The sequence below is a fragment of the Thalia democratica genome, chromosome 1, assembly GCF_965202585.1.
Source record: "Thalia democratica chromosome 1, ktThaDemo2.hap1.1, whole genome shotgun sequence".
Lineage (NCBI taxonomy): Eukaryota > Metazoa > Chordata > Thaliacea > Salpida > Salpidae > Thalia > Thalia democratica.
The window spans coordinates 50,711,141-50,783,229 of NC_139165.1; the positions used below are offsets into that span (position 1 = coordinate 50,711,141).

The 72,089-nt window shown below is 27.2% G+C and overlaps 1 protein-coding gene across 2 annotated transcripts; it reads right to left on the minus strand.

Annotated features, from left to right (window-relative positions):
- Positions 1-11,038: 11,038 nt before the first annotated feature.
- Positions 11,039-40,703, minus strand: LOC145831277 (A disintegrin and metalloproteinase with thrombospondin motifs 9-like). 2 transcript variants are annotated; one of them, XM_082938476.1, is made up of 37 exons: positions 40,406-40,703; positions 39,751-40,163; positions 38,729-38,903; positions 36,011-36,228; positions 33,375-33,458; positions 32,217-32,338; positions 31,086-31,138; positions 30,824-30,929; positions 29,005-29,145; positions 28,154-28,313; positions 27,644-27,760; positions 26,670-26,818; positions 26,343-26,406; positions 25,873-26,013; positions 25,671-25,814; positions 24,488-24,704; positions 24,119-24,312; positions 23,925-24,056; positions 23,760-23,866; positions 23,211-23,412; positions 22,698-22,871; positions 21,770-21,919; positions 21,349-21,535; positions 21,176-21,243; positions 20,726-20,908; positions 20,448-20,612; positions 20,323-20,355; positions 20,093-20,242; positions 17,120-17,290; positions 16,723-16,905; positions 15,066-15,311; positions 14,765-14,853; positions 14,096-14,238; positions 13,939-14,027; positions 12,898-13,002; positions 12,737-12,822; positions 11,039-11,549 (listed from the first exon to the last, which is right to left on the minus strand). In XM_082938476.1, exons 1-37 carry the CDS (start codon positions 40,590-40,592, stop codon positions 11,531-11,533), a joined length of 5,367 nt encoding a protein of 1,788 aa, XP_082794602.1. In that variant the 5' UTR covers positions 40,593-40,703; the 3' UTR covers positions 11,039-11,530. The 2 variants fall into 2 exon arrangements, with proteins under 2 accessions (XP_082794602.1, XP_082794593.1); XM_082938467.1 differs by having other exon boundaries at positions 27,641-27,760.
- Between the last annotated feature and the right edge of the window lie 31,386 nt (positions 40,704-72,089).

Genomic DNA, 72,089 nt, shown 5'->3' on the forward strand with positions numbered 1-72,089 from the left:
CAGTTAAGTGACGAAAATTTTATTTTAAACCAGAAAAACTTCATAATTACACCAAAACTGTAAACATAAAGAAACGAAATAACTGTAGTATTAAAACTTAATATAGTTTACACCAAAAAACATTTACTACATGTATACAGTAATAGTTTCAAATAAAAATATAATTAGTAAACAATATTTAAGTTGTTTTAAATAAAAATATTTAACTTTTTTTTTACCTACGGTTACATTAAAGTGTTTTTAATTAATGTAGTTTTTTTTTTGTTATTTTAAACAATTAATATGTCTTAATTTTAACATAATTTTGAAGCTAAGTTTTAAAAGGACTTTAACAGTGATAAAATTGTCTTATAACTTAATTTAATTCTTCATCACTTCAATTAAAACGAAATACAAATTCTAAACTTTACTACTAATATTTTTTAGTTTTATTCAAACATACAGTCTCGTATAGTTACGGAATTACAAAATAAATACTTTTACATACCAAGTGTTTTTGCTATTTATCAATTTAATTACAATAAACAATTTTACAATATTTAAACATGAAATTTGCAATGTGAATTTTCTTTTGAGTTTTCTATAGGAGTTGTAATGTTTATTGAACGACAAAAAAAGCGCTCAAAATATTTAGTCCTAGGACTTTATGAAAAAACTTTCGGTTATCGAGTCGTACACCTTTTGGATATAGTTTAAGTCATGTCCAGGAAAAGTTAAAAACATGTGGTCCTGAAAAATTTAAAACTTTTTGAAAGATAAAAAGTCTTCAAGAGTAGCTTTTGTTATATTGCACTAACGGTTCTTTTCTTTATTACCGTACTTTAAATATTGTAAATTTAAATGTTTAATAAAATAAAATTAAATGAAGCATTATATATTTTTCGTTTTACAAAACTCTTATTTGTGTTAGAAACAAGCTAGTGTTTTTATTTGTTTTTATTTTAATGATGTCATATAAAGTAAATGTTATGTGATTAGATTTATTTTTATTTTTCTATAACATAAAGTAATAAATCTGAGAAGTTTTTTTATCATAAATTTTACAAGATTTTTAATATATTAGTTGTGTTGTTCTAAATAATATTTAGTTTATTACTAAATTTATTATATTATTATTGTTTGTAGTGCAAAGATGGGCCAATAAATAATACTTGAACAATTTACTAGAATGGAAGAGTTAAAAAATACAAATGATAAATATCAAAATAGACGCCTAAATGTAAGATTTACAATAAAAGAACAATTATAGTTTTTTTTTACTTTACTGTTCATAAAAAAGATTAAAAACTAAAATTATAGTTGTTTTTATTATTTGCATTACTCTTTTCTGAAAGCTTTGATTACTAGTTTGTAAAGACTACATTGTTGAAAAGATAACTGAACTATGTAAAATTGTTATGTAAAAAAAGGAATTTGATACCGAACACTAAAACAAGTTTAAAAGCATTTTTATTTTTATGTTAAAATAATACACAGCAGTGTACAGTTTTTATAAAAGTAAGTGTATATTATGACTAAGTTTATTTGCTGCATAACTTATTATGTGCTACTTAAAATAAAACGTTTTTTTGTTATCATAAATTAAAACAACTCTTTTTTCCTAAACTTTTAAGACGCTAATAAACTAAAAAAAAAGAAAAAAACTATTATCACTATTGAAATATAATGACAAAAATATTTTTAATTATTTTAAAATAGAACAATTTTAGTTAAAATGTTTGTATAATAGTTTTAAGCTCGTATGATTATACTATTTTGGTTCACTTTTTAAGAACAGACTACTATTTTTGAAAAAAACTTTTAGCACAAGAAAAATTAAACAGTTTTTGTTAAATAATGTTTCAACGGTTACTAATTTCGAAAACTTTTATTTAAACTAAAAGTAATAAAGTACTGAACAGCACAATTTCAAAATATGAGCTAGAAAATGTTTCAATAATCTATTAAATATGCAACATAATGTTTTTTATACTTATTAGCGTATAGCTTAGCATTGAAATCATACTTTTAAACAATTTTTATTGAAACACTTTTATGTTAAAAATATACTCTCAAATTATCTATAAAAATAAACTATATACACTACAGCACAACGTTTTGATTCTAAATAGTTTTTTACTAACTTTATTGTTCTTTAAGTATTCCAATCAACTTTATAATTTTGATTTAATTTACAACATTCGTTTCAAAATTATAGCTAGTGAAAAAGCAATGCTGTTATAATATACTAATCATGGTATCAATGTACTAATGTGACCCTATTTTTATTCCGTAAGTTTTTTATAAAATTCCAATTAAAAATCTATTGTAAGTTCATTTAAAAAAAATTGGCTGGAAACTTCTTTATTTTATCTATACAAAAGTATCACTAAAAATAAAGAGCTTACAGTAAGTTATATAAGCTTGTGTTTTTCAGCTTTAAATTATATACTTAAAAGAAAATTTTTTTAATGGCATATAATTACTATGTATTGCTTAACTTCAGTTGTAAATTGTAATACACACTCCTTAATTATATATAAAACATGTATAAGGTTAATGACAGATTAAATTTATTTGTTTAAATGTTTTAGATCGATAGAAATGTTAAAAAAGTAAAATATTCATTGTTTAAGACCATCAATTCACATGAAATTAAAATAACCTTTATTTTAAAAAAGAATTGTAATAAATGAAAAGGTTAAAACATTTGCAGTATGAGCTGAATTTTACAATTTTTATATAAAAAGAATTCCTACAATATAAAAAAACAATTAGTTTTAAAGACAAAAGTTAGTTTGAATAAATAATACATTTTTTAAAATAAATGATATTTATACTTTCATTCATTACAATCTAAATTGCTCTAAACTAAATTTACACAAAAATTACCATATTAGTTCGTTTAAGTGTTGTTAATGTTTATAATTTCTCATTATAACAACTTTTTTTACTTATAAACTTATATCTAATCAATAAAACTTTACTTAGAGCTCCTATCAAAGTACGCTTTGTTGAAAAAATACACGTATATTAAGTCTGTTTTTGAAGATTTAATTTACCTCTTATTGCACAACTATACTGCCATACTGCAAAAAAACTTATTAAAAAAATAGTTGTTTTGTTTTTTGTTATATGTACAAAACTATGCTCACTCAATAGCAGTTGTTTTTATGCATATGCTTTAATTCAAAATTTAATTCTATTTAAAAATTTAGTTTTAGCTACAAAAAAATACAATTTATTATATCAAAAATTTAAATTCTGTTTTTTAAAATTATTAAATCTTTTTTTCTAACAAAACTAATACGAAATTTAAAAAAAAAACATAAGTAAGTTAAACAAAAAATGGAAAAAAAGCAACTTTACTACAAAACTTTTTTCAAATTACGGAAAGTCATACAATAATTTAATGGTTTTAATGTAAAGCAACTAATTTAGTAAAAATTAAACATTTATTTTCTTAAAAAATTTTATTGTAAATAACTTCAAAATGGTTATATGGTTTGGGCTAAACTTCGTTACTTTTCGCTATACTTCATATAAAATTTTACACTATCAATATGGTACCAAAATCATAACTTGGACTAAGCTCTTAAATTAAAGATTTTCCCAGACTTATTAATAGTAACTAAAACAATCCCGTAAAAGGTAAGGCTTAAGTGAAAGTAATTTTACTTTTTAAATTTTTACAGTTTTTAGCCTTCTTTATCTAGAATAAAACTTATTAAAACTAATAACAAAGTAGCTTTTTTCGACGTAAGAAAACTTTAGTTTTAAATTATTGCTTTTTCATTTAAAACCATTATTTTAGAGTTCTAAATTTAAAAGAGCTATAAGAGCAACTTTATACAACGTCTTAAAATAAGATAAAATAAGTCTGTGTAACTTAATTTGGTTTTATGTGGGAAATAATTGAAACAAAGTTTACGGTAGTCAGATAATTAATTGAATGCTTGTCTTACGCTTTGAGTATCTCTAAGTAATTAAAAAGTAAACATTTTAAAACATTCATTGCGAGTCGTTAACATAAACACGTCATTAATGTGTTAGGTATGCTAAAGAAAATTTCATAAAACAAATAAATTAGCTGTGTTTGCTTTGAAAAAGTTACCGAGCATTAAGAAAAATTGCTAAATAATTAAAAGACTTTACGACCAAAGGGGAAGATTAAAGCACATTATCTAAGGTTTTTAAAATTCTAATTTTATTAACAATTCCAAAATTCTTAGTATGTAAAAGTGTACAAAGCTATTTTCAAAAGAAAAAAACAAACAAACATATAACATTCATAAATAAAAATACTTAGTTGTATTGTGGTAGTGTTTTTTATATATCTAAAGAAAACAGCTAGGTAAAAAGTATACAAATTTTTTAATCATATTTATATTTGTTATTATTTTAAAATGAAAAATGCCATAAACTTTAAACATAAATTTATTAAGAATAGATAAGCTTTCTTGCTATAAAAATTGATTTTCTACTTAAATTTTTTCATAACCTTGAACATTATTTTACTTAAACTTTATCTTTAAAAGCAAACACTTAATAGCTTCGATTTGATGCATTTATCAAAGATTTGTAGATAACTTATAATAAATTATGTGATGAAAGATGCCTTAATTGTTTTGGATTTTTATATAACTTTAAAGTTGAAATAAAATTTTGAATTATAGTTTGCCTTCATTTTTTTGCAAAGTTTTTATTAATTAGTTAAGTTATTTCCATATGCTTTTTACGATCATTGTAAACAAAAATAATTATCGATTTACACTCTAATATGTTGTACATATCAAAACAAACATGTGAGTATATTTGAAAAATATATGTTGCAGCTCACACAAAAATGTTTTTTGTATCATTTTAATCAAAAAAATTTTTGCAAATATTTTGTAATTAATATTAGTTTATAAACACTTATGGTACATCTATATTTAAAAAATTACACGTGTTAAAATTTTAAGAAGAATGTTTGCAATAGCTGATTGTTTTTGATAGAATGAAATCTAACATAAACTATTATTTTGTTTAGCTAAGTTAAAAAATAAAATAAATATTTTGTGAATATTCTAACAGTATACAAAAACTTAAGGGTTTTGTTAAAGTTTTATAGATATAACATAAAATCATATACAGTAACCTCTCGCTTATTTACGCACATTGTGTCCACAGAAAAAACGCGTGAAGATACGAGAGATCGTAAAGATACGAAAAGTACCAAATATACTTACTACAATGGCTGTTTTTTGATATTGCTTCTAATTAAAAGCAGACTGGAGACTTTTAACAACTTATTTACTATATTTATAAAATATGAAAACAAAAGATAAAACTATACACATATTAAAAAAAAAAGGATTTAACTTTATATAAAATAATAATACTAGCAGAAAAAAATTACTAGTTTTGATAATAAGTAGGTTTTATCTTTATCTTTGTTTGTTAGTGACTTATTTGATAATTCACATTTATATTCTATTCTACTTAGCAAATTCAATTTTAATTAAGGATTTGTTTGCTATCAAGAAATGGTGTAAATGTAATTAATTAGTCAAGGAATAAGTTTATAAAGTCTAAAGATATAGAGAGGTGAGTTAGCATTTTAAATTAAAAACATACAATAAACCTAGTTTGTGCATTAAAAAAAAAAAAGAAAATGGTTTTTTGAATTTTTTAGAATTCTAAAATGCGTAACTAAACGAGAGTGCGTAACGTCACGAGTGCGTAAAGATGCGAGAGGTTACTGTACTGAAGTTTCTTTTTTTAAACTATTACAACCCTTTTTACAAACATATACATATAAAACAGCTTCCGACCAAAAGTTTTAGTGATTATTTTATTTTATCACAAACAATTCAACAAACACCGAGTTAAATTTATATTTGCTGTCCTAAAGTTTTACAACTAGCTATACTAGGTTTCTTAAAGTGTGCACATATTCTTTTGCAGCAAATTGTTCGGTAGTTATTTGTAATTTTGTATTGTTTTTTCGAAATAGTTAGTTGTTATTTGTACTTAAAGTTAGTTTAAAATATGTTATTTGATTTACTACTGTTTTTTTACTTATAATTTTATTTGTATAGACAGTTAAAATACAAGAACAAGTTTATTAAAATAGACTAATAGTTTTCTTTGATATCTAGTATATATAATTTTCTTTAAAACATCATTGAAATTATTTACTGCGTTAATTAATTATTGCAAGTAATCTTCAAACATTTTTTGTTTAGGAAATCTGATATTTGATTAAAAGTTTCATGTATTTTAAAGGTATTTATAAACACAAATAATTAAAATATTTGAAACATATTTTTATCTAATTCACTTTACAAGCGAGTTGCTTTTTGCTTAAAGCTAAAACGACCAAATGAAGCTAGAGTATTTAGTTAAACGTTACTTAGATTTAATTACAGAAACTAAATAAAAAACTGTAGTACAATTTCGGTTATATTAATGAACTTTTAACATACTTTCAATAAAAAATAATTTTGTCTATTAAATAATTTAATTTTATGTAACTTAAATTTGAATTATCTAAAAGAACATTAAAAGCTGTTTAACTTTTATACTATATTCTGAAAGCATAATACCTACATTTAATTTGTTTCGATAACTAATTAAATTTAACGGACAAATTATTATGATTGAATGTGAGCGCATCACAACGTTTGTCTAAGTATATCATTTATTAAAAAGTATATTATGAAACAAACAAATAATTCAAAATTTACATATTGTTGTAAAGTAATAACATACTTTGATTCTAAAAAAAGCTTAGTGAATACTTTGACGATAGAACTGATTTTAAATTTTTTAGCTATAAGAGTTTTCAATAATGAATCTACGATTAGCACTAAATGAATTTTCAGTTTAACCTTTTTTTTTTAATTAATGTTATATAATAAAACAAATAAAAACTGTTTAGTATTTCTAAGGTATCCTATCGAGCAAAAATGATCAAAAGTTCCTAAAAAATTGTTGATTAAATATAATTATGTACAAACATTACATACTAAAAAATAAAGTTTAACTTTGAATATATGTGAGGTTCAGAATTTTTACAGCTACTTAAAGTAATAAATTACATAACGATTGCTTATATTCAAAGTCTTAAGTCTAAATTATTGACATCTGCAGCATTGTAAATGTTACGTTTTTAAATGTATCAAAGGTTATATTAAAAAAGCAACGATTTACTTTTTAAGGCTGATACTATTTATAAAACCACAAACTACTTTTGTAAAGCACAGATACTGAATGAATTTAAAATGATAGAAAATTGAAAATCATAAATAGTTTATACAAGTACAAAATGAGTCATCTATAACTATTATTTTAATTTCTTTCAAATATTTAAACTGCATACTGACTTATTAAATTTTAAAAATTTTTGTTAACAACAATATTTTAATTTTTTCTATTATCAAAATTTAGCGTGCTTAATAACATAAAAGTTTAAGTCAACAGTTATAATAAAATGTTATAAAAAAAACAAGAAGTTTCAATGTTAAATACCGTATCTTATTTTAATTAGTTTTAAGTTTTATGATTTATAAAGTAGCAATAGTAACTTTTTTTTTTTAATTCTTTTATGCTCTTATAGTTTAAATTTTACTTTAAAAGGAAAAGGTGCACCTTTTTTAGCATATGTATATCTTTTTGTTTTATAAGTACTCTTTTTATTTTGACTACAACTTATTTTAAATTAAAAAGAAAGAAAAAATTTAATCAGATTTTAGATTTATGGTAGTTTAAGTTATTTATAACAAAAATTTGAAATACGAAAAATTAAATGTGGTTTACAGAGTATATTTCAATAATAAATTGGACTAATCAAGTTTCAATCATTTAAATGCCAACTGTCTGCTTATCGAGCCAACAAACTTTTTTGATGTAGTTCCAAAAACAACTTTGTTAACAAAAATATTTACAAACCCTTCAAAACATTTTAGGATAAACTATTTCTTAGAAACTCTTTAGAACGTTTTACAGTAAGTAAAACTTTTACTTGGTTATCAAATAGATTATAAAAACATAACGGATTTAGTTATAATAAAAGATTATTTCGTACTTGTTTATAGTCAATTTTTTTTAAAGTTTTGTTTACGTAATACAGTTTTCTAAATATAAAATAAAAGTACTTTCATAAAATACTACAATCAGTCATAGTTTTTAAGTACTTAATCAAATTTATTCTATATCAAAAAATAAACAAAACATTTTTTTTTAGTGAACGAAATTAACTTATTGAAATTTTGGAATAATTAAAGTTTTAGGTAAGTAATCAAGTTTATTTGGCTTGCTGAAAACATTTTCTGAAATTTATACTTACAGCCGCAGCTAAAACTGGACGAAATTAAGATCTATGCGAAAATTGACAGCAACCAACTGGAAATTGTACAAATAACATAATTTATTTTATTTAAATCAATAACTTAATCTACCTCTAAAATTTAATGATACGAGAACTATATTTTATCAATAAAACTTCTATCTGTGTTGTTGAATTTTAAAATAAACTAAACTACTTTAACTTTAAGAAAAAAAAAGTTTATTTCAGTTTAGTTAGCAACAAAATCTAAACATTTTTCTTTACTACAGTTAAAGAAAAAAGCTACCAATTTGTAAAGTTGTAAACAATTTCTTCAAAATTTAAAGTATTAAGTCTAAATATTTATCAAAACAAAGGAAGTAGTCATGAAGCGTAGCAAGGCAAACAGTGAATTTAAATTGACTCTAAGCTGATTGTATCGCCTTGTGTTTGAAGTGGTAATTTTTATACAAAAGTAGAACAATCTACATTGCTTTTGCGGTCGCTGAAATTGTTTTATTATCCTTCAATCTGACATGTATTTGCTCTCATATACACCTTTTTAAAGACTAATGAAATTCAACAGTCTTTAAAAGTTCTAGTTTTGCTTACAGAACTTTATTTTGTTTCGTCTGTGACCCCAAATAAAAATATTGACCACTATCATTAATTTTTTGTTGAGCGAATAGCATATATGTATTTTTTTTCGTTTCAACGCAAAGAGCATTATTGTGTTAGAATTGTATTTTTTTTATATAAAATAAACAAAAAATGATTCTTATTACTCATAAACTATTATTCTTTTATAGTTCATTATTTTAAAACCTAAATTAGTTATAAAAAAAAACTAATCACAATATACCTTTATATTTTTAAATTTTAGCATATTTTATGGTTTTCCACAAAAAAAAATTAGTTGTAAATAATGTTCATCAAATTGTAATGCTAGTTTTTAAATTAAGAGACACTTTGCATTTTTATTTGTAATATACCTAAACTTTTTTAAACTTTAAAACTATTAACATAAATGTTAGATCGTGTTTTTAACATAACTATTAAACTTTAAAAAATATTTAAAAAAATAGTTTTAAGCGTTTCAAAAGTAATATACGGTTGTTTGTAGTATCAAAAAACCAAGGAAATAGCATGTTTTAATTGAAATAGTTTATTGACTTTTAACCTACTTTTGTTTTATTGAGCTTCAGTTTTTGTAACAACATTTAAATGATTGCGTACTTTTGAATATACTAGGTTTACTCTTAATTTCTTCAAAAAGTCTGAAGAAAGTAAGAACTATAGAAAAAACTAGTAAGAAATTAAAGCCTGATGAATCTTATAAGATTCAGTTGCCTTAGACCTAAACAAAATAAATTAACTCTACTAGTTAAAAGTTTATTGGTAAACAAACTGCTATATAACTAATAAATTTTGATTTAGATTTATGCATATCAAACATTTTTTACATAAAAAATATTAATACATATAAACTAAAACCAATAGAATATGGAAACATTTTACTTGTAGATGTTTTTTATAAGAAAAATAAGACTTCTTCTACTTTAAAAGTTTGATCATTTTTAATAAAACTGTTTAGTAAAAGTAAAACGTTTTAGCTATTTTTAACATATTTAAGTTGTAGAATTTAAATTATTTAATTGATAAAAAATGTAATTAGTTATTAAAAATAGAGCATTGACCGGATAAAGTTTAGTATTTCGTTAATAAACGCCAGTTGTTCATCAAAAAAATTATAAATGAGATGGATTAGTTAAAGTTTTAACAATAGTTGTTGTTAACTAAAGGCAGCCAAAAAAATTTCCAGCCTCTTCGCCTCATTAAAAAAGAAAACTTAAAACTAACTTTAACATGAAAGATCTAACAAAAACAAACTGCAGTTTTTTTTAATTTTTTATTTTGTACTAAATAATTTTATGATAACTTTTGTACAACATCGTACGTTAACGAGAACAATAATCTCAAATTACAGAAAAAAAAAATTCCGGTTGCTTTGATCACTTTGTTGAAATAATGTCATGGAAATTTTGGAAAAACCATTCTTCTTTTCTAATAACTTTTTATTTCTTGGTCTGAAAGCTCGATAAATACTAACGTAACAACTCAAAGCACAGTTATGCTGACAAAAAAACTGATAAGTATTATCAAAATAAAAAGAATAAGTGTAAAAAGTAAGTTAATCTTTACAAACAAATACTTGTTCTTTTTTATTATGTATTTTAAAAGTAGTTACAGCGTCACAGAAAATAAAAATAAGTTCACCGTTTCGGGTCCTGCCTTGACGGTAAACGAATGGATAATGTTTTAAAACAAAAAGTTAAAAGCAAAGGAAAAAATAAAGTAAAAAGAATGATCACATTGCTTCTTCGACTTGCGAAAAAACTTTTGAAAAACTAACAGAAATATGTAAAATTATCAAAAACAAAATTTTAAAGTACTAAGGTTTTAAAGTACATTTATAATACTTCCAAATTTTTTTAATAAGTAAATGATAAAAATAAATAAATAGCTATTAAAAGTACTTATTAAGGTTGATTTGGTAACTCGAAAAGCAACATATTTCAAAACGTATTGTTTGACGAATAAATAAATATTTTACAAAAACAATAAATATTAAAAATTTTACTTTAATAAAAAATAAGTTGAAAATACTGTGATATCCTCATAGAAGAGAAGTACACAGGCAGCAACAAGGCAAGAATCAATATGAAATACAAAAATAAATTGAGAGGTTTTAAAGTCTTCAAATTGGTCTTAGAATTTTTAGTCTACTATTTTCAGTCGCTTTGTTAAACATGATGTATGCAAAGTTTTAAAATTTGAGAGATAGCTAGCTAAAATTAAAAACAAGCTTAGAGTTTGAAAATTTAAAATGTATGGTGTTATAAAATATTTTGCTTATAGTTCGAGTTAGATACGGTATACATTAGGAGGTCTGTTATTAATGTAGGCTATCTATACTACAATGCTGAATGTATTTAAAAAAGACAAGTAAATCAGACAAATTAAAATCAAAATCAAACAAGTAAGGAATTTTTTATATTTTTATCTTAATTAAAGTTAAAAAACGAAATTGTTTAAAAAAATCATAAAACTGATCATAAAATTCATCATTGTAAAAGTTAGTAAAGCATGATAATTTTGAAAAACACGCTTAAAAATAATATTTACGGTAAATTTAAAAGCAAATTACAAAGTTATTCTAAAATAGCGACTTCTTTAAGGTCATCTTTCCCTCAAAAACCTGTAAAATAAAAAAAATAATAATACTTCGCAAAATAACTAACAGTATGTGTTTGTTGTCTGTCTTTTTATATAAAAAACATTGTCCAAACTCGTTGTGATAAAAAAAAAATCAATTCAATATAACTGAATGCATAAAAAAATGTAGGTCACTGCAAAACCAGACACAGAATAGTTTTAAGAAACAATAACAACTGTTAAAAGAGGTATTGACAGTTTCTAAGTAGCTTTTGATCATTTTATAGATAAGTAGGCTGAACAAAAATCAAGTTGTTGCATTAACGTGGGAATATACAATCTGTACCATCATTCAAAGCTAAGTGCACTGATAAAAGATTTTATCTTCAAAGTTTGTATTTGGTAGCCAATGTTACGATACAAATAAATTAGAAACCTAATTGAACAATATTTAAAGTGCATAGAATTTTAACTTTTACATAAAGTAGTTTTTGCACAGTAAGTTATCAAACTTAAGTTGTGTAACAGTTTATATTTAGATCTTTAAAAGATGTGCTAAAATTAAGATTCTGTGCACACTAGATACTAAAGTATATGTTACATGAGAATTCATTTTACGACAGCTAAAGTTATTATAAAAGTTTTTAAGTGGCTATATCTCAAAAAACAACTTCTTGTTAAAAAATGTATATACTAAAATCCGAAATAATTCAAAATTATCAGAATTTAAATGTCGGAATTTGAATAGTTAAAATTTAAATTGTTGTGCACCTAAAACTTATTTATATTTCTAAATCATTAACGCTAAAGTTTTTTTTTAAACTTTTTCAGAAAACTTTTAAAAACTGTTTAAGAAATATCAAAAAATGGTTTTAAGAATAATAATATAAACATTTCAACAAAAACTTTATTTCTCTTAAAACTAATGGCAACAAGCAATTAATTTTATGACCATATTACTGTTAGAGATGCAAACTTTTAGAAACACTTCTCGGAAATACAGTATTTAGATGCTTTTTAACAATTAAAGATATTTATTAGCAGTAAAAAATAATTAAAAAGGTTGAAAACTAATAGACCTATTCAACTTTTAAATCTAGTCTTAGCGTTTAACTATAGTTAAATATCGGATTTTAAAATTTAAATCAGAAAAACTGTAGCTTTTAACTTTATAACTATCTCTTTGTTTTTTAAAAACTTAACGAAAACCTTAAAACTTTATATACTAACGGGTTGTATTCTAATATCACTCCGTGAGCAGAGGGACTGCACTTTCCACAGTAGCCCCCACACCTACCGGTTACTTGTTGGTTGTTCTGTTAGTTTAAGTGGTTAAGTTTACAAGTTTCATAATCTTATTCAACCTAAATAAAGTTGCAAGCTGCACTCACTTTGTATCTTGATATAAGTTGACTTGAAGAGACACCGTTTTTGTTCCACGATGTCCTTTCACTAATCGTGAATCCGGTTCCCTCTAAACTTATACTGAACCGCCCCTACAATTATTTTTTGTTTCATTATAGTAAGCTACCCAGGTATTTAACTGAAATTATTTGAAATAGATTTATATTTGGTTTTACTAATTCTACGTCCAAAGTTTATTGAAGACAGTTTTTTTGAAATAGATCATTTTTGTTATAACTTTGCTATACTAGTAAAAAACTTAGTATGTGCTTATTCTGAAGTAACTTAATTACCAATTAAAACTTTAATAAATTTAATATTCATCACAAAAATACATTAAAGTGAAAAAATATCCTTGCTTTTTAAAACTTAAACTTATCCGCCGTATTTTTTGAACATTTCTTAAAGGTTTTTATTGAAAACCAGTAATTATTTTTTAAAGTAAAAGAGTTGTTAAAGATTCATTAAAGCATTTTATTCTTTTTATCTTGCTTATATAATATTAGCTCTTTTTTAATTCAAGCTTAGAAGTACACAAAATCAATAAATAGTTGTTTTGATTTGGAATTTCGAAAATGGGCTATTTATAGTCTACAAGTTTTTACAAACTACTTTTTAAAAAAGTAATAACAACTTTTTAACGTTTTAAGAAACTTGCGCTTTATATAAACTTACCTAATAATTTTTTTGTAACTTGATTAAAATTAGCTTTGATCAAAAAGTTTTAATATCAGTTTTTACAACGAGTAAGGTATCATATTCTGGTCGTAAATAGTATTAAAGTTTTACAAGTAGTATAAAGTTTCCTAAAAACTTTATTTACTTTAAAATAAAATTTTACTAGTTTACCAATGCAAAAACTGAACTTTGTCCTTTAAGTTTGTGTACACAGGTTTTAGTGCGAAAAAGTTATAAAGAGTCACATACGTATTACTACTAAACCTAGCTTGGTAAAAAATGTTTCAAAAATTATTTTAAAAATAAAAAATTCAAATACTGTATAAACAAAAACATAATATTAAGTTTACTTGTGGGCAGTTTGAACTACTGTAGCAATCACCAGCGACACCAAAACCGATATTTTTTCCATGTGAGCTTGCGAATGTAAAATCGTCGACTGTTTGATAAACAACAAATCAATTTATTTATTCATACTTTATACCGTTGGAAGTTTCAACAACTTACTTTTAACTATATTTTGCTTTATAAGAAAGCGGACTTTTTGGAATCGGGTCAAGCCGGCATCGGGGACGTCTCTGCACATGCCTGGGTGACACAGGTCACGGTCCTGTCCACTTGCAGGACAGTCTGGTCTATCTTGCGTTAAGCTTTTAAAATTTTATAATATATTTAGTCTTTAGTCTAAAAATTTGTTTACATTCACCTCATAATAGTTTTCAAAAGTTTTTATTTTGTGCTATGTTTTTAAAATCAACAAACTCTATCTATCGTAGAAGTTTTTGGAAAACTTTAAACAAAATTCTTTTGTTACATAAAAGTTTATAACTAAAACTAAATATATGTTTTTAAATGTACCGAAAAAGCGCTTTGTAAATACAAACAACTAGACAAAAATTGTATTAAATTATATACTATACAAAATTGATCGATACGGTGCATTTACGATTCGACGCTTTTGTCTATGACTTTTCTAAAATTACTATTTAATAAAAATATTTGGCTATGTTTACATTTATACGTTTAACTTTTATTCATGCTAAGTAGACTAAAATTAAACAAAGCGTGTAACTAAATACGGTTATGAAAATAAACACTTTTTACTTAGTTTACACCAGAACTATTTTTAAAGCTAAGTTTAATGTTGTACTATCTTTACAGAATATGAATATTAACCTGTATGCATAAAACTTTGAGTAGTTTTCTGTGCTTTTCAAAGTGATGAATTCTTCTGGGACATCAGTAAGCATTTGATGACAGTAAATCTACAAAAGGTAAACTTAATTTATACTTCTTTAACGTAAAAATTCAATTTGTTCATAATTAACATTTTACATACAAATGTAAACTATTGAAAAGCTATTAATTTAAAAAAGAATATCATAAAGGTTAAAATAACTTACTGTAGAAAAATTATACTGAATTTAAACTTTTATAAACTCTCGATCAACTGATAACCAAGCCTACAACTACATACTTGTGCCATGTCAGTTCCGATTTGCAGCATGTAGTGTCCGTCTTCAAAAGCCTGGTCAGAGTGATATTGCTTCAGCTCAAGGCATGACTTCGGTCGACAAGGCGGCCCGTGGCACGGTTTGTTCTTGTCGGGCTTGAACTGCTTGTGGTCGCGCTCGCAGTAGCCGTCTTCATCCGGCTGCTGCGTTTCCTGGTTGATGCAAACCACCTGTCGACGCGAAGCTCCCATTCCGCATGACTTTGAGCACTACAAATACAAACAGCATTGTGAAAATCTAGCAAAACAAAAAGAAAATATAAATAAGTTTATATTTGACGCTATAGGTTAGAATTTAAATTAAAGCAAAAACTTTTTATGATCTATGTTTTTACAAAATAAAAGTTTTGCTGTACTTTGTTTAACCTAATCCTTAAGCTAAATTGGCAAACAATTATTCTTTGAATTTAAATTTAAATAAATTTTGTCTGTTACAATGCTTTTGTGCAGGGTATCTAGTCGATCCTTGACAAACTCTTCAATAAAATGATAGATTATTTACTAAATAGCTAATTTAATCAACACATAAAATATTAATTTTAAGTCTTTATATTCAATAAATTGTTTTAGAGAACTTTTTATTCGTTACATTTTTTTTGACTATGTTTATTTTTGTTATATAGTTGTTGACCTTTTTAAATATCTATTTATTAAGTAAAGTTGTGTATGTATTTTATACTAGTAACAATTCAGTAAAATAAAAACTACTAATTATTTTCAACAGACCTATGAAGTATTTTTATTACTATATGATTATGCTTGTTTTAATCAATATTTCTGTAATTTAAACTAAATATACAATCGAAACTAATATAGATCAAATAGTTTTGTTTATATAATTAAAGCATTGGCAAATAATCTACCACCTAAAAGAAAATATTATATTGAAGTTGTCTTGTTTAATGATTGACAACTGTTGCTTGTGTTACATTTCTAAAATTATATCACTTAAAAATACATTTTAATTAAAAAAGGTTTTACTTTATAAGATTAAAGTATTGTTTAAGCCAAAAGTTTAAATTTAATTAAGTTGCTTATTAATTAAAACTTCCTGTTATATTTTAGATACTTTTCATTATATTTTAGCTTATTGTTGTCTGAAAAAATTACACGTCTAAAACACTAAACTAAAATTTTAACACAAAATATTTGATGAAATTTTGTTTTAAATTAACAGAAATATTATAAAAATACTTATGATATAAAAAAAGAAAAAGATTAAAAGTTATTTGTAAAACACTTTAAATAGCTTTCTAATTGCAGTCAAAGTTTCTTTCAGCATAAAGATAAAAATTTGTAGTGATAAGTATCTTTACAATTAATGCTGATAAAGGCAATGACAAAGCATTGCTCTAGTTTAAAAACTCTTAATTGGTAGTATTACGTATACTATAAGATAAGAAAATTTTAAGTCCACGTAAGAAATAGATGATTTCATTAAAATTTTTCATACTTTATATAAAAAAACTAAAACTTTTGTTTGTTTCAAATCATACCTTAAAAAGTACAAAACTAAGAAAAAACAAACAAAAAGGTTAAAAAGGTTAAATTAAGAAGGTTAATTAACCTTATCTAAAAATATTAAACTTTCAGTAGATCTTATAGTAGGAATATTAATCACCTGTCCCCAATCTCCGGTTTTCCACAGCCATTTTGACTTGCAATCGCCTCTGTTGCACTCTCTCACAGTTGCTGGACCGGGTTGAACGCAAGATGAAGTCTTGATTTCTTGGTAAGTTTCCATGTCTATGTAGGAGCACCAGGTATCTCGCAACTGGCGACCTTCTCCGCACGCAAGTGTGCACTGATTGTTTAAAAGTTTTCATGAATATACGATGGTTAGTAAACGGAGAGATGGAAAAATTTAGTACATTAAATAGTAACTCATCTAAAAAATTTAATTGATTAATCAACTATGTTCTTATAATTAAAAAACATTTAAAGTTACGTACAAACGTACATTAGCTCATAAAAAAGACCTGATTCAATGAAAAATAACGGTAAGAAAAATAACTTACTTCAGTCCAAGCACCTTTTTTCCATGTTGCGTGACAGGGTCCATTTGAGCAGTTGCGCTGTGTTATCGGTCTTTCTTCGGTACAGTAAGAGTCATCAACTGCTCTTCTAGTAACTTCCTGTACACACCTGGTTCTTCTCGAGGACACTCCTGCTCCACATGACTTGGAACACTGTGTAAATTAACTTAGTTGTTTTTGAATATTAGGTAGCAACTTCTATAAGTAAAGTTAAGCTTTTGTAATTATTTTATTGAAACAAAAAATTGAACAAAAAATCTTGAAAGAATTCTTTGGGATACTAATTTGTAACAGTTGCTCGTACAATAACAAATATATACGCAACACTTCTCTTTTTTTTCAAAAAGTATGGAAAAGAACTTGGCTTTGTATTTAATACAAACAGTTGGTGCAAATCTTATTAAATTAAATTAAACTCTTACATGGTTTCATAAAAAATAAATGCAGTGACTAATATTAGTCAAGCTTTATGTTTCAAGATAAACTATAGTATATATTTTTGCAAGTATAATTTTTAACTTATCTATATCTGTGTTCCTATCTTCTGTATTTTAGATACTATTTTTATTCTACTTTTATAAACATCAGACAATAGTATACATGTTCATTTTTTTACAAACTTATACTCGTAACAACTGAGTTGTGACTTGTCTAAATAAATTTTATAACTTTGTATATTTAGTTCTTAAAAACGAACATTTGAAATTTATAACAAAAGTTTTAAAGCAAAGCACAGTCAAACAAACACATTCTGCATATAGGGTTCACTCTATATAGATTAATACCAATAGAACCTTACAACACATTCAAGCTCAGCTAAAATTTCCGCAACTAAGTCAAAATGACTTAACTTTGACTACAGTTCTTTTTTAATGCTCTTCTTTCAAAGCGTTTTGTAGTTTAAATAAGAAAAAAGTAAATTACACCATAATACTCAGTAGTTTTACATAATTTTTCAATCTCATCACTTACCAGTAAATTTTATGACATCTATTTTATAAATTTATTTTTCGTACTAATTAACTTTTTAAAGTTCGATGACTAAATTAGATCAACTTGTTTTAACAAGATGAAAAATAGTTTATGTTAAAAACGTGTACAACAAAATAAAATTTCTGAAAAACAGAAAATTTTCTTACGTCTGTCCAATTAGACAAATTCCATCGGAAAGCACTGCAACTTTTTATAAGCGGACAGTCTTGTGTATCAATTGGTTTTACATAAATATTGCAGTTGTTTTGCTCTATTATTCGCTGTCTATAACGGCAACTGACTGCTCGCTTTTGCACAGCATGGTCGCAAGAAGACGGACACTAGAAAATATTAACAAGTTTTCAAAAACTAAATCACAAGTGAGTTGTTTCCCTTCTCTTTAATCATTTTACGGTTTCTTTAAAATTAAATTTAAAATAACATTTAAGCTTCTCTTTGAAAATAAATTACACTTAAAAAAAACTTTAAACGAAAATAAACAAGCTAAATGGTTAGTTTTTTTTGTTTTGGAACGAAAAAAAAAAAACCTTAAAACTAAAAGAACCACTTACCATACTCCATTGACCTGTTCTCCATCGTGGACATTTTTTGGCACGGTTGTGCTTGCAAGTTTTTATGTGCTTCGGTTTGACTCCCGCACACAAACGTTCTTCCACTCGTGTTTCGTTATTATAGCCACAATAGACTTGTCTGGTTTTCTGACCTTTACCGCACGTTTTCGAGCACTAAAATGGGAATGGTTTGAAAATACAAAGTCAGCTAAAACAAAGGCTACGGGCCCTTTAACCAGTCACACGCACAGTTTTCACACAAACTAATTCGTTTTTAAAGGGTAAAACAACATTAAAGATAACCTTTTATTTACTTTAGGCAAAGCAGGCAACCTTAAATATACTTTGTTTTATTTCAAACAGCCTTGAGCTTATGTTGGGTGCCAACACATTTAAAAAGCTTAACAAACCTTTCGGTTGCGTAAAACTTTAAGTAAAACGTTAATTTTTTTTTTCAAGCGTTAAAAAACAAAGCTCATTATATAAAGACTGAAATCCGACTATAAAAATCATCACTTAAAAAAAGTATTCTACGGACAAATTACTGAAATATTTTCTCTTACCAATCCCCAAGGCAGTTTTCTCCACCTTATGGCTGGCCTGCATTTTTTTTGGTTACAAGTTCGGACGCTGTCAGGTTTCCAGAGCATGTTGCACAGAGACTCTTCCACGTGCACTTTCTCGTGACGGTCGTAGCAGTACACTTCTCTCGTTTTCCGTCCTCCGCCGCACGTCTGGTTGCACTTTAGGGAAAAACACCGGTTTTGCCTTTTGACTTAACATGACACAACAACAGTAGTAGGTTTAATTCATAGTGAGAGTTTAATGATGAACTACTTTGTGACGGTATGCAAACAAGTTTTTAAAGGTAGTTGCGCGGATGGTTTTTATTAGCAAAGAAAACAGAAAGTAAGATAATTGAATCTCAGCTTCTGGTTATGAATTGTTTTGTTAGTTGAATTATAGTTTTTATTGCAATAAACAAAAATAATTTTTACATTTTTGAAGGTTTATAAAGATGTTTATTGAATTAAGCATTTTAGCAAACAACCTTTAAGTTATAAATAACACGTAGTTTATGTAAATCTAGTAAATATATTAGACGTATTTTACTAAGTTAAATAAAACCAAAAAAATAAATAATGATAATTAATAATGAAGATAAGCAATTAACATTCTCAGTCTAATGAATCACACAGAGCATGATGTATTTGTTAGCGGAATCCACAATTTAAGCATGCTACAAAGCAAAGTATTTGTTTTTTTAATCATGTTAATATAACAAATGAGGTTAAACTGCAAAAGCTAGTTATGTTTTTAGATTTAATGCAACGATGCTACAACAAGTAACAATGACGATGGTGATGATGTTAGTTTCATGAGCACTCAGTTTTTTCACGTGTTTACTAACCTCTCCCCACACTCCCGTCCTCCATTTGGGACATGGCATCAGACTACAAGAACGGGTGGAACTGGGCTTTTGGAGGTTGGAGCACGCTCCAACTGCTCCGGAGCACCAAACAGATCTATACTGTTTCCCCTTGCCGCAAGTTTGACTACACTACACGTCATTTTTATCAAAATTACTAACATTTTTAATTTAACTTCATTAAGCTAAAATGAACAATTAAAATAACTTACCGGTCCCCAACTTCCTAAGTTCCATTCCAAAGCCTAAAAGTTGAGCAATTAAAAAAAATAATTCTGACAAAGCTGTCGTTAATGTTTCATTTGAAAAAAATAATATAATTTTTTTTGAAACTAACTTTTGGGCAACTTGGTAGTCCCGAACAAATGTTTGTGTTACTAGGAGTTTTTCGATACAAACTTGAACAATGTACTGAATCTATCAATATAATTTCACTGTTTACAATTCGCTTGCAGTTTACGGCCCTACTTTTTATAGCATCTCTTCCACACGTCGCTGAACACTGAAAAGTTATTATTTGTTTTATTGTTATTAAAATTTTTTGTAATATATAATAATTAAACAGATATCTTAAAGAGAAAACTGTTACTTTTTAGTTTTTTAACATTTTTTTACCTGAGACCAATCTGAAACACTCCAAAATATATTTCTTTCACACCAATCCGGCTGACAGTTTTCACTGTCATGAGGTTTGTCATGATAGCTACACAGATCTTCACTCTGAGCAGCTAGGCGTACTCCTTTTGAAGACTCAACGCATCTTACTAGACGTCTTCTCCTACCAGTTGAGCAATCACACTGTAACCAAATTAGTTTGTAGAATGATAGTGCTTTTTATTTTTTTGTTGAAACTTTAATTTTCTGTTTCGCTTTAGTGTTTTTTTGAATAAATAAAGGTAATAAACATAAAAAAAAATAATTATTTGTGAAGAAAAAAATAACTTTTATAGTGTATAATTTCTAATTCTTTTTATAAAACATAGTAGTTTGTATAGGTTATTTTGTTATGATTTTAAGTGTAAATATTTAAAAAACTAATGTTTGTAATAAAGGTCAAGGTCTTACTTTAGACCAGCTTCCTGTTCTCCACTGTATTTTTCTATTATTTTCATTTATACTCGGACGCACGATTACTGTAAACAGTTGTTAAAATAGTAATTTGTATTAAAACCTTGCGAGAAAAAACAAACTAAAGCCTTATAAATCAGTTATGCTCAAAAAAAAAGTTTATCACTCACTGTTCGGACTATTTGAATGCCTGTTGATTTCAGGGCATTCAAACGATCCTCTGCAACTTCTGCTTTTTTTCAAAGGCTTTTTGGTTGAACCTCCGTTGAAACAATGCTTGTCAGCAACTTTCTCTCCAGTCACCTTCCTACATGCCGCAACAACGGCCTGCACACCGATTCCGCACCCGTTTGAGCACTGAATTAGTTTTATTTATTATTTTAGTTATCATTTAAATTTAATAGTTTTGAACAAGCGAAATTTTAATACCAATAGTCTGCTACAAGCTGGTATTTAAAAAAAAATCTTTACAGCGGTTTTTTGATAGTAAAAACATTTATTAAAACATGTTATACTTTGATATAAATACTTTGTTTGTTTTTAAGGCAGTTAAAAGTAAATAAGTTCACATAAAAAAATGTTTGAACTGACTCGATCATACGGTATGTACTCCCAACAGTAATTCAAACATGTTCTCATCACAACGGGAGAATTTAGGCGGTCACAGTATGCGTTGTTTGCCACCATTCCTCCCTTTATACATTGCTTGGACCGAGTTTGCGTATGGTCTTTACACATGCACTAAAAAATGGATTTAAGTTTTTACATTAAATCCTAAAAAGTTACATAATCTATTTCAAAAATCAATATTTAATCGAACTAAAAGTGCGCATTTCATCGTACAAAGGAAAGCTTTGGAAAAACAAAGTTAAATTTTTAATGAGGTTTGTCAAAACAAGAAGTTTAAATATTCCTTTTACACAAAAACTCTTTTAAAACTTTCGTTCTAAGTGCTGCTTTTTAATTTATAAAGGCTTTTTTGTTCTTAACCTTATAAGTCTTAAATGTCTTATTAGTAATAATAATTCAAATTTGTGCGATATCATGTAATTATTTAATAAATCTACTGGTTGTGTATTTAAGTTGATTTTACACCACTTTTCAATTTTATTAAGTCATAGTATATGAATTTACGCCTTACAAACGTAATGCATAATTAAGTTGTCAATAAAATATTTGAGTGTATGTGTCAAAAAGTATTTTTTAAGGTAAAACATATTTTGTTTAAGCTCATTAGTGTTAATAATTTTTGTTTTATTAGTTTTATTATTAGTAAATCAAAAAAAAAAACTAATAGTTATAACAAATCAAAAGGCATTTTTTTAAATTTAAGCTTAGATGACTATAAGAAAAAAAATATTTAAACAACCTTAACAGCTTTTCAAGTATTAATTTCTTTCTTTTAATAGTGTTCAGTTATAAAAAAATTGTGTAACTTTATCTGAGTTATAAACTTTTGTTCAAAAACTAAGTTCATAGAATACAAATAATGTCAGAAGAAAAACTTGTTAACACTAACAGGCGTCCAGACTCCATATATCCACTGCACACAAGTTGGCAGGCTGCACTGGTCTCTGGTAACTGCTCGTCCCAACACACTCGCGCATTCGTTTCTGTTCCAAACTTTGCCTTCCACGTCTTCGCACGTAGCGTTTCTTGTTCTGTACGCTCCTGTTCCGCAAGTCCTCGAGCACTAGATGAAAGAGAAAAAATTAAATACTTTTACATGTATGAATCAGAGTTAGGTTAAACTTTAACTTTAAAAGTTGAATAACAAAAAGTTGCTTTTTGAATTTTTTTAAACTAAGTAAAACTCACGGGTAGTGTGTTTTTGGTTGAAAGTATTATACTTATTGACTGTTTTGTCATCTTAAAGTTTTTTACAAATCATTTTGACTATTTAGTTAAGTCAATTAATACAAAATTATCAGTTTCAAACTTTTATTAAAAAAACTCGTAACCCGTAGAGTTTGAAAAACGCTTAAATTTGTTTTCTAATTTTTCCTACCTATTTTACACATTTAATAATTACCTGTCCCCACTTTGAATATTTCCACTGCAAGCCGAGGCATCTTCCTCTGCAATTACTCATGTAGGGAGCCCGATAAGGATTGCAATATCTCGTATCCACGCTTTTTTCAGAGTTTTTAGATATTTTGTAACACAAATAGTGGATTTTTTGCGTTCCCTGACCGCATCTTGACGAGCATTTGGTTTTAGGAACCGCTTTTGACCTGCGTGAAACACTTACTAAAAAAAACTTGAAAATTAAAATAATTTTTTGCTCTAAAGAAATATTTTTTAAATTTTCACATCTAACCATAAACAGCATGTCATTTTGTATTAAACTAAACATTTTAATTTTTTGGTGAACATTTTTCAGTGTGAATACTTTTTGGTTATAAGTTAACCTTATAAATAAACGTTCTACGTCAGAACACAAAAATTGCGCAACAAAGAAACAAAGTGCAAAACATTTTGTTACGCAGCGCAATCAACATAACGTGCCACTAAACTCAAGTATGCTCGTAGTAAATCAATTTGCAGACACGAGCGGTAGACCGCAAAAAGTTGCACTTACCGGAAAATACAGTCGGTGTTGCATGGTTGACTTTTCGACTCTGGCTTCTGCAATCTAGAACAGTACTTTGTGTCTACTACACGAACTTTGTTGAATTCACAGACGTACTGTAAGAAACAGTTGTGATTAAAAATGTACAAACGAAAAAAAGTAAAAAATACTAACATAACTTTTCTTCCTTCCATGACATTCGTAGTCACATAATTCCCATTTTTCGCTCCAGGAGTAGTGATTTTCTACTGGCTTAAAGTAAGTCCAATACACGTTTGGATCAGTCAAAGTACCAGAGAGCAAAATCTAAGCAAACATAACAGTATAATTTTAATTGAAAAAATGATTAGAATAAACATTCAACTTACTGCAAGAAGTAATTTTTTAGTTATTTTTCCTTTACACCGTATGTACTCATTAACTGATGCCGTACCGCTGTATGTACAGTTGTAAATTATATCTTTTCTCTCCCACGTTGACTTTCTTTTAACGATTCTTTGAAACTCTGGCTGAATGCTACTGTCGCCATTCAACAAAAAGTTTTCATTCCAATCGTACAGTACTGTTTGAGAATAAAGGATTATAAATGCATCAAAAGAAGTAACGTTACAAAAAAGTTTATTTTTTGATAAATAAATATATGCACTTTAAGTGTAAAACTAAAAGCTAATTTCAGCTTTTTGAACAGGAAAAAAACGTAAGCAAGCAATAAGCATTTTATACTTTAAAAAAATTACCGAGAAAGTTGCTATCTGATCCTCTTTGTGCTGATTGCTGGCGTATTATGAGTTCTGAAGCTCCTTCGGGAATCACTGTTATGTTTTTGTATCCTGGCGTGTTGCCCGAACGGAGATAGTTACCGCTAACTTCAACACATGTAGAATTGTCTCCCCCGCAAACTCCACACCTATCCAGCTTGGTGTTTGAGTACAAAATGTTGTCGCACCCTGCCATCTGCGATTTGAAGGTAAAGCTAAACATTTCCGTTAATTACAAGCTCATTGTGTTCCAACGCAAACATTCGCGCGTAATGAACTGCAAACACTTGAGCTTGATTCAAACGCAAAGCCTCTTTTGTCGACTCAAACACACTACGTGCTCTCTCTTTCAAGTGCTTTGCCGTGTTTTCTTTCAGATGTTTGGTTTCGCTACTTTGCGTCAAACAGTAAAAATTCCCGCTTAAACCTTAAGAGATCTATAAAGATGAAAATGACTTTTCCAACTTAAAGTTTGCACACTTTATTATCAATCCATTAAGCCTTAATCTTAGCTGTTAATTTTTATTTTTAAACAAATAATAAAAACTGCATTTAAAACGTTTACCTACCCCAGCTGTTGATCACAGCGTATTGTTTGTCGGTGGGTGGTACAAAAAGTTCATAAGAGTATTGTGTTAAAATTCAAATAAGTACAAAGCTTAAACATGATTGCAGCGCGCTACAACCCGTAATAAAAGAATAAAGAGCTTAAATTTCCGGATGAACTGAACAGCTATTCAGTTCCGACGAATCATTTGTACTTAGTCCATTTTTGAATTATTTTGCTTCGTTAAAAACACAGAAAATCCGAGTTGTTCCGCGAAAAAGCGTGAGAGAGTTATTTTTTATTCTTAGAAATTTTTCGTACAGCTTGTGTTCGAAATTTAAAGCACCGTGTGCATAAAACGCGATTATCTTTTACGGTTGTAAAAGTTGGCGATTTATTTTGAACTTAATTTTGTTTGTTTTGGTTCACGTGTAAAACATTTATAATGAACCGAAGCTAAAAACTAAAATCACTTTACACTTTCTGCACGTGAAATTGATGTTACTAAGAGCATTTCAATAAATCAAGTCTAAGAAAATTATTTTAATTAAATATATTTATAACATACAATATGTTGCACATTTTACAAAGTTATTTTAAACTTATCATAGTAACCTCGCAGAAGCCGTTTACACAAACTCCATCAAAGTCCTTGTAACATGGAGTTCCATCTGTAAGGTAGGGTTTCGGCAAAAGGATATTCAGCAAGTCGGTCCCTCTGCCGTCTCCATTTGCGTCCTGACATGCAAGACGACAAGCCTGTAGTTTTATTTAAACTGTTAGAACTATACATTTTAAGCTTTTATAAGTTTCTTACCGAGAAGTCGTCTACTTGGTCGTAAGAAGGATAGTAAGGTACCCAATTGATGTTGTAGTTAATGCCTTTGTTATTTAGTCTTCTCTGTTCCAATACATAAGTTTCACATTGATTGTGTCGGTGGTTTCTATCGGGACATTGCTATTTAAAAATAATCTTAGTTAATCAAAAAATTTTATATTCATATTTTATTTTACAAAACACAGTTGAACATAGTTGAGTAATTTTGTTATTATGTTAGATTTAAAGCAATTAAAAAATATATACCATAAATTAAAAAAAACAGTTTGTGCAGAGAAGACAAACGTGTACTTTAAATGTGTGCGTTTAATCAATCTTGAAACATACGCTTTAAAATTGATCATATTTCATAAACAGTTATAGCTATACGAATATGGGAAGGGCAGTTTCATTGCGGTTCGGCTAACCGGAAACTGCGATAAACGATGACGTAACAACCAACGACTTACGTGCGTGTTGCAGGACCTGTGCTTACTTCGCTTTCCCGAACAATAATCACCGCCGTGCCTCGGCCTGTGTTTGGAAGAAAACAATGTTAAACAATGAGATCATTTTTGGCGAAAGTTTACACCGTTGTTATCTCGTGAGCACTATCGCACCGAATAATCAGTTGACAATAAGAAAAGTAGTTTAAAAGAAGGAATATTTGCAAATGTTAATCTGTCAAAGAGTATGAGATAAAAAGTTACGTTCAAAAACAAAGTTTAAAAAATTGCGTTTTTATTTGACATTTCGGTATTTTTTCAGTACAGTTATTGCTGAAAAATATAGAATACCTTGGAGAATTGCAACTTCTGTTAGAACTTTTAACTCCTCCGCCACAAGGTTTAGAACACTCTCCAAATCTACTCCAGGCACTCCATCCTCCAGCAAGGGGAAATGGAGAAAAATTTCTTCGCACACATTTGCCTTGCTGGCACCAAAACTATAAAAAAAACCGTTTAAAAGATAATAAGTTGTGTAAGTTTTTTAAACTTTATCATAAACATAATTGTCTCTTTTTTTTTGTATTTGTTACTTATACTTACTGAATGTTTGTTATGATTAAATATTTTTTACTAATTGTAGATCAATCATGAATGAAGAAGTAAATTAATAAAACTTAAACCTTAGTGTGTATTTTGCTGCAGGGTTTTAAAAGCTACTTTATTTTTATTTTAAGTAAACTAAAAGTGATAATAGTAGTTAATTTTAGCATTGTTTTTTGTAGTTTTTATAGTTTTTAAAGATTAACTTAAGTAATGAAATATATTTAAGTTGTATTAAACGCTTTTAGCCATAAGAACTCTTTTAAAATTATTTACAAGACTGATTGAATCTATGCTAATAAATAAAAAATAGGTACTTTTTTCCTTCCGTAAAATATTATTTAAAGACTAAAACAAATAACTTCATGGTAATTAAGTCATAATTTCTATAACAAGTTTGATAATGAAACTACAGTAGTGACATTTACGGTAGTAATACATCTTTAAACTCCTTTTTTTAACTCTCGTCGTGTATACAAATTGCACGCATGAGTTGAATTTAATTTCTGTATGATGTTACATTCTTAATTATCAAATACTGAGCCAAGAAAACTTTAACAACTGCAACAAGAGAGGACTTTTCTTAATATTTACTTTCGATGACAAAAACACTTTATCTAAGATATGAAATATTACAAAAGTAATGTTAGCAACTAAAATACTTTTTTTTTAAATAAACTTAGTAAAAGTCAGTAACACAAAGAACAATATCAACAAACAACGTTTGAGTTTCTTGTGTTGCAAGGAGTTCCGGACGCCCACTTTCCATAGTTAGTTTTGCAATCCCAACTTCCAGGCTTTAAGGTACTACGGACGTTGCACCACAAATTTCCACATTCCTTTTTGTAAAACATGTTTGTTTTTGTTTGATGTATATAAACTTTTCACCAAGTTACGCAAAGCAAAATGTCATTTTAAAGAAGTTCTATTTAAGAACTGGAAGCGCCTTGTAGTGGCGGGTGTAAAAATATTTATTCTATTTATTATATGGTGTGCACGAAAAACTTACTACTTTAATATACCAAAAAAATAGTTATAAAACCTTTAAGATATTTTTAAATAAGTTCAGTAAAAAAAAATAAAATAATACTTTAAGAGACTAAAAAATCATATGCACAGGTAACTTTACTTTGTTATTCTTTTATCGCTCTCTTATTAATTTTTTTTTTCTTTCTTTATTTTCTGGTACCTGCGCATGTTAACAATCATTAATGTTTAGTTGTAAAACTCACAGAGTTTCGACTTTCTTTGTCGCATGTGTACGCATCTTGCCCGTACATCATTTGGCACTGTTGGTCAAGATCGTACGACCTACCGGCGGCTTCAACAGGTAACGAGTATATACCAGCACCATATTGTGGCTTGTTGTTTAGACAATCAGCTCTTTTTGAACTGAAAAAAAAAGTTGATAACTTACAAAATAAAGAAAATAAACTTGTTAAAAAAAAAGTTTAAATTAATTTGCAGCAGGTGACGTATAATAAATACTAAAAGAAAAGTTGATTACAACTATAACAAATATTCAAAAATAAAAAACTATATAAACAATACACAGACTTTTGCGTTTGACGAAAATAAAAATTGTTAAATATTAAATTAAACGTGTTATGGTGTCATAGTTAGAAGTTTTCGGTACTTTTACTAAAATTTTTAACAGGTAATTTTAAAAAACTATACAGGTTTATAAAATTCTAAAGTCAGTTATTAAAAAGTTATTAATTTTTTAGTCTTACTATTACATTCTTTTTTTGTCTGGTAGTTTAGATATCTGTACAGGGTTTTAACTTTCGATTAATTCAACTAAAACTTATTTCGCTACTTAGATGTAGTTATTCAAGCTATGTGTGACCTTTTTTAAAACTGAATAACAGTCTTTGTTGCAAGCTGCACCTTTGTAGTGTCCGATAGTTTTGTGAATATTGTCAGTCATATCAATATGACATAAATAAGTCATAAAGTAAAAAAGTCATTTGTAAAGTTAGTTTTTCCAAAAAACTAATATGTTTAGGTATTAAAACTAAATTAAATTATATTAAAAATGTTAACTTCAAATAACTTATACAATTCATATTATTGTAGTTACTTTAAAAAGCGTCCGATCAACCGAGAACTGCATTTGGACCAAGTCCAAGGAAGGGTGTTTTCGTCCAGAGTCTTTGACATAACTTTGTGGTCGGTTTCATAGTAACAATGTGCCTTATCTTCGTCGTGCATTGCTCCTAGTCTAAAAAATATTTAAGTATTAGCTTTAAAACTTAGTAAGATAGTTTTTGAGTAGTATGTGTGACTCGGCAAATAGTTATAAAATACTTTTCGGATACAAAAAAGTTTTACATCAAAGAAAGATTTGTAGAAATTTTTTATTTAGACTATATATTTCAAAACCACATAATAAACTAAATTTGTTTTTGTTTTTTTATTGAAATAGTCTTACAAGTAAGAAAACCAAAAAATAAATTAGTACATTGAAAAAATTGTCTAGCATCGAAACTAAAGGTTTCTAAATAAGAAGCTTAAAGAAAGCAGCGTAGAAAAATAAGCTAAAATAGACAGGATTGTCTATTTATAGACATGCGGCCGCAGCAAATTCAATTTGTGGACGAAAAATTGAGCCGTTGATCAGTGAAGATAGATGGGTCATGAAAAGGGGGCGGCATATCGCTTTCATGTCAGTTTATGAGCCAAGTCAGTATACTAATGCTTGTTTCTACACTATTGGGAAATATACAGAATCAAGCAGTTATTGGCTAAAAGTTGGCTAAAGTTTTTTTTACTTTTTCATAGAGTTTTTTTAACTTTCATGAGCATAAAAAGCGTATTTATTTCACTAAAATTTGTGAGCAAGCTCAAAATTGTAGAAAAGTATTATAAATTAATTTTTGTATACCTATTGATAAAAATGGTTACTAAGTAAAATATTGTTTTCGTAATTAAAAGAAATAACGAATTAACCTTGTAAGTAAGTGCAATACAAAAGTTTTAACTTAAAGACTTTCATGCGATTTGACTAAAAAAGTATTACAAATTCGTACATTGCGCACTTTTAAAGCCGTTATCCAGATTTCCTAACACGATAACTTTAAGCTTTTTGAAAACCTACAATGATGCCAAAAAGGTATCAAGGCTTTAAAAAATCAAATACTTCCTATGTCTCATTTCGAAAACATCGCTTCGCATTCGACTAGACACTGAATAGCGAGGGTTTATTTTGATGTAGTATCCTCCGTTCGGTTCTCCCCACTCGAAACATCAATCAGCTGTTCCCGCCATTCTCAAATTTTCCTTTCTTCAGAAACTTCTTTTTTTTTTCTTGGAGCTCGAAACGCAAGCGAAGGCGGTTTGGGTGGAAGCAGCATTCCACACAACTGAGAGCGTCGGTCGACCTTTTTGTTTTATGCGGTTTTGAAATCTTTATTCGGAAGTTTTGATTTCCACTTCCGCTTATTTGTATGTACCTCGTTTTTTTTCATGTCTATGTTGAGTAAAAGCTTGATGAGTGTTTGACTGCTCTTGATTGCGGTCTGAGCTTTTTACAGACGGAAGATTAAAAATAACCGTGCCTTTTAGTTCTTTTAAATTCTTTATTAGTACATAGTTAGACGGTATAAAGACATGAAAATACTGGCACACAAATACTGGATGTTTAGTTATTTCAAATGTCTAGTTTTATTTATTTTATCACACTTGTCTTAGCTAATTTTTTTAAATCATTATCCTTATTAATTCCTTACTTTTTTAATTTTTACGCATTTGTAATGTCCTAAAATAAACTCTAAGTTAATAGTCTGAAGTTTATTAATTAATTTAAAGTGTTTTAATTCCGTACTATAATATATATCAAATATAACTAAAAGCCAAACACCACAAAACTAGACCGATCAACAATAGAAATATGGACTAACAAGTGACCGATTTCGTGTGCAATAGTGAATGCTGCATTCAAACCACCGTCTTCAACGATTGCTGCACTGTTGATTCCATTGCACAGTCCTCTGATCTTTGCAATACCTGAACATTTTAAAGTAGCATTCAAGTTTAACAAAAAAACTGCGCATTTTTTGTTTGAATTGTGAACTTTATAACACGATGTCTTTAAATAAATATTTTTAAGTTGTATTGAAATAGAATGCTTGTTATGTAAAGCTTAAAAATTAAATACTTTACCTAGTGTGTCGCAATTGTAGCTGTTGTTTTGTCCACTGGTGCACAAATCTTTTCTGTGATAAAGTTTTAGTAAGTTTAAATTTTCTTTTCATTAAAGTTCACAGCAGATTTTATTTCTCTTATAATTTAAATAAGTATTGTAAGTTAATAAATAAGCTATTATTATAGCCAAAAAAAGAACTTTAAAATAAAAATAGAGTTAAAGACACTTAAACTCTATAACAACAAAAGTCTAAATATAATTAATTACATTTACCATGAAAAATATATGCTTAAACCTTGAAATACTTACACCAGCGCTAAACTCTTCTCTTTACTTTTACTAGGCCTACTTGAAAAAAACACAAAGTTATGACACAATGGAACTACAAATAGGTTTTATTATTTAATTTACGGCAATAAAACACATGACTCAGCAGACTTCTCTTGTGCACAAAAGTTCAAAGAAATCAAAATATGCTCACTTAAAATATTTTATTGCTGTTATTCGGTGCACAAGCTTCTTCCACTGTGTACTGTAGTAGTAGCAAGTATACGGCAAGATGTAGGCTTCGAGTAGCAAACAATGTTTGCTTTTGTGCGGTCGCCGCTTTTTGCCGACGATTTAAATAGCATTCGATTTCCACAAGTCGTAATTATTCGAAATGTGACTTTTTTCGCTCTTTATTTACGGCAGCCAGGTACAGTTCACCGCTCTTAAATTTTTTCATTGCACAGTTTGTCGTTAAAACGCTTGATTTTGACAAGCCCCCTTTTTTTACAACGTTTTAAACTTTAAAAAAACAAATTTATAAGCATTGTTCGAGTTTTCAATACTACAATAAAGAAAAAGGTCGAGGAATATTTGAACACCGTAAAGTTGGCAACAAACTTCAAAGCGCTGAAGTTCCAGCAGCTGAAATTAGGAGACCGCAAAGACTTCCAATTGCAGCCGCACTAATTTCATGTGAATTGTTTACTTAATCCTAAGTCTTACTCAAGTACAACTTATATAAATGTTGATACTTGAGTTTCGTTTTCTTATGTTGAGTTATTAAATTAGCATATTTATTGTCACAAAAACTTACTCAATCTTGTACTGACTTTGTAGATTCAAAATATATATACTACAAATAAAAACTTATAAATAACCTGGTTAAAAAAATTGCAGCATCCCAATGTTCCGGACCAGACATTTCGTTTCTTTCGCTTTGCCAACTTCTAAACTTTTGAAGTTGGGTTTCTGCAAAAGGGTACTCGAAAGGTTCATTTTCCTAAATATTAAATAAGTGTCCTTTTATCTTATAAATAACAAAAGTTCATATCAGCCTACAAGTGTTTGATTCGTAAAGATACTTTTTTAATCATTGTTTATTAAGTGTAACTAAAATTATTATGCTTAATTAGTTGCTTACGACTAGTTTTTACTAAAAAATTGTGCGCCCGGCCGCTTTGTGTTGATCTGAGAAAACGCAATTTGGAAGTGCGACGGCTTTGAGGAAAATTTCGGCCATCCGAGAGCTTTCAATCTCTGTATTGCCCTAGGGTTAAACCACCACCAATGACTGCAAATAGGAAGTGTTTTTACATGGCTCAGTCCGCAACATATTTTGTCCTTTGTGTTTGATTTCGTGTGTGCGAAGGAGAGCAATGATGAAAAAGATACTTCTCAGCGTGGGATATTATAGATAAAGTAGGAAGTAAAAAGTCGGTGGTTAGGCACTAAATGTTGCTGGCCGCAACTGTCCGAAGACGTTGTATTTTTTAATTTAAACTGCCATTCTGACTGTTTTTATTAATTATCTTTAAATTCAAAGCTAGTTAATAACTATAGGAATTAAAACAAGCAATTTCAAAGTTGAGAGAGATTATTTAATGTACGAGTGAATAAATGAAATTAATAACTGGATCAAATACGTTCGCGGGAAACAATTTTTTAAGATTTTATATTTAAGAATAAACATTTTGTAAACATAAATTAAAAAAACAGTTTTTATTCGTAATTTATTGAAGTTTTGTGTATTAACTGGTTTAAAAACTAAAAGGTTTACAGTATATAATGTTAAGTGTACGATAGAATTAAATTTTTACTCTAGTTTTTTTAACTTAGTTTTATTTCCAAAGTATAAGCTGGGTTGAAAAGATGAATAACTGTCATGCCATAGCTTTTATCACTATTTTACTGAAACAACACTCTAGATAATTAAACAGATAAAAAAAGAATTTTAGGGGCAATTTTTAAACCAAACAACTGTATATCTCATAACGTATTTAAACTTGTTTACTCAAAAAATAAAGATAAAAACATACCTTTTCAGTTCTTAAGATCATCATTTTTACCACCACAATTTTCACCAAGTTCTCAATGGAAGGATGCCTGTAAATGCTGCTCACCTGTATTCAAAAAGGTAATTGTGAGATTTTACATTTACAACAGCTCTTGCAGCAGTTAGCTTACTCAGAAAAACCTGGCTTGTACTTAAAATTATATAACAAAACACATGATGAAATTTCTCGTCTATTTTACATCGACGCGTGAACGTGACTAAAACGAACCCAAAAAAACAATAACAAGAGCTCTGTTAATAAAAAACGGGTTAGAAACTGTATGTGAGGTTGCTGTGAGCACATCATGCGATGAAATCCCAGCAGTGATGGCTGCAGTGTGCTCTTGTGAGTTGCGTCTGGCGAGGAAACCGCCGTGCAGCCTCATTGTCTCACAAACAAAAAGCCGTCTCTCTGATGTAGTAGAACGATGATGCGCTAAAACTTCCGAGCTTCAAATCGCATTGACACCCAGCGTTTTTTTGCTACGCGCTTAACACAAAATTAACGCAAATTACCAGCGATTAAAAATTTAAAGCGGTGACCTGCTCACATGCGCTTCCGCAACTTTTTAGCACCAGCAAAAACGTTGTATACGTTAAAAATTAATTTTATTCGGTATCCTGTTGCTCGATGCACTTTAAAACTGTATAGATGAAAAACTTTGTACTTTTGATTCATTAGTTAAAGCTAATTAGGCAAAGCTTAACACTCGTCTAAATGAAAATAACCAGCAAATTTAGTTACATTAAAATGAGACCACCGTTAAACCTGATAACTTCAAATTTGTTATTGTAACATCACTTGACACAGGTAATCGCTATGAGAAATAAGCAGTATAATTAACGCTTCAATAACCACACCTCGATACTTGCTCAAGTGCGACGAAAAAGTGACGGTCAGAGTGCGAAGAATTGTTGCAATTGACCCTGTATTGCTCTTAATCGATGGGTTATTTAAAGTTTTAAGTAAACAATAATAAAGTAATCAGAATTTCGATAACCTAGTTTGTTCAGTAACTCCAGGTATTTTAAGTTTTTCATAAACTTTTAAATAGTTATGTTGAGTTTTTTTTTTTAATATTTGAGTAACTTGGATTTAGTGCTTGTATAAAGTTCTAAAAACTGAAACGAAATATTTTAAAACTTTATAAACTAAAAAAAAAAAAATTTTAACTTTTAAAACGTGATAGTACTATTTAGATAAGCAACTATAGTTAGATTTCATTTTTATAAATATCTCATCAAAACTAAGTTGTTATCGAAAAAAAAATTTAATATAAAAACAAAGTGCGTTGATTATCAAGAAGATCACTTATTAAAAGAAGCCATGGCTTTATTTGTAAACAAATTGATGCTTTGAAACCAAAAACCCATAGACGAAACTCATAATGGCAATTTGGGAGATTTTACAGGCGATAATCTACAAGTCTAATCTCGTTACTGTGACTCGCAGTCAGATGAAACTTTTTAAATTGTTTAAAACTCAGATTGACATCAGAACACACATTAAGCTGGTTTTGAACGTCATTGTTTTAAATATGTGTTAGAAGCGCTTTTGCTGAAGCATATATTTTTATTGGCTTTAAGAAAAGCGTCTGTGAGCCACTTTTTAGCAAACAATGAATAGATAAGAAGTTTGTTCTTTGATGTAGATGTTTATTTAGTCAACATGCAATGACTAAACTGAACCAAGTTGAAATACTGAAACATCTTTAGCAACTTTTCTGCTAAAATCTCTTAAAACTGTGTTATTTTGCACGTCACAGAAATTTCTTTGCTCTTGAAATTACTTTGAAGTTTATTTTACATAATATAAGTACAAAAGAACACGTTTCTTTACAGCGTACAGCGAATTTGTTTTAATTATCTGAGCTACGAATATGCAAAGCTATGTAACATAGTTTGTTATACTCAACATTTATGTAGTTACTTATGATATAATATTAATTTCAAAGTATAAAGCTGTGTTATTCCTTGTATAATTGTAGACTGGAACTTGAAATAATTTATTAAATTTAATTTTATTTTAGAATTCAAAGATTTTGTATATCTTATTCTTAATTTTGTTTTAACTTTTAAATTTGTTTTAAAGTATAATAGAAAATATTAAGAAAAACAACTTTTATTCTAATGTGTTTCATATGGTCATTACAAATTACGACGATTATCTAAAATTTAATAACTAAAAAAAATTCTCAAAAAAACTGAACAATCAGTAATTTACTAATTGAAAAAGTAGATTATTAAAACAAAACAACATCAATAATTTTCAAGAACGGGGCTTAATAATTACATTGAAGTTGGAATAATTACGGGTCTATTTTTGTTAGCTTTTATCTTGATACGATTTAAACGTTTCTTTGACTTAATGAATTTAAATACGAATAGTTAACTAATTAAAAAATATATTTAAGTTTTTTTTTTGAAACAAAACACACCGTGAGTTTTAACCTATCAACTTGCAATTTTTTTAAACATGATTGTTTAATGCTTAAAGCTTTTTAATTTTTTATAGAAATATTTTTGATAATTATAAATATTATTTGGTAATAAAAAGATTATCTTTCATCAAAATTTATAGTTAGAAAACTATCTACAAACAGAGCTTTTAAAACTAACAATAGCCATCAGAGTTAAAACGTAAGTCTGCGGATCCGTATGATACAAGTACATGTGGTAGTCCGCCGTCACCATCACTTCTATCGTCTTCTCCTCGATAGTTTCTCGCTTTTTTCTTTCTTTTGAAGGTTCTGTACTCGACCCGGACACAGAGCGAGTTTTGTTAATCGAGTCATTAGCTGTTTGTTCCGTTTTATTTTGCATTGTTACATTTGTCCCTTAAAGTTTTAGATTTTTTTTAATTACCTTAATCGTTTAATTTTACAACTTTTCAATGAATAACTGTCTGAAACATATTTAAAGCAAATAATGAATACATTTAAAAACTGTGGATCAAAACTGTATTCAGCATCAAAAAAAGAACAAAAACATTAGTTACAAAGAAAAAAGGTGGGAATCGTTAAATTCAAGCAGGTTCGAGCACAAGCGACTTTTGTTTTGAAGTGGTTGCGTGTTGACACAGTGTGAGCCCAAGCAAGTATTGATCACTCTGACAAACTTTCGTGACATTACTCGACTTAATCCTGGGTGTTTACCCCCAGCCTTGCGGCCACACGTGAGTTTGAACTCACAGCAGGGTTTATTAAAGAATTCGGATTTTTTTCTCTTTTTGTACAATGGCCTGATTGGTGTACTCTTTGTAGATTAAAATACTTTGAGTAATGATTAAACTGTGCATAGTTTGTGTAAATAGTTACAACTGTCTAGGTGGTCTTAAACTAACCTATATACTTTAAAAAATAAGCAGACAACCCTGAATAGCTTTATAAAATCCCTTGGCGTCAAAAAAGTTTTGTCTGATAAAAATACTTAAGTTTTGTTTTGTTGTTCTATATGCTAAAGCATTCAGTTGTTTGTTATTGCAACAAATCTGTCACTCACAGATTTAAAACAGATTTGCACAGGCGAAATAATGTTAATTTTAAATGCTGAAAATAAGATGTATTTGGTCTAGTAACACTTTGTAAACCAATTACGGTTAAATAACAAAGTCTTTTACAAGAGTGATTGGCGTAGAAGTTTAACCTTAAGCTTTCGGCAAACATTGTGAAAACTAAAAGAAGTGAACTTTTTAAATCACCGATAAGCCTGCTGTTTCAGGATTTTTGTACTACCGTACTTATTTAAAATCTGAAATTGTATTGTTTTTTAGCATTTTGCACTTCCCTTTGAATAGCCGACAACTTTGTTTGTTTCTTGAAGCGTAAAATCAAACGCTGTTGGTATTAGTTAAAATTTTTTGAAAGTATAAACTAGCATTTATTTTGTCTTTTAGCATCGTTATTTGTTAACTGTATATTATATATGCTATAAGCAAATTATTTAGGACAAAAATAATTTGTAAAAATGTATCATGAGGTATTGCTTAATGTAAATTAGAACCACAAAAAAAAATTTAGCTAAACACTTTAAAAAGTATAGTATGTATTGGTTTTTTTCTACCTTTGAAAAGTTATTTGACTTAAAACAACATTGAAAAGATGTTGCATTTTTTTATTATTTTCTAAAAAATAAAAATAGTAACATAGTAAATTTAGTTTTGAACAGTTTGTAGTATTTGTTTGTAAAAGTACTAGTTAGTTAATATTTAGTTTACACCTAAATAAAAACAAAAGTAAAAAGAAGTTGTGTGTATTAAAATTTTCTACTTTCCTTGAAATGAACGTTTTTCATTAACTTGGTAAAGCCTAATGCTTAAATGCTGCTTCTTTTTTAAAATTGCTTTGTATCGACCGGTATAATAGCTTAACTTCGAAAAACTACATTTCTTTTTACTGTGCTGTATTTAGTATTGAAACCACAAAGTTGCATTACCTGCTAGCGAAATGCAGCAAACTTGCTAAAACTAAGCTTATTTTAACAAAACCGATTCCAAAGATTTGTAAAACTATAAGCTTCTATGACGTCATTTTAAATCGCGTGTGCTTTTTTTCAAGTCTTGATGCTTGAAGGGTAAAGGCGGTCCTATTGTCACTACAATTGCTTAACAACAATGTGTGCCGTGTTAACAATTCCAGTAACACAAAAAAGATCAAATTTTCCGCCCCAATCGAGAAAATACCTTGTAAGCTGTTGTTCCGGCGCTCACATGAAAGCAAGTAAAAAAACATCAAAACACTTTACCCCCTTAAATAGTTTTTTTTTCAAATAGATAGTTTCAACAGTTTTTGTTGTCATTGGATGTTGTGTTTGTACGTGAAACTCAATAATAAATGTATTTCTTGTCGTAATTTCTACGTACACTACTATTGCAGCAACGTTTGAAGAGATTTAATAAGTTCAAGTTCGCTCATTGATTTTAGATAACTTAAGCATAAATGAAGCGTTACAAGTGAAGTTATAGCTTTAACAAAAAAAAATCGAAAGCAACATCGTACCGAACATCACAAGTTTTTTTTTGTTTCTGCAATTTATTTTTATTTTTCATTGTGACATGCACGCTGGATTTATGCGCAATATAAAGTTCAAAATATAAAGCTTGTCGCTTTTTTTGATGTCAAAACTTACATTTAATTAAAAAGCGTCGCTGTCTTTTATCACCTTTTAAATTGCAAGTAAACTTGAACTTTTGTTGCAGTGCCGTAAATTTAATTAATTTCCACTACGCAGAGCACATTGACCTTTTATTCTATTTTTAAACGAAAATACAGTGTGCTGAAACCTACATATCGTACAAGCCTTGTAAAAACATTGCTTGTGTAATTAATACTTTCCTACCTGTTTTCGTTCCGCAAAACTGCTTTTTGTTGTCTTCGACTGAAAACAAGTTTTCTCGTTGTCTCCCCGCGCTTCTCCGGTAAACACGATGCTTTTTCGGCGAATGCTCATGAGAACTTTCGTCGTGAGCAGGCTGGATCAAGTACTCCGAGTCCTCTGAACGAAACGCTCCGAACTGTGTGCATGAAAAGTCAAAGTTAGTCGGACGAAATCGCTTACACTCGCGCGGCAGCGTTGCTTTGATAGCGCTCGCCGTTTCCGGCAGAGCTGACCGCTCGAGCGCTCAGCAGCGTGCTGATGAAGGAGCGAGCTCACAACTATTTCCATTCCCTGAATATTAAACTAGTAAACACATCGCTCGCGCTGCTGCCTACAAAAACCAACACCAGGCCGGCATGAGGCACCGGAAGTGAGCGGAGCAAAGAAGAGGCGGGAAGGCACGAGCGCTCCGGTGTTCTTCTCTGAATTTTCGCTGTTTGTTTTCAAATCACCTCTCCAATCGCCACCCCCACTTCCGACTTCGTACCAAGTTCATACGAGCGAAAATTAGCTCTTAGCTTCTTAGATAAAATTATTTAATCAACACCGTGCGTTATTCAGGCTTTAAAAGATTGAATCTTAACTCAGTGTTTTTTTACTAATGGCAATATTTAACAAAAGAAAAATCAGTTAAAGATTATGAACCTTTAAGTTAACTACACTTGTATTATTGTTAAAATTATTTGTTTCTATTTTTTAAATTAAAATAATTTTTGGATATAAGTTCTTTTCGGATAGTATTTACTTTCATTGCTCTTAACCAAAGTTAACAAAGAACAACCTACAATAATAAAAAAACTAAAACAGTTTTGAAGTTCTTGTTTATCATTATTACTTTTCGAAATTAAGTTAATTTGATAGAATAAATTTTTTTGAACTAGCAGTGAAACTATTCTTAAGTTGCTTTATAAAAGATTTTATTTATTTGTAGACTAAAAGTCGTAAAAAAGCATCTATACAGTGTAAAAAAAATATTAACTTACCAGTCCATTGCAAATGGAAACTGTTGCTGTACTATTTAGGCTTCCGTTCACATATCCTGAATAAAAGCAATGCTTTGGCGAGCTATCTTCCTTTTTGCTTTCATTGTCTTGCTTTCCAATTACTTCCAACGTATAATGTGGTGAAATAAAATCGAGGTAAGGTGTTAGGTGAAGATTGAAGGTCTGACCGAAAGCTTGCAGCGTGTAGTTGGCAAACTTGAACTCTTCATCTTCGTGCACGTGATGCAAGCTTCTTCTCCTTCTGCGACGCGATCTTTTTTTCCGCGTACGCTTGTCGTCTCGTATGGGGCTAGACTTGTTTCGAGATCGAAAGTGTTTCACGATTGGTTTTTTTGAATGTGATATCCGTAATGGTATCGATTCATCGTGGTCTTCAAACCCCTCTAAAAAGTCTGTAACAAAAGTATTAACTTAAAATAACATTATATATAATGTCTTTCTTTATTTTGGTTTTTTACAAAAAGTATACATTTTTCTTCGAAATGTTTTTTGTGACAATAGTTACATAAAAATAAATTATATAACATCGTTGTTCACATAGTTTAATTGATGTTTATATAATATTAGTCATTTAGACTATTTAAAAAAAAGATTTATCTTTATTTGTATCAAAAAATTATAAACTAAAGACAACCTGAAAGTTGTTTCGTATGAATTGAACCCGAAGCCTGGATTTTTGCAAATGATGCAGATATAAAAGTAATCAAAACTATCAAAGAAAATAGTGAAGTTCGACTCTTAGACCTTCGAAGTTGCTTGCAGCAGCAATTTTTTGTTGTATATTTGTGTTGGTCGTCATTGGTCAGGCAAGGAGGCATCATTTGAAAAACAGGTGTATTTTTAGATTGTGATCTATAAACCTTTTTGTATGTGATTTCAACAAATGAGGTGTTTAGGGATGCTTTTGAGTACAACAATTACGTCGATTGACTTTTTGGGTTTTTGATAACGGTGGCAGTATGTTGTTGCTAACAAAACCTCAATTGGTTCTATCAACTTAAACTTTTGTAAAATTATAGAATTCTATTTTTTTTTTAAACAGTTTAAGTATATAAATTAAAAAGGTATGTAGTATAATTTTTAATACTAAATGTTAAAACATATATTTATGTTTTAACAAAAAATACTTTGAATTATGTACTAGTTGAATCATTTATATATGGTTTATTATATATAAGATGTAACGTTATAAGGCGTTAAATCCTGGAGATCCTGATAAGCTAAGCTTATCGAAATGTATACAACAGATGTTCTTGTGCTAAAACTTTATTTCAACTAACGGCGTTTCACTGCTCTCAAATAAATTTAAGAACAGATCTACGGAGTCTATAAAATGTTAACACACATTAGAAAAAAAGCAGAAAAAAGCATGTATAATTATGTATAGTATTTATCTAGGTAGTAACTATAAATGGACTTTATGGTTTAAAAACAAAGTTTGGGATAAAAGCATATATATACATATTGTTTACTTTATATATTATATATTTACATACATATATTTTTTTTTATTAAGCAGTGCTTTATTATTAACTTGTGTACCTGTTTTTTTTTTTAATTTTTACTGTACTCTGTAGCGTATAATTTTTATTTTGCATTATATTTAGAACTAAAATTGAACTTTATTAATTAAAAACTTTACTTTAATATCAGCTTTCTATTTTTTTTTTATATACATTTACATACATTATAATAGTTAATTTGCTTAATACTGTTTTTATTTTTGTAATCTTATTCACAAAAACGGTATTAATTTTGACCGTAAAACAGCTAAAATGGTTAGCGATTTTATGATATAAATAATTTTTGAAGAACATTTTACACACTTTTCACATGCCTTAATTTAAACTGTTGAATAAGTTTACTAAAAATGCAAAACATTCTAAAACATAATCTCAATAAACACAAAACAAAAGTGTTTTAAGAAATACTCTTCTTAGAATCACCATTTATCACTTTTTAATCAATATATTCAATGAAAACATTAAAAATTAAAGCATTTCGTGTAGAAAAATTAGTTTGCGTAATTTGCTGCAGACGCTTCGGGCCTATCAAAGTGAATTAGCTACCTTTGTGACATCACGTAAGCGACAATCAACCGGCGACTGTTTGATTGAATTAGCTTAATTGCGTTTGATTGAGTTTTCACAAGTATCTATTACATGTAATCTAAAACAATTTTGAAAGAAAATTCTAGCTGTAACACAAAATTATATGTTTTACTTTATTTAAAAGCTGTTCGAGGTAGTTTTTAAACAAAGTGTACTTTAATTATAGTCTTATTGTTTGACATTTGTTTCCGAATATAAGTAAATAACATTCTCAAGTATACAACTTCTAAAAATAACAAATTCATCTTTAAACTTATTTAGTGTCTTTAAGTCTTCACTAACTTCACTTTACATTAAATTTTAGTGTATCGATAACAAAATATAAAATCTTAAAACTTAAAAAATTGAGGCAAACAACGTATACACCTCATAAACACTACTAAACAAGCCACAAAAACATCGACACAAAAAGAGCAGAACGAAACTACCCTATAGCTAAGTAATGCATGCACACGGCTGAAATTTAGTCGTTAAACTAACGTGTTAACACACTGGCAAACCTGAAAATTACTTTTGGCTGCGGCGCACTTCTTACGAGCCGACCCGTAGTGTTTTTACACAGATTTACCGGCTACTCTTTTTACTCTTTTACTTTCTCAAATCTCTTCTATTACCTTCCTCTTTTTTTTTTGCCCGGCCGCTCTCTTTTCTCATTAAAAGAAGATCAAAAGTAAGTTTTCAAACTTATTTCCAGGAACAATTTATCTTGTACTAATTAATGTAAGTTTTTTTTTTGTTTCAGCTATGACTGGAAACCAACCATTTATGTATTGGAACTAAACTTTTACTCGTAATAATGTCAACTTGAGAAATTTTTGCTTATATAAACGGTATGTTTAGCTGATGGTTAGCACGGTTTGCAATAATTGTGATAAAACCCTTTTGCTCAAGTTCGTATGTAACGTAATACTATCTGTTTTAAAAAACTACTCACGTGTAACTTGCAGATGGTAAATAAAACTAATTTGTTTGTCATTTATTTAGACCTTGATTGTTTCTTAAATTGCAAACTATTTTCATTCCTCCAACTACTTGGTTGTAAAATAAATAAATAAACTTTTTCTAGAGTGTATAGTACACGGTAAGGTTACTTAAAGGTCTAAATGCTAAAAATTTGTTAAACAAAATTTGTTTTTACTCAAAATTAACCTTTTATGAAAACTTAAAAAAATAAATATTGTAGTGATGAGTAAGTACCTATTTTTTCTTAACTTGATAATTAGGTTATAATAATTTAAACCTGTTTAACTATTCAATAAATAATTAGCCCGTATACAAAAATAAGATAATGTAAGAAACAAACTGAAAGTAATTTGCTTAAGGCAATTAAGAGATAGCTTGTGATAACTAATTTTAGCTGAGCAAACGAGATGTTTATCGTAACAAATTTGAAAGCTTAAGGTACTTTGGACTTAAACAAAAAAAGTGACGCGGGAAATTAGACAAACCCTATAAAACAAATACATTGCCAACAAAAACACAAAAACTTATTAACAAACTCATTAAGACACTTTTTCTTTGTATTGTAGCATTAACTATACGATATTTTACAGTTTTGTGACATTAATTGAAGTATTTTTGGCGAAAGCCGTGTTTGTTTTGTTAGTTTTAAGTAAATAATTTTCTTTAACTCTCCAAACATTTTGTTTTACTAGAATAGTCTAAAACGATAGGATGTTGAATTACTTTCTAAAAAAGCATAGCAAATTTTTTCAAGATAAAAATATGAGCTTTTGAAAAGTTTGTTAGATAAAATAGTAATTTTAAAAGTAAGATGAAAATTATAATATTTAAATGTTTTTTTCCAAATATACGTTGTTTATACTTATTTGAAACGTTAATTTACTCTATAAAAAACTTTGTTTTTAATAAATCAAGTTCATAAAAAAAAATGATTTATAATTTCATGTTTGAAAATATTGACTTTGTGTTAATATTTTCAACTAAAAATAGTTTTAATTTTTATGAATTTTAAGTAACAAGTTGTATCTTTTTAAATTTAGTTTCTAAATAACACTTTTTCACCATTATTTCAATAGTTATACAGTTTTGTTCTTTCAAAAAAATTAGTGTTAATATTGTAATAAAAAATTGTTAACGATCAAGAAAAAATACTAAAACGATTTAAGCGAAAGTTTATAATTTTTATTTGTAAAGCCACAATTACTACTTTAAATTTAAAAACAACTCTTAGTTCTTTAACAAACTATTTTCAATAACAAAAAAATTAATAAATTATTTACCTTTTTAACTGCTAAAATAGTTTTATTTTAGGCTACTTGTAAAAGTTCTATTACTTTACTTAGTAGTAATTAGTAGTAAAGTAATGTTAACGCAAATTAAACTATCTAAAAACTGTTTTTTCCAATTCTAAATGTTTGTTACCATGACAAGACAAATCAATGTTTCATACTTGTTGTTTATTTGTATATTCTTACGTAGCAAGTCGTTAAGTTTGTTTTTATGTAAAACAATCTTGTTTTTATTCAGTTTTATAAATAAACTAACATGAACAACTTAGTGAGTCTCCATTTTGTAACTTTAGTCGTAAGAAATTTAGTAAAGAGTTTTAAAGCACTTTTAGCAGCTGTGTACTTTTAATCGAATAGAAAACTATTTTCTGAATTAAAAGTGTAAGAAAAATTAGATGATCTAAATAACTTAATTTTATTTTATAGCATTACTCTAAAATAACTTAATTGAAATACCAGCGAGGTTAGTACTAAAATAAAATAAAAAATAAAGTGTATAGTTCTTAAACTAAAGTGGGCTAGGTATTACCCATAAATCTTATACTCAAGACTTATTTACAAACTACTAAAAGATTTGACACATAACGGAAATCTCTATTAAGTTTTAATCAATCTTCTAAAAATTCAATCAATTATTCAAACTAAAAATAGTACAGTGTTGAATTGTTGCAAACTAAACAAACTTTAGATATAAATTATTAACCTTTTTAAAGAAAAGTTAATTCTTTACTTCGTTTGACTTTCTTTAAAACACTAAATGCTTGCAAAGGTCAACCTAAGACAATAAAAATGTAGATAAAAGTGTACTTCTGAACTAGTTTTCAGTAAGAAAAGAAGCTAATTTTATGATATTTTTTTAAACAATTAAAACTTGAAAAATGATACCAGATATTTACATTTTATTTTCATTCTTACGAAAACACGGTGTCCTGCTAAGATTTTAATTTATGAAAACTTTTTTTTCATCTCCTAATACTGGTTTAATATAAGTTATATATTTTTATCGTTTAATCAAAATAAATTAGACTGTGGTGTATTTTAATTAAACTTCCTAAGAGTATAAAAAACTACTTAACCATCTTAAATTTAACATTCTCTATTTTTTCCAAGTATCACCCTATAACAAATAAATGATCAGTATAAAAAACAATAAAATTTTTGTAATGCATATTTGTACAAAATTTAACTGTCCGACATTAACTTTAAATTATTTTAAGAGCCGTGTTTAAAAAACTTGCTTTAAATATTTAAGAGTTTACACAGTCGTTTAAGCTTATTTTTATTAACTTAAATTATTATGAGCTGTAAGATAACAACATTACTCTTTTTTTTTTTGAGTACAGATTATAAAATCGATGAATTTCAGATACAAAACAACATAAAAAATTTCAATCAAAGTATTATAAATAATTAATGGATTACTGTTTATAGATTGAAAATGTATAGAAAGGTATGCCTATAAAACTTTAGTCTTATTCAAATATAAACTTTACTTTTTCATTTTGTGTACTGTTATAAAAAAGCTTTACTTTTACATCTGAGTTGTAATCCATAAAATTTGCATTGTACTCATAAAAGCATTGAGTTTTATGACAAATTGGAACTTTAGTTATTTAAAACTTGGTTAAAGTTTGTAAAAGTTTTTACTAATGTTTAAGTGCTAAATCCGTAGCCGAAATATTGATTAATATTTTTACTTTAAAACCTAGTTTCATTTAAAACTGTTAGTTTAATTTTGTAATAGAACTTAAATCATTATATATTTCAACACCAAAAGGTTAAATAGAAAAGCTTTAAAAGAGCCCAGACGTGCTTCTGTACAACATAAAAGAAACTAAATTTTTTTATAACATTAGTGCAATTTTTATAATTAAAATTTTCGCTTATATACCTTTTCATTCTAAAATTCTCCACAAATTAAAGTAAACTGTGCAGCAAAGTAATTTTTTTTCTTTGTCTTTATAGAACATTTTTGTTATATTGCATTAAAGAAATATGTTCTTAATTAAAAAACTCTAAATTGATTATTTGATTTTACATCTATAATTTTAAAGTAGATATTTGATGGAAGCATTGAAAAACGCCTTTAGGCTTCAATTAATTTTTTGTTATAATAGTTAAAACATATACTTTTACTGCTTAAAATTTTGAACAACTTCTTTAAGCTCAAATATTATATAAAAACAAAGTTCAAATTCAAAAGTAAACAGAATTTCTTTAATGTCGGTTCGCTTTTAGTACGGGACCAACAGTCTTTTGTTTTGTGGCTCAGACAGTTCTTTATGTCTGGCCGTACCAGCACACTAAGAAAATCTACAAGAAACGTCTAAGTGCTGCAGTCTTCTCACATTAGTCAGAGGTTCAAGTGCCACTGTGCTGCTATTGTAAATAACATTGAAAACTTATTAAAAACAACGCTGCGTGAGAACATTACAAAAACCAAAGTTTTGTCATTTCGTCTTGTTTGTTCAGCCTATTTGTTCAATCAAAAACTATAAAACGCGCAATGAGCATTACTAAAAAGTGATGTCACACGCATGCAAATCAAACACAAGAAAAGACAATAGTAAACAGGAAAACAACATAAAAGGCGTCATTTGAAGTAAATTGGCGATTGAAAAATGACAAAAGTTTACTATAATAATTGAAGTTAGTAGTTTTGAGTAAACCTTGACAATTTCACATAGTAAGCGACCAAAAATTTAAAGGTGGGTGGTAGCTAGCTGCTTTTTAACGACTTAGAACCACTTAATCAGCAAAATTACAATCAGTCAAGTTTATTGTTCTAAACTATTTCAAAGTTCTTAAGCAGGCTTTAAATTCATGTATACTGTTGCTGAAAGTGTTTTTGATCTATACCAATATACAAAATTTATAGCTTTAAAGTATACTTAAAAATATTTTTAATTTTAGTTAACTTACTTTTTTAGAACATAACTAAATTAAACTTTTTAAATTTTAATTACATGTTTATAGCTTTATAAAATTTGTAGGAGGTTGAAAAAAAATGTATGTGATGTAAAACACTAGTTAAGTAATAAGTAAATACTTAAGAAATTGTTATTTTTTAGTCAAAGTTTAGTAAACAGAATAAAAAACAAACGTTATCTGTCAAAATCATTTAAAAATTACCTTCGAATATTATGTTATAAAAAATATATAATTGCTAAGCATGGATAAAGAGTTTAGTGCTTACTTATACTTAAGTATTTAAAAAATACCTTAGTTTTTTTAAGAATATTTTTCTTAAGTAATAGTTAAATGGTTTATAAGTTTTAATTACTTTTAAGTTGTCAACTTTGTAACGGGACCGATAATTTTTGTTAAATATATATATTAACCAATTATAAATGCTTTGTAAAAACCGTAAAATGATAAATGTAAAACTTATTTTTAAAACTAGGTTGTTATAAAAATCACTTTTTTTTAACTTCAAAGACTTAACACTTAAATTTTAACTTTTACAACTTTTTCTTTTGTAATAAATTAACCGTAATTAAATTTGTTAGTTATTGTCAAAACTAAATAGATATCACTATGTATAAATTTAATTACCTCCTCAAAAAATGTTGATTACTCTAGAAGTCCTGAGTTTTAAATGTTCTGCTTTTACAAATTTTAAAAACTCAATTGCCCTTTTAATTAGTCTAATCTCTAAATTTTAAAACTCTAATAACTTTATAAGTGTAAACTGATCATAATTGTAGTTTGTTTATTCAGTTCTCATTCAGCCGGCTTTAAAACAATTTTGAAGGGTACTTAACCGCTTTTTAAACCCCAAATATTGTCGTTTGTTATGCTTGTTTACGTCAAAAAACAAACGTTAAAAATGAGTGGTGGTTAGTTTTAGAGGCAGAAAAATAACTAAGTATGTTTATAAAATTAAATAAAGTTGTGTTTACAGAACACTTTTAGAAAATCAAGGAACATAACATTTTACTGCGTAAACTTTATAATTAAATATTTAGTCTTTGTATGTATATTAGTTAAAATTATAATGGGAAAAATTTAAGATAATAAAATTATACTAGAACTATTGATATTCAAGTGCTTTTAAGATTATATATAAATAATTAAGATAATAAAATTTAATGAATCGTAAAAATAATTGTAAACTAATACTTTTTGAGTATAGTTTTAACAGTTTCGTACCATCATTTTTTTAGTAGTAACAGTGCATTAATATGCATTGCATATATGTATACATTGCACATATATGCATTGCGTATAGGCTGACTAAATTTTAATTACTGAAGTAAAAAGAAAGTATTTCCATTCTTAGATTCAGTTAGAAAAATATATATCTCAAAATCTAATTACAACTGTATTATCTATTCTAATAGAAAGTCTTAATAAATGAATAAAAATATGTTCAAAAAAAATAAATTTAGTGTTAAACAACTAAATATACAAAAAAAATTAACTAATAAGATATATACCTGTTTATATATACCTTATTGTTTAATTTATCTTGTATATATAGTTGTTTAATACTAAGTTTTAGTTTTTTTGCACAGAATTTAATTTGAAAATGACTGATGAAAAGTCGAAACGGCGTCAACAGTATGTAACAAATAAATAAAATTAAAAAGTCGTACAAATACACAAACATATTAGTGTTAACAAATTTAAAAACGAGACCACGGTTAACTTAAAAAAACTAAAAATTCAAAAGATTTGTTAAAAGAAAAACTTTACGATTCTTTTGCCGAGTCATGTAATAAACCTACTGAAGAAAATTAGCACAAAATCCCTTTTGAAATACTCGCCGGACACTCAATAAGAAATGGACTTATTTGTTCAGTTTGACTTTTGACGTTAAAGCATTTTCTGTTTGATAACTTTCGTGCGTGGTGTAAAACGCCCTTTTATCGTAGCCTTGTATCAACACATGACGACGGAGGTGGTTTCTGTTAAACAAAAGACACCACAAGGTTGTTCTTGTTGCTACAATTTAGTTACTTTCAATCAACATTAGCCTGATAAGATAACACAGCTTGACCTCTTGAACTTTTTTCAGTTTTTGTTTCACCCGTTTCTTACAATACAGTTTAGGCAGATAACATTTATTTTTGTTTAAACATAAACCTCATTGTGTTGAGTAGAAATCAAATTACTCTTGAATTTTATTTTGCAAGATTATATATCACAAATTTAGTTTTCAACTGTTTGAATTTTAGTGCTTACGATTTGATTTTTGCTTGCATTTATTATAAGTTTAACATTACATTTTATTTATATATCTCACAGTATACAACCAAATTAAAAAATAAAAGGTCAAGGTTTTGGTTAGTTTTGTTTTTCAAAATTTTCTCTTTTAAACTAACAAAGTATATATACTTATATAGATAAATAAAAAATCATAAATTTTCAATATAAAAAAAACTGTTGGTCCTTGTACAATATAATTCAAACAGCTTAAAAAATATCCAAACACTGTCATTAAGTTGTCAATGTAGTTTAAAACTTTGTTTTGTGAATAAAACGGTGATATGGTACGACTGAAGTTCTAGCATTTTGAAGTATGTCTTAATTTTTGTAGTATATTCATACAATAAAGCTTATAACTTAAAAGCAAAAAAACTTCAAAGCTTTATTAGACCTGTGTTGAACCTTGGAAAAGACAACGCCTCTGATTAATTGCTTCATAATGAACTACTTTACTAAATCCTCTTATTTTTTGCCGTTCAAAATATACACTAAACAAATATTAAAACCGTTTACACATTTTTAACTTTGAAAAATAATTTTTTATTACAATCTTTGCGTATATGACTTTAAAATACTTTAATAGCTGAAACTTAAACATGATTTATCTAAATTTTATCTAATACATAATTTTTTTTTAACATTAATGAAGATAGGTTTTAGTTTTAAAAGTAAATGCTTGATAAACCTTTGATAAGTGTTAGCAGTCTTAAACCAATTAATAATAAGTTTTTACAGTATATAAACTAATATAATTATAATGTTACTAAATTCAATATTGAAAAAAACTACAATTAGGTAAAGTAAACAAAAGTTGTTTAAGTAAGTTTCCAGTGTTTTTCGCTAATCAAAATATTTACGTAAAGTGTGTATATAAACAGCTTTAATTTTTTTAATTTATTTCTTTAGCTACATTGTTGCTATTTTTTTAATTGTACAAACATATCCTTTTATTTTTCTTTAACTACCAGTTATAAAGTTAAACATTATTTTTAAAATTCGTTAAATACTTGACATATAGTGCAGTTAATTATCAAGTATTGCTTCAAAATAAATAGTTTCGGAAATAATTTAGACATACTTCTCAAAAGTATAAATAATTAAAATTTTAAACTTTATTTTTTTTGTAAAATTATTTAAGTTTAAATTGGGCGATACAGTTTATTTATGACTCATCTAGTACAAATTTTAATTCTAAACGTCCTTCAACAACCAGATAAAAATGTAAACAAAAACATGTAAACTTTAACTAGTTGTTTTACGAAATTATAGTAAATCGACAAATTTATAGAAAGTTAACCTAACAAAAACTGAAAACAGAATATTTTAAAGGTCAAATGTGAACAGTAACAACTATAGTTTTTAAATCATTAAACAATAACCTGTTTACATGACAATCAGCTCGTACTACTAACTGATTTAAAATAAAATATTGTTTTAGAGACAAATTAAACCATGACATTGTAAAAAAAAGGAGCGATTAATAACTTGATGTAACGCTAAAACAATTAAAAACAATTGTTTATACTGCTACTAAGGAATGCAGCGCGGGAGGTCTGCTATGGTAATGTTGAATATTCAACCCCTAAAACCACAATTGTTTGTGCACCTGGCCCATCCTAGTGTTTATGTTTTGTGATCCCCATTGTTTTTGTGCGTCTACCGGTGCTATTTTTACCAACGTGTTGCGTGCAGGTCGAAACCTAAGAACTGCTTTTCTCACGCCTCAGCTCACTCCGACAATTGTCCTTTCATGTTGGGTAAAAACCCTATTTTAAGTGAGTCTAAAAGAGATTAAAGTTTGTTTTTATTGGTATTGTTGTTTCGAAGCTTAATCGCTTAACTTTGATAAAAATAAACCTAGCAATAACTCTAGGCAAAAGTCGGCAGTGTTAAGGGTTTATTTTAAACTAGTTAATAAACACTAGTTATATTAACTTGACTTCATGATAATTTTATAAAATACATACTTCACTTAAAAGAATGAAAAAAAAACAAGCGTTGATTTTAAAAATTGTATACTTTTTGAAAAACTTATATTAGCACAAGCATGTAAAACGCCAAAACTTTGATGTTTTTCTAAAACTAAGCGACCTTTCAACGAATTAAAAAAATAGTCAAAGTATGTTGTCTACCATTTAAGTGGTTGCTGTTACTCGGAAGACGAACACAAATTTGAAATCGCTGACGAAACTCGGACACGAACTTTAAATGAAAATATCCTGCCGTTTGATGTGTATTTTCACGGTGTGGTAGCCGAACCTGATGTGATTGGCAAGCTCACATGTGCATGGTGTGAACAATACGTTTATGTGGCGGTCACGTATGTTCAACGTGATTGCTCTTTCATTGCTTTTGTTTACGTTGGTCGAGATTTCGTGTTTATATTTTGATAGTATTTATTATTGTGTCGTCACTCACCACTGTTTATTTTAATTAGACATGATGAATGGGGTGAAACGTAGTTTTTTTTATCTCAATTTTATACTGGTTAGTTCTCATCAGCTAAACTTTAGGAGCCGTAGTTAGTTTTGTTTCTGATTTATTCTCTATAAAACCGTAAATTTTTTTTTTAATTTTTGTTACTTTAAAAGTTACTGAAACGTTAAAGAACAAATACTGTGTTTTTACTCTTCAATAATTCTTACAACTTTATATTTAACATTTAATTATAAATTTTTAAGCGAATGTTTTTAAATTAATATAAGTAAAAAAAAGTAGTTTTAAAGAAACTAGATTTTTAACTTTCTTTTAAATACAATGGAAATGTGCTAAACATTTATAATATAAAAAAATTTAATAATTCAGTAATAGTTTTATAAGTTGAAACTTACATTTCTTAAAAGTTTTAGGTTCAGGATTTTAGAACTTCATCTTAGCTACTTATAATTTTTTTTATTTTTTAAGAAAAACTAAAAAATTTAAGTATTAAAAGCAATTATTTCGATAATAAGAATATAAGTAGAGCCTATCCACAGAATTTCTCAAATTTGTTCTAACAAAACAACTATAACCAAAGATTTTGTAAGTATTTAGTGAATGTAAAGAATATCTTTATAATACCAGTAAATAACTATTTAAAAATAAAAGTAGTTAGTAATTAAAATCTTTATCATGATTTATGTTATATCTAATTTTTTTAAACTTTTTGTATATATAGAACAAGTAAAGTAAATTATGTACTTTTTGACCTAAAACTCAAGTTTTTGTTCAACTAATTTTTTTTGTTTTTATAGAGCTTGAAAGTTTTTTTCTGGGTCCTAATGTTGTGTATAATAAATATCATTTAATTTTTGAAATAAAATCAGCTAATGAATTTAACAACTTTATAAAATTTATTTTCATGTTTTCAGTTCTACTTAATTAAATATAAAATTCTAATTTTAAAATTTATTTGATTTATTTTAAACTTTAAAACATTTAAAAAAATAACTAGTGATAGTCATAAACAACAATCAAATTCAAAAACAATAGTTTGTATTTTTCGTCAAACAAACAAAAATTTATATCACTTAGAAAATTTTTCTGCTTTTAAAATTCATTAATCTTTGTTTATTATTTCAATCTTTCAGACTTGTCATTTTAGAATTGTATTCAAAGCTCGTGTACATTTTTCTATGCAACAGTTTTGTTAAAGAAAAAAAAAGACCTATTGTTAAGAAATGTTAATCTTTGAAAACTTTGTAAAACTTCAGTAATTACTATTTTTGTTTTGTTTGTAAACAAAATTGCGCAAAAATTTACAACCAGGTTGTAATCAAAAATAAACAACCATTTTATTCATTAATAAACCTTTATAAAACTTTTTTTGGCAATTACAATTGTCATTATACTTTCAAGTATAACCTTTAAACAAAGTTATAACCATTTTAATTTTTTTTTGTACATTAAAAAAGCAGTGTAATTGCGTGACAGCATGTTTTTACGTCACAAACACTAAACAAGCTCTTTAAACACACACAATACCGAACCGTATACTTACCACACGAGCAGTCAATGGCCACCGTGAACAAACTACTACTGCCGGCGCAGGATTGAGGCAAACAATGCCAACGTTCAAACAACTTCTACTCCCGTGACCGATCTCACACACGAAACTCCGGGCACAAAACAGTTCCGTTAGCCAAAGGGTAAATCCCCTTTTCCTTTCGCCCAAACACAAGCGCCGTTTATTTTGAGGGCTTAACAAATTTTACGGCTCAGCTGTTTTTCCCACGACGACGACACACAAGCAGGGAAGCGCCGAGGCCGCGAATACTTTGCGATTTCAAACGACCTCTATTATCATATTATGCAGTGTTTAGTAAACATGCTGGCTCGAAACACAGATTGCCACATGTCCCCTGCTGAAATGCACGCAACATTTGTGAATGGCGATTTCCGAGCGAGTAATGTTATGACAAAAGAATTTTAAAGTCGTTATGTTTTTTTTTTTGATTAGGCCTTTGGCAAATTCTAGCTACAGATTCAAATTAAGAAAATAATAAATTATTGTACATGCATGATAAATATTTTCCATACAAACAAAGAGCATTAAAATCCAGTTTTTTTAAGTTTTTGGTTTTAGTAATAAAACTAAGAAAAAGTACTATACTATACTTAGATATATTATTTACGACAAACACTTTTCTAGTTCTCATACTTTGTTTTATATAAATCAAATTCTTATTAAAAACGAAATATTGAAAAAATAAAATAATTAAAGATACTTTAACAGTCATTAAGTGTGGTGCAAATATTCCTTAGAATTAATAAATAAATGTGTTTATAATAAAAACTTTGTTTTTTACAACTTTTTTTTTAGTTTTGCTACTTTGTACAATAGTTAATTAACTTTTCTATTTTGTATATCGACTTCTTTTAAATATAACTGTCGTTAAAATAATAATAAAAAAATAGTTATATATTTTTTTAATTAAATTATTTGAACCCTTAACACATACTGAAGTTTTAAAATTTACATTTCATTTAGATTTTTTTTAAAGCATTTTTTTTAATTTTAAATTTATTTGTACCCTTTTTGTTTACCCACCTTACCCAAACATATTAAAGTTAAATCTATAAATCTAGTTTTATAAATTGAAATTAAAATACCTAAAAAAAGCTTCTTTGTTTTGCTGAATCATCAAATATGAAAATCAGACTGACCTTAAAGTATACTAGTGCGCTTATACATATTTTTTAATGTATTAGTATATAGTTTGTTGAACGACAAAAAAAATTCCAAACATTTGATCCTAGGACCTGGTTTCCAAAAAACCTTTCGGTTATCGAATCGCACACCCCGGATACCTTTTAACGTCTTGTCCAGGACAAAAAAAAACAGCGCCCAACTTAAAGCTCAAACCCACAATAGCTAGATTAAAAGTCCAACGATCTACCGACTGAGCTAGCCGGAGCTATATAATCATACTTAGTATTAGTCCTGGACAAGACGTTAAAAAGTATCCGTGGTGTGAACTCGATAACCGAAAGGTTATTTTTTGCACCAGGTCCTAGGACTAAACATTTTGAGCGTTTTTATTTTGTCGCTTAATAAACAATATATTGTACACGTGCTTTTATTTGTTTTATATTTAGTAATCTTTTTTGAAAGTATTTAATATGTAATAGAGTTATTTAAAAATGATAATATAAAATTTAATAAAAATTAATCAATATATGTCTAAAATATATGTTAAGTAATAATGTCGTATTTCTTAAAGTTACTATGAAGTATTGTACTTATACTTTTTATTTCGAAAATAGTAACTTTGCATGTAAACTTTTATAACATATGTTGTAACTTTTTAACTTAAACTTTATTTTTGAAAAATTACCCATGATGCATTTTTATATATTCTGCAATAACAAAAACTAAAGTTTTAACTGTCTATTTGCAAAAGTTTCTGAAAATTAATTGAGTTAATGCTTTGCTTTAATATCATGAATTTAAGTAGGATGATTTAAGTTCTGATGACAATTTTTTGATTCTAATTTTAACAAATTTACATAACCAAACATATATGAGACTATATGTAACACAAGGTTTTGTTGTTATAAGTTTTAACGTATTTTATGAGAAAACATTTTTAACTCGAAAATACGAAAAATGCAATAATTGATTATTTTTTAGTCGTTAGTAATTGTTTATCGTAAATGAGATTAATGTTGTTTGTTTACAGTTGTAAATGTTCACTTTTGCATTAGCTAGCTTGATGTTTACAATCAATAGAACGAGTATTTACAAACAAATTAAAAACCTGATTTTTTTTTTAGAACTTTGATTCTACACATTATAAAATTGATATAGTTGAAACCTTTAAACAGCTTTAAAAAATATTATGTCACAAAGCAAAAAATAAAAACCCCCTACATGCTACATTAATTTTTTTATTCACAATTTTTGTAGGTTCAACTTTTTAAAAATATAAATACAGTTACAATTATAACTACGACTCAACAAAATTTTGACTAAGTATTATGTGTGTTGTAAACCTAAACAGAAAAATTAAAGCTACAAGTATGATATATGCAAAAAATTTAAAATATATCTTTAAATTTTCAGGAATTTTCAGAAAAAAAACAAGATAGGATTTTTTAAACGACAAAACATACATTCGATATGTATCAGGTCTTTTTTGTCATTATCGATCTCTTAAATTTTTTATACGACTCTATGTAATACACAATTTTATAATATATTGTTCCTATAGTTAACAGAACATCTACTTTTTTTTGACTTACACAAAAAAACTTCTAAAACTAGATCAGTTTTTTTCTCTTTGTCGCTTTTAAACTATGTTTATTAAAGTTATAGCTGTATTATGGAAATGTATTACAAACTAGAAATAAAATAAAAAAATAACTAAGTAAAAAAAGTATCTTTTTTTTAAAGAATAAAGTAAAAAATATTGAAAAAAGATCTCAGTAAAAATATAGCATAAAACATAAATAAAAGGTTAAAAAAAAACCTTTGAAAACCTATTTACCTTTGAAAACTTATTTATATAAACAGTTTTGAAAGCTGAAAAATATTAACGTTGCACCAAAACAAAAATTAAAAATCTAGTATTATGCAAAAACTACATATATTGACAACTAAAACTTTTTCACACTAGCTTTCTATCAGCTTTACTTAATAAAGTTAAAACTCTGCTCATTTCCCACAAATAAGAACCTTAAAAGGTATCCAAAAGGTGTGCGACTCGATAACCGAAAAGTTTTTTGGTGCACCAGGTCCTCGGAACAAAAATGTTGAGCTTTTTTTGTCGTTCAATAAACTAATTTAATTTTCTAAGGATTATTTTCCAACCATATGGTATATACATTACAATTCTTTAAGTATTATCTCTAAAATAATTGGTATTACATTAGATACGCGATAAAATTTTTATCTAACATGTTTTTAAATGTATACATTTTTATCTAAAAATTTTTTGTAGCTTAATATATTTTGAGTAGAAAATAAAATAAATTGGAGTAGCAAATCAGTTATAGTAACTTTAATTCTTAAGGTTTTTAAATGTACAGTAACCTCTCGCTTATTTACGCTCATTGTGTCAACAGAAAAAATGCGTAAAGATACGAGATATCTTAAAGATACGAGAGGTACCAAATATACTTACTATAATGGCTGAATTTTGATATTGCTTCTAGCTAAAGGCAGACTATTGACTTCAAGTAGAAGAACCACTTTTATTTAATAAGCTGATAAAAGGTTTTTCAAAAATTGAAATTGATTAAGAGGAAAAATATATAAACAATTTTGTTACAATCGACAATGAAACAACTGAAGAATAATCAGAAAGTATTTTAGAGAAAGTGGAAGCGGCAAACAGTGAAGTTGGTTCCACAAACATGCCTGGAACTTTAAAGGATCATCTTGAAACTGATGAAGAATACTTTTCAGAACAAGAAGAAGAATTTGAATTCGAAGGTCTAAACCAATGTTAATGAAGACCATCAGTTTTAACGCGCAGTTGTGTTCTTCCGAAGCTGTAACTGGTGCTGGTGAGCATTACGAAGAATTGAAGGCAACGTGCGAAAAATGTCAACGCTTTCTGTGCAAAGCAAGTGTTACAAAATAAGAAAATAAAAAAGTTAAAAAACGTCAAATGAAAATTAGTGATATGTTTCCTAAAAAAATAAAAACAATTGAGATTTGTGTTATGAGTAAGCTCTATATTTATTACTTTTTGCTAGGAAATTTCATTAGATTTCTTTTTAAATGTTTATTCATATATAGGAGAAGAGTGCTGTATTAATTATTTGTGTTTTAAACTCTCATTATTTCATTATACTTTCATTATTTAACACAGTCATATTTATTTCAGAATTTTAATTTAATCTCTTATTATTAACAAAATTTCTGATATGCTGAAGTATAACTTAATGTTTATCAATTAGTCAAGGAACATAAGTTTACAAAGTCTAAAGATGTAGAGAGGTGAGTTAGCATTTAAAAACGTATTTTGAATTAAAAATATGCAATAAACTTAATTTGTGCAATACTGACCAATAAGAAGAAAATTTTTTTTTTTTTTGAATTTTTTAGAATTCTAAAATGTGTAACTAAACGAGAGTGCGTAACGTCACGAGTGCATAAAGATGCTAGAGGTTACTGTAGTATAAATACTATACAATATTTTAGGCACTTAACTCAGTTAAAGTTTTATAATTCTACTGTACTTTAAAATTAATTAGAATAGATTATTGCTAATATTTTCTTAATAATTTGAAGCTGTATAACATTGATTACTTTTATTAACATTTATAATAACAATTATCTCTAAATTTTTATTCTTTTAACCTTTCAACTCGCTTACTTAAATCTACACCGAAATAGCATTTTTAACCTTTAATTTTCAGAATATAAATATCTGTATCAAATATATCATAAAGAGTTTTAAAATAGTAAATCACCATCAAATATTATTGATTGAAAAGTTTTAACAGGACGAAATGAATATCTTGTTTTATATATTGTTTTTTTTGTAAGTGATTTATTTTTAACAAAAATATTATTATACTAATTTAATTTACTTTGAAAGGGTAAATTTTACTTCAAAGAAGCTTTAACTTAAAAATAAATCAAAGTTATTAGTTTTAGGAAGTGCAAGTATAGTTTCGTTTGTACAAATTTAATACTATCTAAAAATTTATACTTTTTATCGTTTTTTTGTTATCAAAAACTTCATTTTGGTGTTGTACTGGCGTTTCATATTCAACAAGAAAGATTTTTTATTATAGTTAATCTAATTTTTACAAAAAAAAATTTGAGCGTAAACATAAAGCGACTAAACTAAACAACTTACTAAGAATACCTAATAGATATTTAACAATAAATTACAAGTTCTAAGTATATAGTGTAGAACATTATGAACTTATTTACAAAATTGAAAGTTTAATCATTAAGTATATTTATGGTACATTAACTATATCAATTTTTATTTTTTCTACAACTGAAAGTTAGCTACTCGTACATAGTTTAGTAGTTTTATAAAAAATGGTTTTAATATTATATATTATAAAGTTACGATCGTAAAATCATAAAAATCACAACCACTGTAAATTTAAAGTATCTCAAGGGAAACTTACTAAAGTTTACAAGTTAACTTTGTCTTTTAAACTTACATTGACATTTTAAATTAAAAAAACTAAGTTTAATAGTGTTATTATTTAATTAACTAAAAATCAGTTTATAAAATTGTTATATATACTGAATATAACTTGATAAGCAATGTAAGTTTAGTATTAACCAGGCAAGACAACTTTTTTAGCCATTGTATTACTCTAAAATAGTTTTACTTAGAGTCTCTTGCTAGATATGTAAAAGTTGAAAATGTTAAAAAAATCATCAAGAAATTTAAAAACATAAGAAATTTTTGTGTTGTTAAGTTATAATATTTTAAGAATGCCTAATCAAAGTTAAAGTAAACAGAAACATACTAAAGTAATTTTTCTCACTAGATTTTTTTAAATACCAGATTAAAATTTAGATTTTAAGTTAAATATATAATTGAAAGTACTTGTCTTTATTTTTTACTTCAAAAATGAAAGACTTTTTTTTAATTTTTAAATGTTTTCAAAATAAATTAAGCTGCTCCAATGAAACTAGTTTTAGAATCATTAGGTTTAAAAAGGCTTTTATTCATGAATACATTCTACTTTTTAAAAAATGCCAAATCTAGAATCTAAACTGATGCTCAATAGCAAGTATGTGCTATCATGGAGCAATTATTAGTAAAGAGTCAAAAAAACATGGTAAATTAACTAGTATAAATGCAACATCTAATAAGGTGAGCCGATTATTTCTTAAGATTCTGCCAGCTGGCAATTATGAAATGAGTTTTGGATATCTTAGTTCATAGGGATTTTATGTATTAGGACTAAAAATATTTAGTGTTTGCAATAAGAATATTACATAAATTTTATGGAGTACACTTATTTTAATTATAGAGCTAGATTAAACTAAAAAGTTTTCAGTAAAATATTCAAATTGCTTATTTGAAAAAAACTATAAAACCTATAGTTAAAAAAAATAAATCTCTAAAATCGTTGGTATTAAATTAGATACGCGATAAAAATGTTCTCCTTCAATCTAAAGTTATAAAGTTAGTAGTTGAAATTAAACTAAAGAAACAAGTTAAAAACCTTATTAAAAAAATTATTCGTTCAACACTAATAATATTAACATGTTCTACTGTCATATATGATTGTGAAAAACAAATGCAATTGATTAAAAAAAAGTTAAGACATCATTGTTTTATGTTTTGTTATTGTTGTTCAACTATTTTATTTGATTAAAACATTATTTCATAGTTTACAGTATAAGTATCAATTTGTTTGTTGTTTGACGGCTTCGCTAAAACATTCGAACAAGCTGAAGGTCCTTTTTTCCCGCAAATAAATTAATTAAGTAAAAACTGTTTTTTATTAAAAATTTAAACTTAGTTTTGCAAGATCTAGCGCTTTTAATTACTACAAGAAAGAGTACATGCAAGGAAGACATGCTGGTTTCGACTGAAAACATTTTTAAGCAATACTTAACAAAAGTTATTTTAAAACATGCCTAGCAATTTACTCATGTAACATTGTTTTATTATGTAAAACATTTCGATTAGTTTTTTACAACCTTGTTTTTACCTTGTTTTCAAATTAAGTTGTTAAATAGTAGTTACTATTATTATCATTATTATTGTTATTATTATTAATATTATCATTAGTAAAGTAATAAAACAGCCAAACTGAGGTAACATTTCTTCTAAAGTTTTGAAGTGTTGCGCTTAAAATAGTTTAGAAGTCATTTCATTCGAACAAGGAATATTTTTTCTATTTGATTCTTTTACGCGTCAATCTTTGTAAAATTAATAAATAAAGGAAAGTTATATTAAAAAATAAGAATATTCTCTAAAGTATTTAGAATCAAAATACATTAAAATAGTTAATGTTGAGATCAAACTTTATTTATAACAGTACTTGTAAACATAGTACCTAATTGTACTAAATTTTGATAGTTTGTTAAAACTTAAAATAAAAATTTTGATATTGAAGTAATTATAAACAATAAATATGGCTTATAACAATTTTAGCATGAACTAAACAACTTTTAAAGTAGGATAGTTATCGTATTTTTTATAATTGCTTAACCAGTAAGTTTTAATTTCGTCATGAACTATTAATAAGTTTAAAAAAAATTGTAAATAAACGTTCAAACTTTACTTTGAAACGAAAACATTTTTCAAACAGTTTCAACTATTTTTTTATTACCTTTACATTTTTGTTTTTAGAATAATTAATTTTGAGATTATTAGATTAAAATTTGTGTATTCATTTTTTATTCTATTATAGTAATCATACTTTAAATTGTTAATTTTATATTGTTACTAAATTTATTTTATTTAGGTACGAGTTTTATTGTATATCTTACTTTAAACGTCCTAAATTTAACTAATCATTAACTTATTTAGTTTAGAACACAGTTTTCGTTTTGTCTTAATTTTTTTTTGAATAAAATTTTTATTAAAGAATATTTTGATAAAAAAATTATCAAAATTCGAAATTTTAAGTAAACTTTACTAAATAATACAAACTAAGCTATATAAAACCGTTTATTAATACTACACACTAATTTTTGTTTGTGTATTTTCTCTGCAATCTATATAGATTAATTAATAACTTGGTAAATTAATAGTTGTGTTATTTTTTTTAAGATTGCAAAATGTAATTAATTTTGCGTACTTGACGTACAAAACATGTTTAAAAACTAGTTATAACTACCTTTTTATACGAGGTATATATTTTTTTGATTCAAACAAAGAAACATGCTTATTGAAGTAAGAAGTAGTTGTCTCAAGTATGTAACTTTTTCACTTATTTAATTGCTAATTCTCAGTTAAAGCTGGCGGTATATCCCTTTCAATTAATAGAATAAGTAGTTGATAAGAAAAAGATGGGGCGATATTAAGTAATTGGATTTTTGAGTTTATTAGTACTTACGTTATCAAAACCATAACATTTTTTTTCCTGACGTAAAGTTTTAAGAGGAAAAATCTAAAACATTAAAAATTTTAAAAATTTTACTAAAAGAGTCATTTTTAAAGCAAATAATTAAATTTTTTCAGTCTTAAAACTTTTATTTTTCGTAAAATTTCTTTTTGCTGCTTGTTGTTCTAAAAGTTGTTTGCTAAAACTGTTGCTTCTACCAGACAAATATACTAAATTTTAAGGGTTTTAGTGTAAAACAAAAAAGATACTATTGTTTATTTAACGGTAAAAGAAAAGCACTCAAAAAGTTTAGTCTAAGGACCTCAGGTGCTAAGGATCATTTCGGTTATCGAGTCGTACACGGCATATTATAATAATAATAAACTATAAGTTTTTTAAAATTATTTAAATTTCTACATTTGTAATATCAATAATTTTAGTTTTATCTTAATCTATAATAATAAATTAAAAAATTCATATGAGCTACATATTACTTTAATTTTTCGTTCAGATGAACTCTTTTTTTGTACATAGCATTATTTTTATGGTAATGAAATTTTTTCTCAAACACTTACAATCAGAAAAGTTTATACTACATAAAAAACTAAAAGTATATAAGTTAAAAAGTTCATGTCTAGATTGAACTGATAAGTAGAAACAAATTAGTATTACATGATTTTCTACTCGCTAAAAATACTTACTTAATTTTAGAAAGAAAAAATAGGATATTTATCATATGTACACTAAGTTAAAGGTTAAATTATAAAAAATTTAGTTTTTGTTCATTACAGCTTATAAATTCAAATTTTAAATTATTTAAAAAATACTCTACTTTGTTTTTTTTTTTTTTGAGAAGATGCTAATATTTTACATTGAAAAACTATTCAGAATTTTATAAACTGTTTTTTTTAATAGTGCTACAAACCGGATTAATACACTGAAAAGGACAAATGTAGTTTTCGTTAGGAATTTTTCTTTTTATAGTTTATAAAGCTAATAAAAGAAAAATTTGGAGTTTGTAGTCTAGAATATTACTTTATAAAACATATATTTCGGTAAACAGAAGTTATAAGCTAAAAAACTATATTAGTATAAAATATCACTCTTTAATTTTTTCAACAGTACATTTTCAAAACAAAAGTATGTACTATATATGCTATGAATTTCAATATTTTGTTAAGAAAAATTTTGGTTCTACAAGAACCTTTCAAAAAGAAGTTACCACATTTTAATTTTGCAATGTACAGCAGTTTGTTAAAAAATCATTATTTCATATAAACAACAAATTAACTTTGGAAAATATACGATATAAACCGGTTTTAACATATTATAAGCTTAATTGTCAATTTAAATTTCAGGTATATAACCTTCCTAAATACGTTTAAACACGTTTTGAACGTAAAATTATGTTTTTTCTTATCAATGTACGAATGTAAAGTTTATTTAAAAAACTTACTTTTTTTTTTGGTATTTTTTTATTAATGTGGATAGTTTTATTTTTTGCTGTAAAAATTGTTCAATATAAAAAAAGTAATTATTAATACTTTTATGACATCTAACGGTTTAATTAATTAAATAATATCTATTATTATTTTTTAGAGCTATATGATAGACTAAGAATAGAAAGCTTCATAAGGTTTTATATTTCCTTTAGGTTTGTTTTAAGCATAAATAAGGTATAAGTGATATTTTAGTTTGTAACAAAAAGGTATCAAATAAACTTCATATAGTCACATATCTAGAAATATAAAATTTAAAGGGGTAAAATACAATCAAACAGTTCGATGAAAATAATATTGATAATTTATATATTTTTAATCTTTTAAGAAAGTTTCACACGCATTAGAACTTTGATTTTTCTAATTTCTTAAGCATATAATAATTACTATTCAATAAAAAAATACAAATTTCTTTTTTTGTGTTATACATCAATATAAAAAAAATTAACTTACCTGATGGATATAAGCTTAAGGTAAAATATAAATCATTATTTTACTAATACAAGCTAATGGCGTCAAAATGTTATTTTAAAACTGTATTTTGTCATTTTTGAAAGCAAACAAATTTATAAAACAACTTTTAGAAAATAAAATAGTTGGTACATGAAGTATCAGTTATATCACTCGGTTTAGAAAGTACTAATAAAAAATCATTTAACAAGTATGACTACAAAAATTATTTTAAATCGAAGTTTTATACTTCTTAGCTAACTTTGTTTTGTTGTGTTTGTAAAACAGTTACAAATAAATTTTGTAACAAGGAATAACTTTAAAGTAGTAGTATTGACTACTTAAAACTAAGTTAGAAATATTTCTAAAAGGTTGTTTTTCTTAATTAGTTTCATTCATAGAAAAGATTTAACTAGGCACTTAAAATTATTACAAAAAAGAAAGACTAAAGAAATAAAAATATCTTGACTCATATAAGTCTTAATTATAAAATCAAGCATAATCTACAACAGTACAGGCAAAAAAAAAAAGGTTGCGGATGGAACTATGTAGAAAAAGTCTATAGCGAGACGCTGTCATTTAAAATAAATGTGACAAACAATAATAAACTATCACTTCATAACTGAAAATGTAAAAACAAATAAAACAACAAAGCATTACTATTTTTAGTTATTCAATTAAAAGCATAATCGTTTATCGATTATTAGCATAATCGTTAGTTTTACCATATATTAACGTACGATTTTAGCTAAAAGTTTATGGGCGGCCGCACATACCGACCTCTGTTCAAGAGTGATGATTAGTTTGTAAAGAACTTATATGAACAATGAATAAAATGTAACCTGACAGAGATTTTTAAACTTAAATTTTTCATGACTTTAACTTTTTTTAACTATTACGCTAAAATCAAGGTATGTGTAATTATTTAAAATCCTGTAAATTAATTACTTTTTTGATTGGCTGTATCAAATAACTTTTTTTTTTAACTGTGTAGTTTTACTTCTACTTAAAAAATTTATATAAGGTAACCTATATACAACTTTACTTAATTTTAAGAGTATTTAATCTAATTTAAAAGCATTATAATAACTTTTTTGAGCTGTTGATAGACTTTTTTTATCTTAAAAAGAATTAACAAACAAGCATGTTTATTAAACTATTTGAACCTCTATGCAATTCCTATTCAACTTATTTATAAAGTTGATAACATTAATTATGGTAAATTAAATTAACACAAAACTATTAGATTTTTTAGGATATTGGCAACACTTACTGATTGTTTTATCAAATAAAGATTTCAAAGTTTGCTGAGTTTTGTGTTATAACTCTTTTTTTTATATTTTACAATTTAATTATATAAGCTTAAAGTAAAAGTTAGTTTAAATGATTGGCTTTAAATTCTTGTATTAACACTCGCTAAAAGTATTCATTTTTCTTTCTTGTAATACAATCATCTATTAAATTTCAAGGTAAGTTTATCTTGTAATCTAATAGAAAAATGGCAAAGAACTCCTCTAAAAGAAAACTGTTTTCCAACAAAAGCAACAATACTGGCATATCACAATCAGTATCAAGAAATTTGTATCCGAACACAGTATCTACATCCAGTTGCAAAGGTAATAATGCCAGCATCACTCATTGCTCAAAAATCTATGGCTCTGACTGCTTGCATGACGGAAAACTGAGTTTTTTGAGGCAAAAACTGTTCAAAGGTGATGATCTGATGACTGTTTGTCAAGTTTTGAAGCATCATGGAAATACAATGTTAGAGCTTCAAGATAGACAGCTATCTTTTTTGGCCCTGGATAATGCTGAGAAACGACGTGTTAAACGGAAGACCATTATGTACCTTGGAAAAAGTTTCAATCCCACCAACAAACCTTGCAATTGCAAGAAGACTAGTTACAGGTCGCGTGAGCAATGTGCCACAGTATATTTTTCTGATGAAAAACGGAATGAGCAAAAACTTAAAAAGATTGAAGACACGAGCAACGAGCTTATAAAACTAATGAGACTTATTGAAAAAAAGCTGCCGACTGCAAGTCCATTCCGTAAAACAAAAGATGTAAAGTTTCTGGAAAATTTTATTATCAAGCTTCAGAACTTTAAATGTTCCATTAATACCTCTACTCCAGCTAAAGGCCACGGAAGAGGTTCTGTTTCAAGATTAACCGACAATCTCTGTAATATTTCCGCAGTGACGACACTAAAAAATGTCGATAAAAAAGTTACACCGGAGAACAGCATATTAAAAGACCAGTCTGTTTTGAAAAACATTGAAAACGTGAAAAAGATAAACAAGTCAATTGTGACAACAGCGAAGCGTAACACGATGACGAGCAACTTGTTCATTGATCCGCCTTCTTCTACCGACTTGGATCAATACGACAAGCAACTGGCGGTTAAAAAGGATCAAAACAGCGCGGTAGCAAATGAAGCAGTCAAGACTGATCGCTTTACAAAAATTGGCGGGAAAACTACAACCAAAAAATACTCAAAAGCTGTAAAGAAGCTGACAAATGATGGTAAACGTCATACGCATACAAACAAAGCCAACAGCAAGTCTGCAAAATGCATCATAGTTACCGATGATGATGATAGCGATTATGTGCGAGCTAAAAAAGCTTTCTATTCAGGTTGTGTAACGAAACGTGCAGATTCAGGCACTGATTACGAAACAATAACACGCTTCAAAAAATCTACCAGAGAAGGAAATAACTAAAATTATTCAGTTAATACAATTTTTTTGACTATGATGAAAACGGTTTGACACAGTCTGGTTCAAAGAAATTCTCTGAAAGCCTAAAGAAGATCAAACTGCGAAACACCATGTTGAACAATGAAAGTTCGGATTATTGAGCAAGAATTTAAACTTTTCTTATTGAAGATATTTCGGAACGTGCACCGGTATAAGTTATTTTTCTATTTTATTACTAAGTGAACAAATACGGTATGTGTTATATTGTTGCTGTGTTATAAGTTGTTTTTTTTTTGTTTAATTCGAAGTTATAGTTTTTGAGTGCATTTATTACATAAATAAATTTCAAAGAAAATATATCTCTGAGTATATATACTATATAAATTTACAAAAGCTGTAAATAACTATCGAGTTACATACAAATTTGACATTAAACCATCCAAGATGAAGATTGAAAATTTAAATTATTTTTTTAAGACACACAACATACTTTTACCGCAAATTAGAGTTACAAAGTGTGAATCTTATTCAAACAGAATTAGCTGTAAAAAACTACTGAAGCTTAATTTTGCAGTTTTTTAAAGAAAATAAATTTAAGTCATGCACGGAGTTTGATACATATCTGCAAAAACAATCATTAAATTTACGTTTTTAAATTTATAGTTTGAAAGACTCTGCTTTATGAGTTTAGGTTGCTTTTGCAATTAATTAGCACAGCTAAAAATGTATAGTCTATATATGAATGTTTACTCTTTAGCACTTTCTGTTTTCCTAGGTATAATATTTAAATAACTTAGAAATAAATCTGAGCCAAATAGCTTTGTTTAATTTTAAAACGCAAACTAATAAACATATCTGACTAATTTTTAATGTTAAAGGGAAATAAGAAGTAAAAATAAATTTATTAAGTTATTTTGCAATTAGATTCCTTATGTTTGACCAAAAGCTTTGATAAAAGTAATAAATAAAATTTAATCTATGTTTTTAGCGGTTCATTTAACTCTTGGTAATTAGAAAATAAAGGGCTTTAATTATTAACTATGCATGCTTAGACACTCATGCACAAGTTTATATATTACTAGATGTTTTGATAATTGTTAAGTGTATCATTTTAGGTTTAACTGCTGCCCATGAAATATTTAAAACATTTTAATTGTAAAATGTTAAATTTTACAAACAGTTTTGAATTGTAAAAGATGTTTTGATTTTTTTTTGAAGTACTTTGAGGTATATGAGACTTTTTAAATTAAAATAAAAGTATAAGACATTAATTTTCAATCATGAGAATTCATATAGATCGTATAAAACTTTAAGAAAAAAATATTTTTTAGTAATTAATGGTAAAAAGTTTTTTTTTGCTAAATATATTATAAAAAACTGAACTTACCGAATGGTTTAAAGCTTTAAATAAAAAAACTTAACAGTGTTAAAATTTTGTTAGAAAGCTATATTCTATCATTAGTTTTATTATAATTTAATTAGAGGTTAACTAAATTTCTAAAACAAACTTTTAGGGAATATAATATTCTATGAATTAAGTATCAGTAATTTTTTAGCTAAAACAAGTAGCAATAACAAATACCTAAACAAGAATGGTAATAAAAAATATCATAAATCGAAGTGAGTTAATCTTTTTAGCTAATCTTGTTTTGTTGTTAAAATATTAACTAATAAATATTTAATCAGAATATTTTTCAAAATCGTATCCTATTGATACTAAATAATTGAAAAAAAAATTCTAAATTATGTAATTAAAATAAAAGAGTTAGTTGTGCACTTGAAGTTATTACAATAAAAAAAGAAGACCGACTTTTAGTAAAGAAAATGAGGTTATCTTGACTTATCTGAGTCTTAATTGTAAATTAATTCAAAATATACGCATGGTTCGGTAGTGTTGTATAAATAACGGGCAAAACAGCTGGTCAAGAGCCGCATTGTGTAGAAAACCTCTTGATCGGGACGCAATTATATAAAATAAGTGTGACAAAAAACAATTAAATACTGCTTATAAACAAAATATTATTAAAATATGTAACGTCCTGAACAAGACATTAAACCGTATCCAAGTAGTGTACGACTCGACAACCGAAAGTTTTTCTCGTAAACTAGGACCTTGGACCAAAATAAAGAGTTATAGCTTTTTTGTCGTAATTGTAATATATCGCTTTTTTTGTCGTAATTCATTATTATAATAACGAACCATTAATAGTTACTTATTAAAAATTTAAGAACTTAATTGTGTGTCCTTACAATAATTTATTGCTTTGGTTAAAGTACGATTTTAGTTGAAAGCTTATCGCAAGTCGCACATACATACCTCTGTTCTAGAAAGATACTTTATTGTTAAACAATTATTATGAACTATGAATAAAAGTTAACTTGACTGAGATTCTCAAACATAAACTTATGGTTTTCATGATTATATTTTTCTCCAAATGTTATGCTGAAGCTGAAGCATACGTAGTTCCTTAAGTTTTTGTAAACTAATTACTTATTTATCATTGGCTGTATCAAATGACTTAATGATATTTTTTCAGAAACTATGTAATTTTACTTCTAATTAAAAACTCAAGTAAGTTAGCCTATTAAAAACTTAACTTTAAATTCTAATCATTTAATCTATACTTGAAATTGAAAGCTTGTATACTGTACAGTGATACCTTTTTAGGCTTCTGTTTATAGCTTTTTTATCTAAGACAGAAAATAACAAAAAATAATAATATTTTGATAATCTTTTTGAACCACAATTTATTTCTTATTAACATCAACTCTAAAAAAAATCAAGTGTAGTTAATAATTGTAAAAAAGAAGTTCTTATTAAACTGGTAACATTTACTTTTTAGCAATTTAAACAAAGGTTTACTTATAAAATAAAATGTGCCACTTTTTTTACTGTATTTAACTGTTTTATTATGAAATCAATTTGTTTAAAGCTTAAAGTAAATGATTGATTTTGAAGTATTATAATAATACTTAAAAAGAATATTAAAATTATTTTTTTTCTTACTTAAAAAACTAACCATTTAATATTTTCCAAGGTAATTTTTTATTGTAATCTGATAAAAAAATGACTAAGAACTCATCTAGAAGAAAACTGTTTTCCAACAAAAGCGACAGTACTGGCATATCACAGTCTGTATCAAGAAATTTGTATCCAAACACAGTATCTACATCCAGTTGCAAAGTTAATAGTACCAGCATCACTCATTTCTCAGAAATCTGTGGCTCTGACCGCTTGCATGACGGAAAACTGAGTTTTTTGAGGCAAAAACTGTTCAAAGGTAATGATCTGAAGACTGTTTGTCAAGTTTTGAAGCATCAAGCAAATACAATGTTAGAGCTTCAAGATAGACAGCTATCTTTTTTGGCCCTGGATAATGCTGAGAAACGACATGTTAAACGGAACACCATTATGAACCTTGGTAAAAGTTCCAAGCCCACCAACAAACCTTGCAATTGCAAGAAGACTAGCTACAGGTCGCGTGAGCAAAGTGCCACAGTATATTTTTCTGATGAAAAACGGAATGAGCAAAAACTTAAAAAGATTGAAGACACGAGCAGCGAGCTTATAAAACTAATGAGACTGGTTGAAAAAAAGCTGCCGACTGCAAGTCCATTCCGTAAAACAAAAGATGTAAAGTTTCTGGAAAATTTTATCATCAAGCTTCAGAACTTTAAATGTTCTATTACTACCTCTACTCCAGCTAAAGGCCTTGGAAGAGGTTCTGTTTCAAGATTAACCGACAATCTCGGTAATATTTCCGCAGTGACGACACCAAAAAGTGTCGATAAAAAAGTTACACCGGAGAATAGTATCTTAAAAGATCTGTCTGTTTTGAAAAACGTTGAAAACGTGAAAAAGATGAACAAGTCAATTGTGACAACAGCGAAGCGTAACACGATGACGAGCAATTTGTTCATTGATCCGCCTTCTTCTACCGACTTGGATCAATACGACAAGCAACTGGCGGTTAAAAAGGACCAAAACAGCGCGGTTGCAAATGAAGTAGTAAAGACTGTTCCCTTCACGAAAATTGGTGGGAAAACTACAACCAGAACGATTTTAAAAGCCGTAAGGAGTTCCAAAACTGATAGCAAACGTTATACGCATACAAACAAAGCCAACAACAAGTCTGCAAAATGCAACATAGTTACCGATGAGCCTATGAGTTATGATAGCGAGTATGTGAGAGCTGAGAAAAATGTCTATCAAAGTCATGCAGCGAAACGTGCAGATTCAGGCACTTATTACGAATCAACACGCCGCAAAAAACTTACCCGTGAAATTTCTTCTGTTACTACAAGTTCTTCTGACAATGACGAAAGCGATTTTATACATTCGGGTTTAATGACTATTGAGAATAATAAATTCTCTGAAAGCCTGAGGAAGAGCAGACTTCAAAACTCAATATTGAACGAGGAAAGTTCGGATTTCGAATAATTGAGCGATTAAGGATTTATATTTTCCAATTGAAGAAGTTTTGGAACATGCACCCAGTATAAGTTATTTTTCTTTATGTTTTGTAGTTTTTGTCTTACAAGTTTTGTATTTCTGTCGAATCTTTTACTTTAATTTGCAACTAATCTACATATATACTTGTAAAATAAACTTCTAACAATTAAAATACCTTTGTACTTTATGTAAGCATATAAACCAACATTAAATTGTAAACCAATGAAGTTCAGTTAGTCTTATTTTACTTAACATCGAAAAAAATCCAGACATTTATCCAAGTAAATTTCTTCAAATCTGCAACGAAGTATTAATTACGAAAAAAAAAACCTTAACAGCTTTAATAATTATTAAGCTTTAAAGACCGTGCTTAAATAATTTTATTATGCTTCTGTACTTAAATTAGCACTGCTGAAAAATTAAATCTATATGTAAAATGTTTACTTTTTACTACTCATATTTTTCCTAGGTATTAAAGAACAAAACCCCTTTAAACGTTTGATAATATGTGTATAACAAACTTGGTTAAAAAAAAGCATTCAATTGATCCTAAAAATTTTAATAAATGGAAATAAAAAATAGAAAATACTAAGATAAATGCTTTTATTATAGAAAATTGATTTTATCTGGCAGTTTATTGGAATTCATAAAACTATAAAAACTATATAAAGGATGTTGGTTTTTAACTAAATTTTAGTGTTACAGTTAAACATCGTACTAGATATTCTTTCAATTAAAGTTATATATTTTATTGGTTTTACTGTAGCCCATGCAACTTTCAAAACTCAGTTAAAAGACGAAGATGGTCTACTATCAAATTTAACACCGTTTCAGATCGTACAAAACGTTTTGAGTTTTTTTTGAGTTGCAAACGATCTTATGAAACTGAAAATAAAATTATGGTACAAGACTTTCATTATCAGCTATGAAATTTCACACATTGTTTCGGGTCGTGGAAAATATTAAGAATTTTTTTTCATAGTTTTTTGAGTTTACGTATCCCTTGAACATATTAAGATAAAAATTATCGTACAAGACGTTGATTATAAACTATGAAATTTCTCACACAGTTTCGAATTGTACAAAATATTTTAAAACTACGATTTTAATTTTTGGGTAGCTGAAGCCCATAAAATATTAAAATAAAATTTAGGATACAAGAGGTTAGTTGTCAACTGT

Excerpts from the sequence above, each read along its gene's own strand:
- LOC145831277 (XM_082938467.1), bottom strand. The coding sequence starts at position 40,592 with ATGATGCCTCCTTGCCTGACCAATGACGACCAACACAAATATACAACA. Across the intron at positions 24,313-24,487 it reads ATCAGATAGCAACTTTCTCG|TACTGTACGATTGGAATGAA; the intron begins GTAATTTTTTTA and ends ATTCTCAAACAG. Across the intron at positions 14,239-14,764 it reads TCAAAGTTTTATGCATACAG|CTTAACGCAAGATAGACCAG; the intron begins GTTAATATTCAT and ends AAATTTTAAAAG.